General features: G+C 41.3%; 6 protein-coding genes across 8 annotated transcripts in view; 2 read left to right on the top strand and 4 right to left on the bottom strand.

The window, feature by feature from the left end:
• Window positions 1-3,110: 3,110 nt before the first annotated feature.
• On the top strand, window positions 3,111-8,243 carry tnfsf14b (TNF superfamily member 14b). The gene is made up of 6 exons (XM_006790889.2): window positions 3,111-5,768; window positions 6,074-6,323; window positions 6,981-7,059; window positions 7,304-7,351; window positions 7,449-7,683; window positions 7,814-8,243. The coding sequence occupies exons 2-6, from the start codon at window positions 6,126-6,128 to the stop codon at window positions 8,001-8,003; spliced, it is 750 nt and encodes a 249-aa protein (XP_006790952.2). The 5' UTR covers window positions 3,111-5,768; window positions 6,074-6,125; the 3' UTR covers window positions 8,004-8,243.
• Window positions 8,244-11,582: 3,339 nt separating this feature from the next.
• Window positions 11,583-13,634, bottom strand: LOC118454156 (uncharacterized). Its single transcript, XM_035907760.2, has 3 exons — window positions 13,224-13,634; window positions 13,065-13,101; window positions 11,583-12,727 (listed from the first exon to the last, which is right to left on the bottom strand). Exons 1-3 carry the CDS (start codon window positions 13,467-13,469, stop codon window positions 12,348-12,350), a joined length of 663 nt encoding a protein of 220 aa, XP_035763653.2. The 5' UTR covers window positions 13,470-13,634; the 3' UTR covers window positions 11,583-12,347.
• Window positions 13,635-23,343: 9,709 nt separating this feature from the next.
• Window positions 23,344-29,782, top strand: LOC102776872 (phospholipid phosphatase 3-like). The gene is made up of 7 exons (XM_087842581.1): window positions 23,344-23,513; window positions 23,678-23,846; window positions 25,570-25,727; window positions 25,834-26,120; window positions 26,201-26,258; window positions 28,697-28,873; window positions 28,974-29,782. The coding sequence occupies exons 1-7, from the start codon at window positions 23,457-23,459 to the stop codon at window positions 29,070-29,072; spliced, it is 1,005 nt and encodes a 334-aa protein (XP_087698707.1). The 5' UTR covers window positions 23,344-23,456; the 3' UTR covers window positions 29,073-29,782.
• Window positions 29,783-31,265: 1,483 nt separating this feature from the next.
• Window positions 31,266-57,881, bottom strand: adgrl1b (adhesion G protein-coupled receptor L1b). 3 transcript variants are annotated; one of them, XM_087841930.1, is made up of 25 exons: window positions 57,017-57,881; window positions 50,275-50,387; window positions 47,740-47,953; window positions 47,159-47,268; window positions 46,322-46,336; window positions 44,834-45,041; window positions 43,608-43,872; window positions 43,172-43,511; window positions 42,787-43,080; window positions 40,005-40,108; window positions 39,686-39,871; window positions 39,528-39,566; window positions 39,267-39,447; window positions 39,050-39,172; window positions 38,348-38,565; window positions 38,064-38,237; window positions 37,183-37,395; window positions 36,811-37,031; window positions 36,570-36,636; window positions 36,357-36,445; window positions 35,511-35,679; window positions 35,257-35,406; window positions 35,081-35,177; window positions 34,891-35,001; window positions 31,266-34,184 (listed from the first exon to the last, which is right to left on the bottom strand). In XM_087841930.1, the coding sequence occupies exons 2-25, from the start codon at window positions 50,336-50,338 to the stop codon at window positions 32,194-32,196; spliced, it is 5,643 nt and encodes a 1,880-aa protein (XP_087698056.1). In that variant the 5' UTR covers window positions 50,339-50,387; window positions 57,017-57,881; the 3' UTR covers window positions 31,266-32,193. The 3 variants fall into 3 exon arrangements, with proteins under 3 accessions (XP_087698056.1, XP_087698058.1, XP_087698057.1); XM_087841932.1 differs by having other exon boundaries at window positions 35,257-35,367; XM_087841931.1 differs by lacking the exon at window positions 46,322-46,336.
• Window positions 57,882-58,788: 907 nt separating this feature from the next.
• Window positions 58,789-60,859, bottom strand: LOC102794139 (nucleoredoxin-like protein 1). The gene is made up of 4 exons (XM_006790777.2): window positions 60,612-60,859; window positions 60,078-60,325; window positions 59,744-59,833; window positions 58,789-59,638 (listed from the first exon to the last, which is right to left on the bottom strand). Exons 2-4 carry the CDS (start codon window positions 60,311-60,313, stop codon window positions 59,281-59,283), a joined length of 684 nt encoding a protein of 227 aa, XP_006790840.2. The 5' UTR covers window positions 60,314-60,325; window positions 60,612-60,859; the 3' UTR covers window positions 58,789-59,280.
• A 2,032-nt stretch (window positions 60,860-62,891) lies between these two features.
• LOC102777460 (nucleoredoxin-like protein 1) overlaps window positions 62,892-63,632 on the bottom strand; it is a 1,497-nt gene continuing 756 nt past the window's right edge. Inside the window, exon 3 of the mRNA XM_035907661.2 lies at window positions 62,892-63,543. Coding sequence (XP_035763554.2) covers window positions 63,174-63,543 — 370 coding nt within the window. The 3' untranslated portion in view covers window positions 62,892-63,173. The remainder of the gene's footprint in view (window positions 63,544-63,632) is intronic.

Below are 63,632 nucleotides of genomic sequence, written 5' to 3'. Positions count from 1 at the left end.
ATATAAAAGAGCCTAGACCGTTCTGGAAAAAAAATTGACAGATGAAACCAAGTTTAACATGTACCATAAATATGTGAAGAAAAGGCTAGAGAAGGAAAGGAACAACTCATGATCCAAAGAATCCCATGTGATCTGTCAAACATGGAGGAGGCCATTTTATGATCAGGTCACTAGTGTTTATTGATAATGTGACTGCTGATATAGCAGGATGGATTGTTACACGTACACAGCTATACCTTTTGGACAGATTCAGTCAAATACTGCTAAACTGGTCAGACATCACTTCACAGTGCAATGACCCAAAGCAAAAGCAAAGCAAAGTTTTTAAAGGCAAGGAAAAGAAATATTCTTCAATGGCCAACTCGGCCACCTGATCTCCACCCAGGAGAAAATTCTTTTCATTTAGTGAATGGAAAACTGAAAGCAGAAAGCCCTGCAAACAAGCTGAAACTGAAGATGGCTGTAGCAAAGGTCTGACAAAGCACTGACATGATATTTGGTGATGTCCAGAACTTCTAGAATAACTTCTAGACTTCTTGCAGACTGCAGTGTCTTAAAAACAATACATTAAATGTATGCTGTTGTACAGTGTTTTTAGTTTGGGTTTTTTTTCCAAACCCCTTAACCCTCTACTGCATGACTTTTTAATTTTTGAGGAAAAAAATATTTCTCCCTATTTTGGGGGAGCTTTAGGGTCCCTAATAATATATCAATCATAAAATTTGACACCCTGGCCCCCCCACCCCCCCAAACAGATATTGGTTTGTTGCTTCAAGGCAACACTGTGCAACAAGGGTAGTAAATTGCCAAGTTATTCTATAATAAGTTGTATTAGTACAACAAGGATGAACAAATAAATAAACAATGTAAACATTTCACAAAACAATAAAACATCAAAATACATCCAACATTTGACCCTAACCCCATGCACGCACGCATTCGCACGCGCACACACGCACACACACACACACACATGTTGTGTTTCCATCACTTTTGGGGACATTACATTAACTTACATTAATTTCCTGGAGACTTATCCTGACTCTACCCATCACAAGTCCCTGCCTGAACCTTACCCTAACCCTGACTCAAGCCTTCACCCTAAAATTGAATGAATTATCTTGCAATTTGTCCCCATAAAGTAGGCGAGACCCCACAACAATAAGTAATACATGACCACACACACTGACACCCACACAGCAATATTGGTATAGCAGGGATCAGGCCCACACAATGTGCTTACACATGGCCCACATACCGCAAAGAATGACGGCCCTTTGGTGGCCCAGACCTGGTTTGCCAGAGGTGGCACACACATGGGCCAGCACAAGGCCAGTTTTAGACACCCTGGTCGTCCAGTGCTGGCCCATGTGTGGATTACCTCTGGCAAACTTGAGCCACCAAAGGGCTGTTATTCATTGCGGTATGTGGGCCATCTGTAGGTGGTGTGCAGCCACAGGCCAGTTGTAGACACACTGCTGGAATTAACAGTTTTACTGTATAAATAAATTTTAAAAAGTAGAACAAACAATCAAATATGCTTCTTAACATATTCATGCACATACAAGTATTTTTTAATATACATTTATTTCACTATAAACATGTAAAATAGTGATCTTTATCTTGCCTCCTAATGGAGATGTCTCTCATGTAGTGCAGCTTGCAGAAAGGGGTCCTGCCCCCCCCCCCCCCCCCCCCCCCCTCAAATGAAAGTCACATCACCTTCAACTCATCATTTTATTGGAAAGAGATGTGCCTGGTAGCACTATTTGAAAAAAAAAGTTTGTTTTTTTTGAAGGGCCAGTGTAAGGCATGAAAGTGTGGTTTGTTGCCTATGCAACGCTATGAGGGTTAAATTAGATGAAAGTGCTGATTTCAGCGTCTGTATTGTTTGATTTAAAATGTATCTAAGAGTTCTGTCCTTAATATTTACATAACCTGGAAGGGAAAGTCTGCAGATTTATAATACGTTTACAACGTCTGTCCTGCACCAAGGCAGACAGCTTTTTATGTTTACTAAATAGAGTGATTGTGTGAAACAGTGCTGTTACATTTGCAGACATGGTTTACCACTTTACAGTCTGTATAATCAGCACATTTGGTTTCAAAGAAAATGGGTAATTTTCTGGGTCTCGGAACTTCTGAAATAGGACACAAACTGTGACACTCCTTGACACATCCATCTCTGTCTGTTGCCCTACTTTGTGCTCTTTTAGTACCAACCACAGGCCAATCAAATGTTTTCCCTAGATATAGATATAAATTATTTTTACGCAAATAAGCATCAAAGATGATTGAAGTAGGCAATGCACATAATGAACCATTACGAATGGAAATTACAAAAAAGAAATGGCTCATGTTGAAATAAACGCATTCATGTATTCTTGTTCAAAATATCGACTCCTCATTTGTTAAACTTATGTCACCTGTTGATGTTAATTTCATTATTTTGTTTTATTTTAATATGTTCAGCATAATTAGTTACTGCCTTAACAAGTATGGCAGCACATTATATTACAGCTCAGTAATAAATAAAATAATTGGTAATATTAGGGTAACAAGGCAGAAACAAGAATTTCATAAAGTGGTAATTTCCACATTTTTACATTATTGTTAAATTTTTAAGTTATTACCACTCAATTAGCAAAGTTATAACCAGTTAATATCCAAGTAATACCATGGTAGCAACAGTGGTTACAGATGGGTAATATTACACAGAAATATATGTCAATTTATTTAATTTATGAATAATAAGGGCCCATGGATTTGATTTCAAATATCCATCCATTTTCTTCCGCTTTATCCGGGGCCGGGTCGCGGGGTCAGCAGCCCAAGCAGAGAAGCCCAGACCTCCCTCTCCCCAGCCACCTCCTCCAGCTTATCCGGGGGAACACCAAGGCATTCCCAGCCCAGCTGAGAGATATAATCTCTCCAGTGTGTCCTGCGTCTGCCCTGGAGAACCTCGCCCAGGAGGCGCCCAGGGGGCATCCTTGTCAGATGCCCGAACCACCTCAACTGGCTCCTTTCGATGTGGAGGAGCAGTGGCTCTGCTCTGAGCCCCTCCCAAATCGCCAAACTTCTCACCCTATCTCTAAAGGGAGACGCCAGCCACCCTTCGGAGGAAACCCATTTTCGCCGCTTGTATTCGTGATCTCGTTCTTTCGGTCACTACCCACAGCTCGTGACCATAGGTGAGGGTAGGGACGTAGATCGACCGGTAAATTGAGAGCTTCACTTTTAAGCTCAGCTCTCTCTTCACCACAACAGTGCCCGCATCACTGCAGCCGCTGCACCAATCCGTCTGTCGATCTCCCACTCCCTTCTCCCATCACTCGTGAACAAGACCCCGAGATACTTAAACTCCTCCACTTGGGGCAGGGTCTTGTCCCTAACCCGCAGTAGGCACTCAAATATTAGATTTCAAATATGTATTTAAAATCAACTGGTTTATGCAAGCATGGATCTATTAGGGAAGGCAAAAAGGAGGCAAAAAGTGGCTAAAGTTAGCAGGTGGCACCCCACTTCTTCTTTGTCTTTATCTATGGATAAATACAAAGCAGTCCACTGAATTAAATCCACATTCTAACTGCTGCTGTAGAACTGCATGGTAAGCAAAACCTTTATATTTTTCCTTAAGGTATATTTAGGGCTGTGTCTCTTGTAGTTATTAACTCAAACCACATACTATTAGCTCGCACAACTGATAGAGTAGCTAAAAGTAGCTTAGCAGCTAACTTTAGCTGAGTAGCTAATATTAATTAAAGCTGAACCACATTAAAGTAAAAACAAAAGGTTGCATAAAAGTAAGGTTGTCGTGAAATAAGCTGGCAATTATTATTGTAAATATGAATAGAGAACTGGATGTTGTTACACGTTCAGATAATACCGATATAATGTCGCTAATGTTATTAAGAGTATTAATTAAAAAATGAAGCACTCATTGTTCAACAGTTTAGGTGAGGGGATTAGAGGTGTGACGTTTTCAGAATATAGCTATCCAACCAAAGCACTAAATTTCAATGTTTTTCAATTTGTTATTTTGGGCAGAAAAGTAAAAACGATGAATTATGCAATATATATATGTACAGCATATACATATGTCTGTGACTCTGTGAGGGTGTGTGTCCTTATGTACATTTAACCTAACTAGTTCAAGTGAGACATCCTACTTGACGCTCTTATATGTTGCCTAATCTCTTAAGTACATCTACAGTAGCACAGTTTGAAGCTGACTAAACACTGTAAAAAAAAAAAAAAATCCATTAAAAGCATGTCCGTTACAAACAAGCAAAAACTCTTCCACTGAGTATTTTCTTGGAGATGATTCAGACTTGCAAGTGCCCTGTGCACACACTGCATATCTCTGTTTGTGTGTCTAAATGTGTATGTGTCTGAAGTAGTAATTTATATTTCAAGTCAGTAAGTGTGTGTGTGTAGTTTCACCATATGGAGTATGTCACGTCAAACTTTCCCCTCCTACAGCAGAAAACAGATTGTAAAAATACTGGTTTCAGGTTATGATAAAGAGGATACCAAAAACAGTGTTTCTTCATAACATTAGAGACAGTGTTTAAGCAGCAGAGAGAAAAAGAAAGCATTCAGTATCACAATTCAAAATGAGGATTGCATTATGAAACAGGAAATGCGAAAGAACAAAAAAAAAAAAACACAGACTGCCTGCATTTCTGTACTCCTACTTAGCTGTCCACATTTACATGAAGATGAATCACACTTTCAGGATGTTAGATAATAAAAATAAATACATTTAAAAAATGACATGTCACTAAAAACATTTTTTCAAAGGAAAAAAGTGAGAACTACATCAATACTACTTACAAAAGTGAGGAAAAAATGTCTCACTGTCTCACTTTTTCCAAACTGCTGCAAACCATCAAGTTCAATCACTGCAAGCTGTTGCTTGTTGAAAAAAAAAGAAAAGAGAAAGAAACACCGCAAGTTCCTCAAAATTAAAATAAAAGCAAGTTGCTTAATCCAACTGAGACACCTAGAATACCGAAAGAAATTTTGTGTGTGAAAGGGGGGGTTTTATTGTAAGATTAACACTTACAATGTGGGTGATAGTGCAACACTGTGGTGGGAGGGCTGGGTAGTGGTCAAGAGTGCGCATGTGTGTTACAGCTTGCCACCCCAGCTCATCTGGTTTTGCTGTACTTAGTTTAACATCACACTGCGTACTTGCTTAGTATTAGAAATGCTAGAAATGTGCATAGCTAGATGAAGCGACTTTCTTAGAAACTGATCAAAAAAAATCTAAACAACTTTAAACCAACATTGACTGTTCAATAAAACATCAAGAACAGTGAGGCAGAAACTAAAGAGTAAGAAAAGGAAGTGTCAGCTGTGATGATAACTATATACAGCAGTTGTAGGGAGTGCCCCACACACACGCACACTACTCACTCTCTCACTCTTTGTCTCTGTGTCTTTGCTCCTTCCCCGTGTCATCTTCATTTCCTCCTTATATGAGCTGAAAAGCAATATTTGTCATAGTTGACAGCAGGCAAGCGAACACCAGAGGTTGGACTGAGTGCCAATATCTGCTCTGAGAGAAAATATCTAGAGAGGGAAAAAATTTAAGAAATGAGTCAGTAGCGTAGTTCAGAGAATGTTGTTAGGTCTATATTTTTTAAATGCGTTAACAATACTTTTGCTATTAAATATCCCAAACGAGCTTCAGAGGACTGTGTAGAGACTACCCCGTGCTGCTGGATGGTTGGCTGAGCGGTGGAGGAACATTTAAATCCAAGGTAATTTCTCTTTCCCTTACAAGAGTTTTGTTTTTATTATTTTTTCATGTGATTGACAAGGTGTCTTTCACTGTGCTGTTCAAGTAGTCGGGATATGAAGAAATCGCACTGTTTTCAGAAACTGCTTGCATCATGGCTACTTAACCTAAATAGACCGTAAAATAACTGATTTGTTTATGTGTAGATTGTTGCTTTGTCACACATTCTTTTTTAAAATATTTCCTGTCTGATCTTCCTTCCCCCCCCCCCCCCCCCCCCCCCCCCCCGTTTCTTTACACTCTACTGTACAACCTTTTTTCCTTCAGTATCTCCTTTGACCTTTACCCTAACATCTTAGGTTGTCTCTGATCTGGTGGGATGTCAGAGGGCGGCGCAGGTGCCTGCCCCCAGGTGTTTGTGGTGGACAGTCAGGCCAGCTACATTAAAATGCCCCCTGAAAGGAAACCAAGGTGGGGGAGTCAGCTCCAAAAGTTTCTTCTCTTGCTGGTGGGACTGGCCATGTTGGGAATAATCGTCGAAGGATTTTTAATCTACAAACTTTACCAAAGGACAGAGGTGAGCCTGAGGTCTGTGTGTGATTGCGTACATGTGTGCTGTAAGAGAAGAGAGAAGTGTCAGTGCTTGGACTGACTGGAAATTCCTTCTCTTTAGAATTTCCCTGCTTGCCCCTACGTCATATTGAGACATGTCATTGCAGAGCTAAATGTGTTTCGGTGTGGGTCCTCGTTTGCTCTTTAAGTTATAGGTCGATAGTGACACGTTTTTCAACTGGACTCTTTCTCTAGTTGTACTTCCCTTTATTTGTATCTCAAGCACAAAGCTGCAACATTAACTTCACTTTTTTAAAGACAGTTTCATAATGCTGTTTATTATTCACCTGCCTCTCACGTGTTATGCCCTCTGTTTGTATATAATATGAACTGCACTTAAAAATCAAACCTAAGATCTCAGGTTTTATTGTTACATTTAGGTTGAAAAAAATATTGGAGTATGTGGTTTCATACAATAATTAATCTAATGTGTAAAACATTACTTGTATATATACATATATATATAATGTATTTGCAGAATTTACATTTAGTGTGCATGTGTTTTTCCATACATCTCTAAAGGACACCTTCCCTTATTGCATGAGGTTCCTACATTTTGACAAACACACAAAGATTTTCACTCAGTATTTGTTGTGTTGTATTTATCTTTCCTTCCCTGTAGGCTTCTTCTTCTAACCATGAGCATGACCTTAAGAACCGGACAAACCCCAAGCCAGAAAGTCTGGTGGGAGAAGTGAGAGGTATTGAGATGCACATTCTTAACATGATTCCTTGATAATTCGTGATCTGCATAGAAGACTGTCTGTGAAGGGAAGCCAGAACAATTAAATCATCATATAATTTAGACCATTAGACTGCTAACATGTTGAAATTTTGTATTGTTTTTCCCCACAACTTCGTCTTAAGAATTTTATGTGTATATTTAAAAATGTTTTTTTACACTGGTTGATTAATTAGTTGATCTGCCCTTGCTTTCTTGAACAGATGGGAAGATGAGCAGAAATGAGAGGAGACCCTTTGCTCACCTGCTGGGTAAGAGGCTCCCCTCATCACTCAAACATGAACACTGCATATGAGCTCTTCAGATAAATTATGGTCCAAGCAACTGCTTTCTCTCTCTTTATCCAAGGCGCCGATAATCCTATGGGGACGAACGATGTAGTGCAATGGGCAAAAGAGGGTGATGCCGTCACCCAAGACATGAAGTATAAAGAAGGCCGGCTGACAGTAGAAAAGGAGGGCTACTACTATATCTACTCCAAAGTGATTATGAATGCAGCAGAAGAGTGTTCACTTAGCCAGCACAAAGTCATGAAGGAGACCAAAGCCTATGATAGGCCTATAGAACTTATGCAATCAAAAAGGTACTCTTTCTTTCTTTTCTTTCCTCTCTCCCGTTGTTACTGGTGTGCTTATTTGTGTGTTGCCTGTCTGTAATTTTTATGTTTGTGCTGAGTTGATTTAAATGTGACACCTATCATATTTTTCTTCTAGTATGCATTGCTCAACCCCAAAACCTCATTTGAAGCTTCCAGAAGCTTCAGAAGATTTGTGGAACAGTTACCTGGCTGGAATTTTCCAGCTGCAAGTTGGAGATAAAATTTATGTGACACTGAAGAATATAACGAAGATTCATGGAGGGTCTACTCTTAACTTTATGGGGGCCTTGATGGTATATCCCTAGAGACATGTGTGTGCCAGTTTATCTTATTCTATTTACTCAATGTTAATTTTACACCATCTGTTTGGATGATTTCTATGTATAATATATGCACAAAATAGATAATATATGCTGTACCTGGTGTATGTATTTGGATCACCAATGAAGAAATAACATTTTGTTGTTTTATAAAAAAGTATCTGATATTCAGGTTATATAATGCTATTTTTGCAATGTGGTTTCTTGTTTAAAATAAATAATGTTTTTTTCATCAAACAAATTGCAAAGCAGTATCATATCCTGATTATGACACACAACAAGAACAACGAATAAGAAGGTCTCTTATAAGTGAAAGAATGAGATGCGGCAGATTTTTTTCTTGTTCACATATCAAACTGTGTGAACACTCATAAAATCATTTGGAAACAGCTTGGATACCTTAAACACACTGTGATGAACCACAGACAACCCACATTACATAGCTGCATATTGACAGATGCAACAAACACCAATGTCTGCAAGGCACTATATGTGTGTGTGAAGTGCAGGATGTGGTTGAGTAAGGATGCAGTGAGGAGAAAATGGGGGAGGGAGTGGAGGGGGGGGGGGGGGGGGGGTATCGAGATGCTGGGTCTAGTGTTCCTGACTCAGCTACTTTCACACTTTAGGGGAAAGTTTCACATCACTGAAGCAGTTTCAAGTGGAAAGAAGTAAACCATGTAGATCTACATATAAGTCAGTGAGGGTTCATTAGCCAAAAACGGCATCTTCCATGGAAGTAGAGTGGAAAACAGAAAAATGAAAGTGTGTGATGTGGAGTGAGAATAAAACTAAAGCACATGGACTAGTAAAGACAGGTGCAGAGACAGGTAACTAAATCACCACTAAGACAGAGACATAAGTAAGTGGAAAGACTGACCTCAGATGCCTTTGAAATATTTGGGTCATTTCCTGCCACAATACACAGATAAGCATCTGTGCAGAGAGGAACAGGCTGAAACCAAGATAGTCTTTGCAAACTTGAGCTTGAAAGCAATGGTTGTACAAACATATCATGTTGCTGATGTTTATTACTTGCAGCGGTGCAATGTGTCCATTGTCTATGTTAGTGCTTTATTTGACATAGTTTTCTTGGGTTTTACACCCATGTTTTACATACTATTTCAAGTCTCTGTTTTCACTACATTTCTTCAACTTCAACTACATTTCAGAAGCAAGCGTGGCACATTTTGCTTCATTCTACTAACCTGACAAATTTTTTTGTGAACATCATGAGCTTTCAAACACAAGCACGTATTCAGGTCATAAAATCGGATGCATTCCTCCTCAACAGTAACAGGATGCATCGATAAAAGGCTGTGTGCACCTTAATGCTTCAGTAGTAACGATCTGTTCGATGTGATAAATGGCCACTGAAAAGGGAATAAGTAATTTCACTTGTAGTAAAAGTCTTGTGTTTCATGCACATGCACATTCACATGCAGATTCACAATGCAATACGTTTCAAAGGCTGCACATTCACAGATCTGGTGGTAAGAGCCAGAGATGTGCAAACAGGGACACTGACACACATGAGTCCTGAAAAGCAGCTGCAGCCATACACAATGCAAGGTTTAAAATGAAGAAAGAAAGAAGCTTGACTAGTGTTTTGTGAATCTTCACCTCAGCAAAAACACTTTTAAAGCTCCATTGTAGATTTGTCTCTTGTAAGCAAGTAAAGGGTACGTTGACATCATGCATCAACTGTATGTAATCTTACAGCTAATCTTATTTAATGCATATCTTAACAGGTCAAATGTTTGAAAATAATTTTGATAGAGTACTTTTAAGTCAGCAAAATCAGATTTATCCGTGTTTGTTGCCAAAAAATATTGTCAGTTCCGTTGTTTTGAATTTACTGTAAATTTGTTTTTTTTGTTCATTTTTAAGGTGAAAAAAGGTCACTTTCCCTTTCAGCTTGCAGGTACATGTTGGTATGTGTTTTCACTGGCAGGAGCTGCCATGCTTTGAGGAGTGTGTGGGTGTTGTGGCACAAGGAGTGACTGACAAAGCATATGAAATTGCACTGTTGCATATGTGTGGGGAAACCAGCACTTAATCATAAAGGCATAAGGGCAATTTGATGCGCTGCAACAGAGCTGCTAAAAACTATTCAGCGTGCAAACTTTTCACGAGTTTCTATGTGCGGTGACGGTTATAGTTGGCTAAGAAAGCTGCAGAGAAGTGGTTTACTTTTCAAAATCTGTGTCTTTTATTTACAATGCTACTGTCCTATCTAACTTGATCTGAATTTAGATAGAACCGAAGTTTATTTGACAGGCTATTGACTATTTGACTGCACTATGAAATAAGGAAAATCATTGAGGAAACAACATGAAGTCAAAAAAGGTAAACTACACAGCTTTTGTTTTCAGATTTTGCTCAAAGATAAACAAATAAAAACAAATAAAAATTTATTTGAAGTAAAGACAAAGACCTGGGACATGTATTACAAACCAAGTTTATCATACCAAAGATTTCACACATCTTTGACTGGTTGCAGGAAGCTGTACCAAAGGTGGAACACCTGCCACTACCTAGTCACCTATTAAGGGTGCAATGCTGGTAGGTAAGTGGTGACTTCTCGTGTCCAAAGACACTACTGCAGATGTGCTATAAGTGAACCAAGATTTTTTGAACTTAGCTATACACATTACAGCAGTGTAACAGCACCAAACAAGCATTGTCCATGTTTGGAAGGCTGGCAGGAAAAATGTCAAATGCTAAATGTTAAATCAAAAGTCAATAAAGTTATAAATGTATCTGCCTAATTTTTAAGGTACAGCTAGATCAAATTATAATTACAACTGTGTGCCACTGAATCATTTAGAGGAATGAACAAAAACAACAAAGTTGCGGGCCAGGGAAAAAAAAGAAAAAAGAGATTAAACCAGCTGTAAACAACTTCAATAAAGATAACGGGAGCTGTAGGTTCACTCGTAACCACTGGTCCCAAAAACAATGCATCACACCAAATGTGTACCTGTAAAAATAAACAACTGATTGAACTTGAAATTTCTTTATTTTTATGTTTCTTTCAGTTTTGAAAATCACTAGTTTAGAAAAGTGAGTCCATATAAGCAAAAAAAAACAAAAAAACCACTGTACCTACATATGCACAAAAACAGATGCACTGATAGTGCATCTGTTTTTGTCATATGCAGAAAGTGTACATTCATCTTTAAAAGTAAGGATATGATTAAACTTACTTTATTTTAGTTCATTACATTCGGTACTTACTTTTAGACCAAAACCATCTTTTTATATATATGTACATGTACATGTACTAAAGCGTGTTTGAGCATTTGTTGGAACCATGAAAATCATCATTCATTATGACAGCACCAGATGAAATTTTTTTTCACTTGACATCTCCATCTCACGTATATACGGGAGGTGTTTGCTTGGTGGCTTATAGGTTTTTTTTCTTCACCACACATCATGGTAAATAAACAGGATGTGATGTGCATCCAGTTCGCGGAATGAGCTGTGTAACATCGAGGTAAAATTTGTCACAGTCGCTTTCACATTTTCTTCTTTAACACCAAAAAATACTTCATGTCACCACATCCATGTTTTTAATATGGATTACAGAGAAATACATTCAACAATGGGTTCGTCCACAGGACTTAGACATCTTTTAAAAGCAAAACAATTTCTTAGGTTGAGTCTTTACACTTAATTGTAATTAATAAACAAACAAACTGAATGTTTTAGAAATTCTGGATATGTTTTGATTAACTCTGACTTTTTTTCTGCATAAGTGCACAATCTCACTCATCACTTGGTTTCTCATTGCTTCCAAGAGCAGATTAACAAAAGAAGAACTAAATGCATCCCTGAAAGGCTTTTTTTAAAATTGTGGTTGCAGGAGCCCAATGACAACTTGAAATCTGTATATTGCACATCAATATCAGTGTAGTGACATCTACTGTACATTTAAAAAAAATTGAATACAAAATATAAACGTCGCATTAAATATAAGTTATAAATAAAAGCAACATAAGTACATAAATAATTTCATATCACCAAATAAATATAAAGAGAAACATTTTTACATAATTACATACAACGAGCCAAGTTTCTAGTCTCTCCGTATTCTCTTTGCATTATCACAAATGCAGCTTTTCTTGAGAGTCTCATAAGGTTCTTTCTCCTCAAACCTTTGCAAGGAAGCTCGTCATAGCTGTGAAAAACGGCACCCAAGCCTGTCCGTTTTCAACTATGTGGGTTTATGAAAAAACAGACTTCTGTTCTTGCTCGTTACAACCCACGTGTCTCGGGTCCATTTACTTCTAGATAACAGCAGTAGCACTCCAGCATGTGCATCTATGGGTCTATGAGGAAAATTCCGAATCCTGAGCTTTGCAGCTCCAGTTTCCAGTTTTCTAGGCCTTCCTGTGGTACTGCCATCTTAGTGACCAGTTCCTGGTTATGGAGTCGAGTAACAGTCCAGCATTTCCTGCTCACAGGTAATATACCTGCTGGAAGCTCCACTTTGCAGGTAAGGTCCTCACCTACTTTCACTGTAAGAACACCCGCATTGCATATGGAGATGCAGCTGATATTTAGCTCGACATACATGAAGTAGGCTCCATCCTGTACTGGCTTCAGTGAATGCCGCTCTGAGTCGAAGACAAAGTTGCTTCCTACAGATGTCCGTCTACCATATGAAATGGATTTCCATTGCATGGTGGAGTTTGCCAACTCTGCAAGAGGAGACAATTACATTTATTTTAGTTTTTGTTTACACAAGATAATATCAGATTTGGCGGTTACACTTATAGATTTGCTAAGACTTGTAACGCCCCTTTGTTGTAATGCAAAATAGGGTTTTTATTTTTCTCAAAAACTTAAGTGTACACTTTTCATATAAACAGCAAAAAACAGTAAAAGACTAACAATAACGTTAAACCACGAGGTCACTATTTTCTGCCTACTCTAAATCTTTTGCAAAAAAAATGTTATAACTTCCGTTTTTCTGTAGATTCAAAAGACTTTATGTTACATGGCTTTATATAGTTGGAAAATCAGTAAAACACTTACTTGAGTTGGCGGCTGCTAAATAGGCAAATTTCTCCATCTGTTGGCAAAACAGTAAATAATGTGTGAATTAAAAGGGAAAAATTAAAGGAAAAAAAAAAAGAAAAGACAACACAAGAAAGTTATCCAAACTTTCTGAACAAAATGATAATAATTAATTACCTTATATGCTGGGGAAGATGCGTCTCCCGTCTGCTTCTGCTGCGTCCCAACTGATGGGGGCGAACCCAAGGACTTCATGTCCGCCCGCAGTTCCATCACAACCATCGCTCCTCCGACTGCAAGAGCTGTGGTTGCCACAAAGAGAAAGCCGATGGACATGACTAAAAAATTGTCCAGGCACCTTCCACGCTGAGGGCTTCTTTCCTGAAGCGCTTCAACGTCCACGTCTTTGGCTTGCTGTCCCATCAATCCGCAGTAGGGTCGCTTGAGCTTCGGTCAAAAAGTTCACACTGAGCAGCTTTTATCTTCGCAGAATAAAAGGTTTGAGCGAGCTTTAAAGTTTTATAGGTCCGGCTTTGGTTGGTTGACGACCAAAAGATAGTCCGCTCGTCCGCCGAGTCCACTGCGTGTCTTGCTTTAAATGTTTTAACTGTAAGCACCCATAGCTATTTATGTATGTGAAGTCACTTTCAGACAGGGAGGAAAAACGCGGAAGTCATGGGTTTCCCTACCGTCCCCACACATTCACACCCCCTCCTTCCCTGGTCTTACAGGAGGTGAGAAAATAGACGCGCAGATTTTCCGCGGCGCTCTTCGCTATTGCGCAAGTGCACCCTAGAGAAGTGCGGTGGAAAACGAAAGGGACAGAAGAGACGATACCTTCAACTGCACTACATTCCGAAACAGTCAAACATAGCTAACCTTTTCACTTTGAACAAAGCAGGACTGGCAAAAGTGGCACAATGGAGACAATGATCGCATGAAAAAAGCGAATATGGACGCGGCTGTCTTAGGCCTTATGGGAGAATTTTTTTTCTTTCATTTTTTTATGTCGGTGTGTGTTTGGGGTTTGTGGGTGATTGGACAGTGTAGGGCATTTGTATGTATAATAATAAAGAGAGAGAGAGAAAGAGAGAGAGACAGACAGAGAGAGAGAGAGAGAGAGAGAGACAGAGAGCGAAAGAGAGAGAGGGGAAGAGAGAGCACGAGAGAGAGGGGAAGAGAGTACTAGGAGCAGTTTTACCAGGAGCATGTCAAATGACAGTGTGACTAGTTGCACAAAAAATAACCAGGAATATCCCTTCTTGCGTTTGAGAAAGAGAGAGCGAGAGAGTTTTATCTGCTAGGAGCAACTACAAGCAGTTTCACCAGAGGCATGTGAAATGAGACTGACTTTAGATTGAAAAAAAAAAAACAGCTAGGGATATCCCTTTGTTTTGTGTGTGTGTGTGTGTGTGTGTGTGTGTGAGAGAGAGAGAGAGAGAGAGAGAGGGAGCTCAAGAAAGAGAAAGACCGCAAGAGGTTCAGCTTTTCAGAGGAGCTAGATGGTGGAATCTATTAATACTGCAAAAACTATTTTCCCTTTTCAGCTAGTCAAACTTTAGTCTTACCAGGTACAGTTCAATGCTTTGATAATAGAAGTATGGGAATTCCCCACCATATCTGTATAAGAGAGGGGAAAGGCACGAAGAGTTGAAGAGTGACACTGAAAGGATTACATAGTGAGAGTGATTTTCTCAAAAAAGAAAAAAAAGCAATGCTTTTATTTAAGAAAGGAACTTCTGTCTTACACAAAGTCAAAATAAAACTGGCCAATATTATTATCTTTATTCTATTATTATTATTTTATTTCATTGTCTTTCTAAATATTGTACATGCCATGTAATAGCTTGGTCTTCTATTCATTAGCATATTAGTTTCACCATCACAGTCACCACTTGCTTCACCATCAAAGAACGTTTAGAAACCCAAACGAGGTACATGCCGCAAAACCATGATTTCTATCAGAGTGGCATGGCTATCTGGCTTTCTGAATTCAAAATGTGATGTTTACATATGCATTAACTTACTTACAGGATGCTTCAGTTTTTCAACATGTTTGACATGTCTGTCTTCCAGTTTATGCAGTTGTTATAAAAACTAACCATTAACACAAAAGGAAGTAAAGTTATTAGCTATAGAAGTAGCTAATAACTTGTGACTGACATTTCAAGTTGAACCAAACAGAACATGCTTGTGCTAATTTCTGCACAGATGTGACATTTACAATGAGATGTTAAATATAAACTTATCAATTAATTACTTTTTTGTCCTTTCCTTACCTCACGAGTGCCTCATTTCACTGATCCTCTTGCAATAGAGTCTAGGCCGACATCGCTATCCACACACATTTGAGAAAGGGCTTTTTGCTATCTGTATACTACATAAACACTTTATTCGCATTCATATAAATAGTCATGCTGAAGTTAGATGTTGGTCCAGACTAAAATATATCAACAACTATTTGATAGTTTACAGTGAAATTTTCTGCTGGATAGTGCAGCATAAAAAAGCTGCAAGACAGGGAAGTCAATGTAGCAATAAACCAGTAATAAAAACACATGGACAGCCATTTGTTTATGTTTCTATTTATTTATTATCACCGGTGTAAAAGTGAATTACACATTTTTAAAAAACTTGTAATAATTAAATGCAGATATGAATACATGGACGGGGGGGGGGGGGGGGGGGGGGGGGGGGGTTACTGTAAATGAACTAACTGGACGGATCACAGGCATTGCAGTCTATTGTGTAATTGATGGTGAATAACTAGTGAAGACTCTTCCTCTAGCATCAGGTGATGATCTGTAGAGTCAGCATAGTGTATATTGGGATTTATGGTAATGGCACTCTAATACTATTTTTGGATCATGTTAAGGGAATGTTTGTGGCTGTTCCTGAACAAGAAGTCATGGGTAAAAGGAAGTGGCTACCACTTAGAAAACAAACACAGTGCAAATTCTGGCACTAATGTATACAAAAAAATATTTAAATATATATATAGCTTTATCATAGAAACCAAAAAGATGATACATTGTGCACACAGAGGGTAATGTTTGTGCTGTATTTTGTACTTTTTAGATCACGTGAATTCAAAAGAGGTTATGGGTTAGTAAGAATCACATTTAAAAACGTTATTGCTCTGCTGTCGTGTACTTACAAACTTATTTTGAATACAATAAAACACATTTACGTGCCTGTGCGTCATGTTTAGTTCCTGTGTTTGTTTCTTCATCTCTGACATCATTGCTTAGCCTTTTAGTGCTGTTAAGTAGAAAACTGCTGAACAACTTGTGTTAGAGAAATATTGCCATTTTTTGTTTATTTGAATGATTTTTAAGTTCCAATACTTCTACTTTTATGTCTCCTAATGGGGCCCTGATTTGCAAAATATTTTGTTGGCTACAGACAAGTTTAAAACAGAGCATGGAACTAAGTAGTTTATATTGAGTCTATAGTGATTACAAATTTTCAACTCCCAATTTTTCTTTTACATATTCTGTATGCACTGTACAAAACTCACTGTGATTTGCTCAATAAATTTGCATACCTACAGTTGAGCTGTTCATTCCATATATGTATACAAATGATAGCAGCTCAAACATCCACTTATTATTAATCAGTTTGTAAACGCTCAAAAAAGTGGGGCGAATGAAGACTGGAAAATTTGTCAAAATTTGCTGAAAGCACCATAAAAACTTGGATCGAGCTTCCTTTGCATCAAAAATTTTGGGCTGGTGGTGTTGTTGGTTGTGCAGGGGATTGCTTACTGGCACACTTTGGGCTCTTTAATAACTACCAAGAATTGCTTAAATTCCACCTGAGTATTGTTGCTGACTATATGTCTTCCCTCATGATCACACTTTACCCATCTTGTGATTGCTCCTTCCAGCAGGGTAAAGGCCCATGTCTCAAAGCTCAGGTCATCTCAAAGTGAATATTCCAATATGATAGTAAGTTCACTGTAATTGCTTCCACACTAGATTAAAAGATTTGCATGATGGATGTGCGGCGGGCAAATCTGAAGCAGCTGTGTGATGCTATTGTGTCAGTCATCTTGTTAAATGTATACCAGATAGAAGTAAGGATGTTCTGAAAGCCACAGTTTATCTGCTATATTTTGTAGATAAACTGTATCTGCGGGCTATTAATTCTCCAAAATGTAGGCTCAGGGTTAGAGTAGGCACTTTCACCTCACACGGGTGAACCATTCCAGTACAGACCTGACAGGAGTGCCACTGTCACTATTTACGTTGACTGACTACAGGTTAGTTCTGCCAAAACTTTCAGCTCAGTTTCTCTCAAATTAGATTTTCAGCTGAACTGTCTCAAAGTTTTTCTTAGTTTCTTCTCTGTTGAGTTTTTGGGGGATTTTTTTTGAAAGTTTAAGTGATGTCCAAAAACCTTTATTGCTGCATTCATGCAAAGCCCAATAAAAATGCTTTTTACATTATAATACACAGGTAAGTTTTACATCTTCCATTGCTTTTTGTTTAGTAACTTTAGATAATGTCATGGCCTTTGTGACGCTATCTAACCTTAAACTTTGGGGAAGACAAAAACAAAAAAGTACTTAATTAAAATATCATGAGGAATGACAACTGAGAAGCGTGACACGGTAATGGGAAAAATGTGGGGATTCTTGCTGTGTGGGTGACCGAGATGAGGAAGTCAGTCTGAAACAGAGAAAATAAGAAATTTAGCATTACGAGCATTTGTAGAAGGTCATATGCTCCACCAGGGCAAACCCATGTCTTCTGTTCCTCAATGAAACTAACCACAAATATACAAATAAGCAAACTATTAAAAATAAGGCAGCACAGACAAATTCCTCAAGAGTTTCCCAGCTGTTTTGAAAAAGATTGAGCTTGTTAAAAACGAACAGCATCTGTGTGTGTGTGTCTGTGTGTGTGTGTGTGTGTGGTATTTAGTTTATCTGAATTTATGATCTACATCTGTTCACCTGTTGTTTTAAAAGATTTCAGAGACCTTTGTTAAGAGGAAGTTGCATAGAGGCCTTGTAATGTATGAGAATAAAATCATTTTACAAAATGACGCTCGAGCTTCCTTACAGAAAGTGACGAAATGTCGGAGGAAGGTAAAAGAGGAACTATGTCACTGTTAAATGCCTCAGATAAAGTAAACAACTGCTAAACATACAACCTTGCACAAATACACACCCACGCACATTTCGTGCTGGATTTTCTGTGGTCAGGATTACATGCGGCCCCACTTCACCTAATTGACCAAAAGAAAAACAAACGTTATGATGTGCTGGGTTTTCTCACAGGGAAGTAGCTCTCTGTGATATCACTTCACAGTCAGGATCATGCTATCTTTCTATCTTCCTCCATGTATGAAAACAAATACAAAAATGGCTAAACCTCAGGATAATTGCTAGAGTAGCATTCAGAGTCAGCATCCACTGATAGGGGTTTTGCTGCCACCTACTGCTGAAAACTGTTTATCTTGAATGTTGTGCTGCAGTTTCACTAATCAAAATAAGTCAATCACCAATCTCTTAATTTACTCTTAATTTAAAAAAGAAAAAAAATATTTTTTTATACATTGTAACACTACTTGTGGGGATAAAACGACTTGTAAAGTTGTTACATTTTATTTCCTTCTACTGTGAGCAAGCTTTTGTTTTCTATGTCTCACATAATGAAAATAAATGCAACATATTAAAAAAATCAAGCTTATCTCACCAGGTCATCTAAAAAATGTACATTTATAACTACATTAAAAGTGTATGAAAACTGGAAAAAGGTACAGCAAAATGTAAAGTCATTAATTGTACTCGTCTCTTGTAAGACGAGGCAAAAATATATATATTTTGAAAAATATCTTTGGTGCCTTTTTGGTTATTCCCCTCCTTGGTTCGTTCAGGAGTCAACCACCACAAAGTTTCTAAAAGAAAACATACAACTGGGACTTTTTGTTTTATGTCGTTGTAAATAGGGTCACTTTTTGTTGTGCTGATCGGCATCTGATATTTTTCAGTGTACAAGTTGGTTTGCTTACTTTTAGGAAAGTGGTGCTAGTGATGTCGATACACAAAAACAAAGGCATAAATGAACAAAATGTCACGAGTTCGAAAATGTTGAGCAATGAAACAAACCAACGGAGGGCCAGGAGAGTGTAATCAAACAATGAGTTTATTAAAACACACGCAGGAGGAGAAGTATACAGCATCACATCAGCACACCGTCTCCTGCTAAAAATACATTTGGCAATAGTTTTATAACATCAGGGTTAACGCCCCTTCTTGAGTCGATTACAGATCAAATACATCGATTACAGTAAAAGGTACGTCTTAGATGGCTAAAAACAGACACAGAAGTTCCTTTTTCTATATGATCTTCCATACATAGCAATACATTTCAAGTCTAGATGATCTCTAAGGACTTGTCCTTTTCTTAACTGGTCTTCTGTCATCTGTTACTAAGTAAACTGAAATGCAGTTAGAAGCTAAATGAATTTCGGGCCTTTGGCCTGGCAGGCTTCTGGATTATATGTGTGTTGTAAGCGTGTATGCTGTCTATCCTTCTATGCTCCAAGTCACCTACACAATAGATTGTGAAGACATAGCGCTCCACAAAGCTTAAAACCTTCTTTAATAGACTGAGCATCAACACTAAATGAGCACAAACATGCAATGTGTGTAAAATAATCATAGCTGCACCTGGAATAAAAAGGTTAACGTGATGGCCATAGCTTTAATAAACATCTTTAATGCAATATCAAGGCTGTAGGATATATTATTAATTCAATGTTAATAATGCAGGATATGCAGTAAAATAATTTCTGTATCTCCACATTCCCTCTTTTGACATTTTGAAAGAAATGTCACCACACCTCGTGTTGTGTCACTCCTCAGCCCACTCAACCGCTTCTTGTTCCATCAGTGGCATTATGGACATCGGAACAACCGCTCCGGGGTCCACAGCCCTTGTTATTACCTTTACCAACAATCCTCTGGCACAAGGAATGAGACAAAAACCACAGGTGACCAGTATCCCTAAAAATGTAGCAATTGAAAGCATAACCGACATAGCCAAACCCTTCCATTGGCCAAACACGGATGACATCCAGCTCTCCAGCGGGTTGTCGATACCTGAGTGCTCATGCATGGTTTTAGACAGAGTTTTCAGGTCCTGCAGAGCTCGGGTTACTGAGCCATCTGGAGCAGTATTATTGGAGATAAAGGTGCAGCACATGTCTCCAAACATGGCACAGACGCCCCCTTTCTCCGCCAACAACATGTCAAGGGCCATTAGATTTTGCACTCCCATCAACGAGGTCGGACCCAATTGTTCTGCGAACCCTTCCATGGCGTCCCTGGTAAGGTTAGAGAGTCTCAGCACATTGTAATGAAGATAGTTAATGCGATCAACATTCTTATTAGGCGTTACCCAGATGAATATACTTTCAAATCCTGAAGCTACTTGGTCTGCTAGTTTATACTCGTTCTGAACTCCCCTGGGCACCCCTATGGAGTCAATCCAGGTAGGAGAGTTCAGTCTGGGGTCGTACGCATGGGTAGCCTGGGTCCCTCTTTTTGCCAAAATGTGTCTTTTACATTTGGCTGCTAAAGTACGTGTGTTGCGTTGTGGAATGGCTTTTACCTGGTTTCCGATGAGTATGAGTGGAGCTCCCAGCCGCACCATAGCACATGTCCCTTCACTACCCAGAGGAACACGAACCAAAAGGGTGTTCTGCCCACAATAATAATATAACCCACTTCTTGCCCATGTTCCAATCACTGTGTTTGGGTCACTTACATTGTTTGTGGTTCTTCCCGTGAGTGTGACAGCACACCAGCTTGGGTCAATTTCTCCCAGTTTATACTTTACCTCATCCGTTGAAAACTTAAAACATGTATAGTTGCCTGTATTTGGCATAAATGGTCCCACTGTTGTCTGCTTTGGGATTGGGGGAAAAAGACTAGACAACAGAGTGCAGTTGCCAGTACTTACTGCACTTTTGGTCAGCTGCAGCACAAGTCAAAATAAGTTAGTTTACTATCTGTGTGCATCTTCATACAAATGCCCACATCAATGAATGAATTAATGAAGTTATTCTTTCATGATATGCCACTGTTACTGTAAAGCTTTCAAGCACATACAGCAAACTATCAGAATGGAAAACTATATGATTATTGTTTTCTTAGTTTCTGAATCCATAAATGAATGAAATAATCAAGGAATATTATTCAGTGGACTTTATTAGCATTGCTGGTAGATAGACGGTGCTCCCTTTTGTCACATAGACTGTATCCAGTATAGATGTTATCAGCTGTTTCCAGTCTTCATGCCTAGTTTAAGCTAAAATAACTTGTTGCTGGCTCTGTAGTTTCACGTTGCATGGAACTGCATGTTCCAGTTACCACAGTTCTTTCACACATTGGCATCAAACCACTGTGGGTATTTTCCAAAAGATGAACTTTAGTATTATTTGTCACTGACACAAGAACCACATCTTTATAAAGTACTTACTTGTAATGTTTTAAATTGGTTTTCAGTAATCGTTCTCCAAACTTTCTGAAGGTCTTTCTAAGTTTTTCTTTGGACATTGGTTACTTTTTCACTCATTTATAGTTCAGGCACAAACCTGACCATTTTTAAAGGAATGCTTTTTGTTTTGTTTCTTTAGCCGCTTAACACAGGCCCACAGTATAAAATATAAACTTAATATTGTTGTGTACAACAGGGTATTGAATTAGGGTGTTATTAGGGTAGTTATTAGGATAGTCTTAGGGACATATTAGGAAGAAAAAAAATTATATTATTGATCATTTTTGAGGATAAGTGCAAAAAGTCAAAATACTATTTTGAGAAAAAAAAAAGTCCAAATTTGGAGGTTACAGTTGTTTCAAGGCAAACTGTCACGGCTGCTGTAGCCTCTACAAAATGCCATGTGTAGATGAGTTAGTGAGATCATACTTCAGAATTGGTTTTAGTTACAAGGAAATTATTAGCATAGCAAAGACCTGACACGGGAACTGAAAGTTCCATCTGGCCCTTCAGTTGAGCCATTCTGTTCACTGAAAGCCTCACAAATTTGACCTCAGTGGAAGGGTGAATGTCAAGAAGCTACGTTCAAGGAAAGGAAACAGGAAGAAAAGAATAGGGTATGCCAAATTTCACAAAAACCACAGTGAATGAGTCAAATAGAGCTATTAATCCAAATTTGAAATTTATGGCTGAAATCATCCACAATATGTATGGAAGAGATCTGGAGAACGTGGAGGGCCAAAATTAATTAAATATATACATCATGAAATAATTAACTAAATGTGTTGTTAATGAATAAAAATCTGAAACAAGCAATTAATTAAATATCAGTAAATTTAATTTAAATATTTAATAAACTGTTTGTTTATTACAAATGCAAAATAATTAATTGCACATTTATTTAATAATGTGTTAATTTATTTCTTTTGGGCACTCGTGTCCCTCAATAGAAGAAAGATAATGCCAATGCTAGAAAAGCATAGCTGGAAAGAAAAACATAGGATGACTCACTGTTAGTCGTGGACTGTTCTCCTCATAACCTGGAACTCAACATCCTTGAAGCAGTGGGATCATCTTGACAGAGAACAGAGTAAACCAGCATCCAAAAGAAGAGCTCAAGAAGGCTTGCCTGAGAGTTTAAGCTGTATTGGAAAAGAAAAGAAAAGAAAAGAAAAGAAAAGAAAAGAAAAGAAAAGAAAAGAAAAGAAAAGAAAAGACAATTCAGTCTTGTTAAGATTGTATGAACTCAAAATACTGTTAACATCTTTTTCTCCACTTGTTACTTCTACCACCATCTTGTAGAACTCGCCTATAGATTTCAGTTGAGGATTATTTAAGACACATCTCTCACTTATGATATATTTGAACGGGTCAATAAACCACGATAAAAAAAAAAAACACGATGTGTTTTTCAAACAACTATGTAAAGACTACATTTAAAAAGTACTAAAGTAATCAGACTCAAAAAGTAAAATATGTCCAGCAAATATTTGGTTTTTTTTTTTAACTGTGGGCTAAATTACTTAAAAGTACTTCGAATCTCAGTGTTTTTTTAAAGTGATAAGAAGTTTTATTTAGTCTACTTTTGATTTCTTTCCAATCCCCCATCACCTGCGTTTTTGTAGGTGATAAGTCATACAGTAGTGATGGAGAAATATCTTCCCGACTGCATCCATGCAATAACCACCGTCACACCGTGACACATATCGGATGTGCTGCCTCTAATTAGGACTTTCGGATTTTTCCCTCCCTATTATCCCTAATGTTCGATGAGCTGACGGGGAGAGAGAGTGAGAGAGTGAGCGATTTTATCAACTAGTTTCGCAAACCACGCATATCTTTAAGCTGACGGAGGCACTTCAGCGAGTCTGAACGAGCCCTGCAGACTGACACCAACATGAGTAAAACATTTCTCCACTTTGACAGCGAAGAAACACGTCACCACGCGCTCCAGGTAGCATATTAAATACTCCGGGAACTTTTGGATTTACTTTCACTCTCCCTGGAGATCTGCACATGAGTAGCCAAAGGGCGCTCCCAAGTTTCTGATGCCAGTAAGATCTACAACCGACCTACAATTCGCAGCTAATCGTCATGTTGGATACGTTTGCCCCGCAGAGCGCCGGTATGCCCGTCTCCAGCGCGGACCTCCAGCTTAAACTGACGGAAAACAAGAGCGGCCTGGGGATGGAGAACGGCACTGGGAAGAAACTCATAGAGATAACTGGACCGGCTTTATCCAAAAGAAAACTTCTGGTCGGCTTAGACCTGCTCTGCCTCTTTCTTGGTAAGAAGGCCTAGCTGATTGGATTTGTCAGTGTTTAACATAACACTATATTGCTTATTGAGGGGTCTGCATTGCCTTGAACAAGGCCATGTATTCCGCAGCATAACATACTTCAACATTTAACCCTGTGTTATAAGCTGATACAGCCCTGTGTTCATTGTGTTACTGGACTTCCGTGCAGTTTTTCTTTTTTCATTAATTACAACTACACTGGTTCCAGTGTGCATTAGTACAAACTACACTAACCGATATGCTGAATGGGTCTCTGTATTTTTTTTAACCGTAGGCTACAACGTAAGAAACTTGTTTTCTCGTGAATGTTTTTATAGCTGAAATCTGCATTCGATTCAGCAGTGAGTTGATAGACTCTCCTACAGCCTCGAGTCATTGATGAATTTGTTCATCAGCGACAAAATCCCGTGCACTTGTTATTCCTTTCAATAAGATCACGTCGCCCATATTAAGTGCTGTTCCACTTTGTTTTCATCCCTTTCGGTCAAGAAATCAGTGGGTATTTGGGTACTTATAAACGTGATGATCGAGCTTAGAGTCTTCAGAAAAAAGCAGCAAATATAAAAAGGTGAAAAAAGGAGGAAACCAGAAAAGTAAAAGAGACAGAAAGTTAGTTTTCGCCCCTTTCATCTACATGCCACCCCTCTTTTTCTGCTGGCTCTTCAGCTCTTTGTGCCAGCTGGTTTGTGCATTGCCCAGGGAATTGTGCAGTTTCCATGACAACATACAGTTCTCAGGGTAGAGTCAGGCCAGGGGGAATTCAATAAATAATGTACGATCCATGACTATCACATGTGTGTGTACACATACATGATCACGACTCTACTTGTTGACCCTAGCTCATAGTGGTATTGGTGGTGGGAGAGGGGTTATGTAATGCTGGCTGACTAGAGCAAGCTGGACAGAGAAGTAGCCTGTATTAACAACAGATTGGATCTGTGCAGAAGGGTGGAGGCCCTGCGAGAAGTCTCTGTTTCTCTCTTTCTTTGTCTGTTTTGATGTCTGTTCCCCACCCTTGTCTTTTCTGTGTGTGCGTGCAGGCATGCAAACAGGAGGCAGAGAAGGAGAGAGGACATGAGAGACAAACAGAGACAGTGTGAGGCTGGTTCTGGCTCGGGTCTATTGGCGCTTTTACGCTTTGTTTTGTTGGGAAGAGCTCAACTGGAGTCACAAACAACCCCCCCTTTCTCTCCTCATCAACAGAAATGCATACACTTAGAAACAAATACACACATGCGCAGCCAAACTGGGTCTTTTACTGAGAGCTCCCTTGCTCCGCTCTTCCACTCTCAGTGGATTCAGCTTTTATTCAGTAAGGAAACTGGAGCTTTCGGCTGTTCTCTGAGTTTCTTTGGTCCCAGTGGAGGAGTGTTACGACCCCGACATTCCTAATGGTTGTTCTCCAAAGAAAAAGTTGGATTTCCTTTTTTCTGTAACCGTCTTACTTTCCCAAACTTTTTTCCTTTCTCAAAATCCCTATTCATCTGTCTTCTATGTTTCATTGTAGCTTTAAATTTATGTTTTGATTATATTATTTTTATCTATCATTAACAATGTCTCTTCTTGGTTAACCTGAGATGAGACCTTACTCCTCTTTTCTCCTCCCATGTATCACTTTCAAAGAATACTTTCACCCAGAGGAAAACTGGGGATTTAAAATACTTAACTTTGGTCTAATTCTATTTTTCTCCCTTTTCTTCCTCCCACTCAGCTTCCATCCCTTTATTTGCATGTGAGCTAAAGGCACTGAGTCCTTACAGAAGAGGCTTCATTTGTGGGGACCCCAGCATCACGTATCCTTACCTGCACAGAGAAGCCATACCAGATGAATTACTCATCACAGGTGGCATCATCATCACCGGCCTCACTGTGAGTATTCGTCATCTTCATCATTCCTGTCGTATCAGTCACCCCATTGTCATTTATTGTACAACAACATGTAATCTTGCGATTCTCACGTTGCATCTGAATCTAGATCGCCCTCGGCGAGTGTTATCGGGTGCGTTTCCACGGTGTCAGCTCGAAGGCCTTTGTGAGGAACGTATACGTTTCGTGCCTATACAAGGAGCTGGGGTGCTTCCTGTTTGGATGTTGTGTTGGCCAATCACTGACCAACATGGCCAAGCTCAGCGTGGGACGGCTGCGACCGCACTTCCTGTCAGTGTGCGGCATTACCTATGCATCACTCAACTGCACACCTGGGACCTACATTGAAACAGTGACTTGTCGCCAGCCTGACCACCAGTTAGAGGAGGAAGCCAGGTGCGTGTCTGCATTCATGAATTTGTGCTTTTAATGTCGTATTGAAATTTGCAATTCTAAATACTTCTCCACTTTTTCAGGAAGTCCTTTTTCTCGGGCCATGCTTCTTTTGCGATGTTCACAATGCTCTATTTAGCTGTGAGTATCTCTGTTTATTAGTCGCTTTTTCCAAAATGTTTCTCTTCCTCTATCTCTCTCTCTCTTTCTCTCCCACACACCACACATTCACACTGGCAAAGAAAATTGACTGTCTCTCCAATTTCCAATTACCATCACTCTGTAAAATGCTGAGAGAGAATGAATGAAACAGGGACTCATCCCCAGTCCAGTTAGCATCAAAGAGCGAGAGAATAAGAGATGAGGGACTGGAGGGAGATACGGCACAAACAGAGACTGCTTTGTTCTGCTTTGGGAGGAGTGTGACCTCGTCTCACTGTGCTGCTCTATTGTACAAGTGTGTGTGTGTGTGTGTGTGTGTGTGTGTGTGTGTGTGTGTGTGTGTGTGTGAATATGTGTGCTCATTTTTATGCAGACGTAAATGCTGCATCAGCAGAAATTCAAGTATTTTCACAGCTAACAAGCTCAGCGTAAAGAAAATATAACATGATTGTTCATGATTGATCTTAAATGTTCTATAGTGTCCTATAGAACTTTACATATTTATATTACATGCAAAGAGAGCGTATTTAACTATTAATCTTTGGTGGGAAGATTTGGACCCGGCTTAGACAAAGTCTGAGTCAACAAACTGTAAAGTTTTCAGCTTACAACAGCATTTTAAGGAGGGTTTACTTGCTTTAAAGTGAAACAGATGCACAGGAATCACTTTTCCTGCTGTTGCTGCTGTTATATAAAACAGTGTTTCACAGCTTTCAGTGACTAAAGCACATTGTGACATCTATTATTTCAGGAGCACACATCTGGATCTTTAGCTACCCGACTTTGTTCTCTCACAATGTCACTAGCACCACTTTATTTTAAGAGGGAAATTATTATTCATAATTTAAAAAAAAAATTTTTTAAACTTAGGAACTCACTGCCTAATTCATAAGTGGAACTGAAGGCACAGTTGTGCACATTCAGTCTTTTCTTTGTCCTGACTTTGTCTTTCTTTGACTTTCTATGGTACCTTTTTTGGTGGGAGTGGGGGGTTGATAATTTAATGTGATTTTCATGCATCTCTCTGAGCAAATGAACACTAGGGTGCCAAAAGCGGAAGCCACTTTGTTAGATGACAATGAGAGCCGACTCACAACAGTCTCTCGACATAATATCGGGTGTTTTATGATGTGAGTGGCGCGTTGGCTGTGACACACCTGTGACAGTAGATCAGGAATAATTTCAGAATAATTTTTGCTGCTCGTGTGTCCATAAAACAACAGTTAACTGTTAATTTACCATTAAACAATAACAAGATTATTTGCCTCCTGTTGTATTGAAAGTTATCGTGAAAGCTTTAACAGTGCACTGGTGAAAAAGAGGGGAGATGGATAAAGAGTCAAGTTAAAATGGATATAAAGTGCCTTAAGAGAGTAATTCCCAGCCATGTTCCCAAGAAGGGGCACAAATATCACCGGTGGTATTTCTTTAGTTTTCAGCTAACAGAGCTCAACTAAATAAAAAAAAAATGAAATCACCATTAAATTAAAGAACTGCACCCATACAAGTCTGAACAGTAAACTTAAGTAAGACTAAGCAGTAGAGAAAAAGATGAATGCATAAATGATTAAAGCTGGTGAGGAAACCTACACAGAAGTACATCATTAGCTCGTTGACACTGTTAACTAATAGTAAACCAAATGCTGCCTAAGCATAACGGATAAACACTTTAAATAGCTAGTTAATCTTATGAATAAAATTATTACTCATTATTTAGCTAAAATATGGCTAACAGTTAAATTGTTCATCACGAGTTCAAACACAAATGATAGCAAAATATTATAGATAAAATGTTGAACTTGGTCACCAAGACTCAAGAAAGTAATGCATACAAAGGTAGTAGTTGATGAATGCTTACATTATAAATATATATATATTTATGAATATCTATGAATAGTCTTTTGCCATGTTTATGCCATTTTGGAATTTCTTTCTAATATTGCAGGGTCTTTACCCTTTATGTACGATGTAAAGCACTTTGAGGTATTGTGGACTGGAGCTATATAAATAAAACTGAATTGAATTGAGTTAACTATCCATAACTGATAAGTCCAGAAACAGGTGTTGAGTACTCTCAAAGATGCTTCAGATTCTATAACCGCCTATAACCTTCATATGCAATGTTGAATCATTTGCAGTATCAAAATTAAATATATTTGCCATTACCACACCACTCACATTTATGAAACCTCTCTCACAAAAACAAATCTTAACCCATCTCAGAAACCACTTATCCAATCACCATCCACCATAGCCCTAACCTTCTGGTGGAAGCTGTAACTCCCTGACCGTCAACACAAAGAGAGAACTTTTGTTCGCCCTCCCCACTGTAATCCGTATCTCTTCACTTGTAAACGTCTTGTATCTGTAATGTATTGCTCAGCGCATTTAATATTGTTTTTGTTTCTGTAACATAGTTTTACCTGCAGGCACGGCTGACGTGGCGCGGAGCTCGGCTGCTGAGACCCATGCTGCAGTTTTTCTTGATTATGCTGGCAATCTACACAGGCCTGACCCGTATCTCAGACTACAGGCACCACCCGTCTGATGTATTAACAGGCTACATACAGGGAGCTCTCACTGCCTACTGGGTGGTCAGTATAACTTGCCTGCTTGTCTTTGTGCATCAATGCGTGTCCACATGTCAAAGTCTGCTTAATCCTCAAGTTGGGCATGTGTTTATATTTCTCCCAGGCCTTCCACATCTCGGCTATGTTTAAAAGCTCCAGTTCAGATCTCTCTCCGACCGAGACCCTTGACAGCCCCCTGTCACCCCACCATACTGTTTGCTAAACCTCATTCCCACTTACCGCTGCATCTGCCTGCATCCACCTGCTGCCTGAAGACGGATTTGGACAGACAAGAGATCTGAAGAATGCAAGGCCATTTCCTGTGAAATCAAACTACAAACCTCAGTATTTTGACAGAGTGAGGGGAGAAAAGGAAAGCAGACCTTATGAAATACTGTCAAAGCAAGCAGTCACAATTTTGTCCTTGAAACTGACCTTAGCTTCACATGTAACACTTACCTGTGAGATGAGACTACAAACAAGACTGAACGCAGAAGAACCACTATCACTCCACATATCACTTGTAAATATATAGTTTTTTTTTTACAATTCAAAAACTGTAAAAGCACTTTTTTATGTCCATGATAGTGTTAATAATTAGCACTCTACAATGACTTAGTATGTAGCATGTAAAATATTTCATACAAAAGTTAATTATTTTGTGTAGTTTATTTATCCACCCACTGAATGTTGTTGAAGGAAAGCACAAATAGCAAGAAAGCAACTCATTTAAAAGGTTTGCATCGGGTGATTTCATTGGATGCATCCGTGCATCTCTGTGTTATGTAAGTGAGAGGACTCCTAACAGAATCTTTGTTTATGGAAGAGGATGGATGCCACTAGTTCTCAGACTTTATAAAGTTATGCATGCTTGTAGATAACTTACCAGTCCATGAGAGCACAGATCATTAAAAATAAATAAAAAATGTTTTTTTTTTTTTTTAGTTGTTTAAATTTCATTGTAATGTATGTAATTAAATGTTTTGACCACTTGGGGGCACTACTGCAAGCGTGTAAAACAGCTTTCACATGTTTACATAAGCAGACAGAGAACATGTCATCACTCATTTGGACTAAAGCGTCTCTGTCTACCTGAGAATTCCAATATTCTTTCTCTTTTTGCTTTGATTTGGTCTCCCCAGACTCCACGGGTAAGTTTCTAATTTTTCAGAAAGTCACTAACTTTGTCTTCCTGCTGTTTGGTGCTGGCCAGGTGGCACGGGGTAGATTTATCAAAGCTTGCCTAAAACAACAGCCTGCTGCGACTGAAACAAGATTAAAGAGAACCCGGATCAAAACAGTAGAGTTATTAGCTGTAAAAAATCAAAACAATGAGCCAAAGATGTTCAATTAGCACTGTGCAAATGAGCTGGAAAGTTGGCGATAATTCTCTGCTGTTTTGTCAGAACAAGCAACACCTTACATTACACTGTGTCATTTGATCTGTTTCGGGCTAATCCAGAAATATTGATTAGTGGAGCTTTAAGCAGATAGCACAAGAAAACAAACAGCATCATTCACATTTTATTATATGGACTGCTTTTTTGTCAATATGTTTTTGTGATGAACCAAATGGGACCCATGCAACTGCAGTTCATTTAGTATTGAATTCATTTCATCACACTTCTCTTCTTATACTCGTCAACTTTGGGAGAATCCAAAACCTTATTTAGGGAAATGTAAAAGTGTTATCAACTTTTCTTTAAAATATCAAAATTAAAAGCAATCACTGTGCGGCTAAATAGTCCCTGACAGAATGACATTGCACTATTATTAATGCATGGATGTGTCCAAAGCATTTACATTTTGCAACTGGATTGACTTTGAGCTCATTTTCATTACTGTCTATTTTGGGAAAATCTCTCTTATCATTCGAATTTGATGCTTTGTATGTAATATCTTAATTAGATGTAAGATCGATGCATTAAGGTTCAATATTTCCCTATAAAATAACATATTAATTTAAAACACCTTAGACTACATTGCTTCTTAGACACTAACATTTCTCACTCTCCTCACATCACATTCCAAGCACAGCCTCCCAACTTGTTGGTCTATTAAAGCTGCAGAATTTTCCATCTCTCCCTCTGATCTGTCAATGAGTCGGCTGCACGGAATTGCTTCCTGCTGTGTCGACCTCTCCACTACCTCAGCATTCACCTGTAGACTCCAGGGGGCATGTTTACTCATCATTCCCCAATTCCTATATGTACCATATCTGCTGGGAGAGATGAGCTCAGAGCCTAGACTACAAACTCTAACAATGTTCTGTTGGTGTAATAAGTCAGCGGTCTGATTGAACTGTAATTTAAAAAAAAAAAAATCATTCTGGCTGCAGTAATAGCCGGCTTTAACTCATCTGCAAGTTGACATATTTACATTTACACATGCACGAACAGAAACACAAACAGGAACCTTTTTTTTTCACGTTTACTTGAACTTCAATAGCAATACAAGACAATCAGAACACTTGAGGCGATATGTACAAGGATCTCGGGGGGAGTTGCAGAAAAGTTCTGAGGTTTTACATGATCTCTGGCTCTGCAGTCAAAAGTTCCATCACCTACAGTCAGTGGCAGGTCGGGGCGCAGAGGTTTTGGTCTTGATGTGAAATAGGATTGGTCAAGAGTTCAAAATCAATAGGAGGGGATGTGTTTAAGAGGCCCTCCAGTTGGTATAGATAAAATGCTTCACTGTGATACATTAATTATACAAGAATGATGTATATACACACACCCTTTCTCTCGCTTCCTCTCTCAAACACACATACACGCAAACACTCCCTTGCGCACACCCGTGCTCATCAAGCTACGCGCACACTCGTACGTCACGCACACTTCAGCACTTCCTCCTACAGTATGTAGCCTTGTAAAGCCACTATAAAGTCATGCACATGTTCTTTGACAAGATTTTTTGGCAACACACAAGTGCTTCTTTGACACACTGCTTGCTTGCTACAGGGAGGGGCAACACCCAGCCGATGAAGCAATAGAAACTTAGACGACAGGCCAATAAGGATAAGCACCGATGAGATGGGAAGACACAGCAGGGTTTAGGGGAAGAGAGGAGAGAGAAGGGGAATAGGAGGAAGAGTTATCAATGGATCACAGTCATACAAAAGTAACAAAACATGGAAAGGGGGGGAAGTCTCGTGGTGATCGGGAGATAGAAGCAGGGAGGAGCCATCGCTTTCATAGGCATCACTGTTAATCATCCATCATCATTAACCTTTTCATTAACATAATCATAATCGTTTCCATCAGTTTGATCGTCATTACGTGTTGTTATTATCACCATCTTCCTCCTCCTCCCTGATTTCTATACCCCAATCACCACCGCCCTAGTCACAGGCTCGTCACCCGCTGCATCTGTCCATCATCTCCTTCAGAGGAGGGCTCTGGCGTGTACCCTGCCTCTCCATTGGATGCCATTGGTGGTGGCTGGTAGAAGGTCTGGAGGTGATTAGGCCGTGGGCCCAGCGGGGGTCGCCCGAGGCTGTACGGCAGCTCCAGAGATGGCCGCTGAGGCTGACCTGTGGGGCTGACTTCTTCTGGACCTTCGGGGCTACTGTCTGGGTACGAGAGGGTCGGGGGGGAGTTGCGGGTGTAGAAGCGAGGAGGGGAGCTGCTCCGGCTGTACACCTGCGGGGAATGGCGGGAATAGAGGTTGTTGGGAGGGGAGTTACTTTCTCGCGGAGCGAATATATTTGTCGGCGGAGAGCTTCGGGGGAAGATACTAAGCGGCGGGGAGCGGCGGTCTCCGGGGTAGAGAGGGGAGGGGTTTGAATCTCGGGCGTAGATAGATGAAGAGTCAGCATCAAGGTCGAGATCTGGGGTCAAGGGCAGAGAGAAGCTGTCAGAATCTTCTCGCTCGCCATACCGAAGAGACCCTCTGTCTTTCCCTCTTTTCCTCCCATCTGGACCTCCATCTTTGCTCTCAAACAGGAAGGATTCCTCCCTGTCTACATCCATCCCTCCTCTCCACACGTCAAGCGCTCTGTCCTTCTGTTTCTCGTTTTCTCGTTCGATCCCTGCTCTCCAACCATCTCTGTCCTTTAAAAATAGGGATTCGTCTTTCTCTCTCTCTATTCCACCTCTCCATCCCTCCATCCCAAAATCTTTCTTTTGAGTTATAAAAGTCTCTTCCCGCTCTGTCTCCGCTCCTCGCCACACCTCCATCCTTCCATCTCTCCTCTCCAGCATATGAGACTCCTCCCTCCCTCTTTCAATCCCACCTCTCCATTTGTCCATCTCTCCATCTCTCTTCTGAGAGGTAAAAGATTCATCTCTCCCCATCTCTCCTCCACTCCTCCAATCATCCATCATTCCATCTCTTTTTAATAGAAACGTCTCATCCTTCTCTCTGTCCTGGCCGCCTCTCCATGTCTCTACACCTGCCTCCCTCTGTTTCATCAGCAGTGGCTCCTCCAGGGCCTTGTACAGGGGCTCTGAGTCCTGTGGTGGAGGTGGAGGAGGAGGTGGGAGGGGCCTGTCCCGATAACGATCCCGGTCTCGCTCTCTTTCTTTCTCCCTGTCTCTGTCCGTCCCTCCACTTGACTCTGCTGTGCTGCGGTGGCGGGACAGAGTACCAGGCGTGCGGCTGAGAGTGGAATAAGGTCGTGCTTGTACATCGGGGGGACGCGCTTGCTGTCTTTCCTGAAGCCCACGGCGTCCCAGAGTACCTTGCAGCTGTGAGCGGTCCCCATCTTTAAGCAGCTCACGGGACTCAGAATCCCCAGAAATGCGCGCGTGTGACCAGCCGTCTTGTAAGCGAGGCGTTGTGGTAAGATCTTGTCCACGTGTCGTGGAATGTGTCTCAGTGTCTTGTGTGAGGTGCCTTGTTTGTGACCAGCCCTCTTGTGCGTTATGCCGTGTGCTTGGCTGCAAGGAGGTAGCCCATCCCTCTTGTGGCGGCTGTGCGTGTCGCGTTAAAGTGGCAGTGTGAGTGAGAGCCGGCCTGTCGTGGTGGTGCGGCCTCGCCAAGCTGCCGTAGCGCTCAGGAGGAACAGGCATGGGAACTGAAGGCCTCAGGTTGCTCTGTACCAGCTCTGAAATAATCATCTTCTCTAGTGCTGCTGCATCGGACAGATTACGACGCATCCCAGCACCACCGCTCAGATCTGCTCCCCCGTGCGGTGTCAGGAGCCCTGGGGAGATGTCGTCCCCTCCCATTCCAACTCCTCCGTCCCTCAGAAGGTCAGTGCTGCCCACTACTCCAGCTCGGGACCCAGGAGTCGTCCCTAAACCGTGCAGGGTGAAGGTGTTGGGGGTGTAGCCTCCATTGAGACACACACTGTCCAACCCACAAGACTCCTGGCTTTGTGAAACGCCACCCTCTGTTAGGAGAAAAAAGAAAATGCCAGTCACAAAAAGCCAAGGAACGCATAGGAACTTTAGCATTAAATATATATGAATGACCAAATGAATGAATGAGCAGAGTTTGGTGTTCCTGCTGAGAGTGTTTTGGATATTAATATTTCTGAATGAAATGTTTGGTTATGTAGCCACATGGAGAAATGTGCTTTATGTCTTTATGGTCTGTGCATTGTGACTGTGTGCAAACATTTCACAGATAGTCTATGAATTGAAGCACAGTGCACAAGGGAGTGGCGCTCAATGATTCAAGTGAGCACAAGAGGGAAGAGCTCATACTCTGTTTGTTTCTGAAGGTTCCTACTGGTCCATGTTAAGACAGAAAGACAGAGAGGAAAAGTATCAAAAAAGAAACAATTATTTCAAGTCGAACAACTAAACACAATTAAACAAACTCAAACAAATCCAAGCATCCATACTGTACAAAAAAACAGACAACACTGTACTGTGCAAAAGCTTTAGGCTATTAAAAGCTAAACAAACAAAATTTTTGCTTGTATAAATGGCTTCTGTATATAATAGTGGTCTAAAGGTCACTCAGTATTCAGCATAGCCTAGAGCTTTGCAGGGTTTTGTGCATATACATAAATAAGAGAATGGTAAAAGATAATAATAAGAGAAGAAAAGAATAGAGAAGGAGGGAGTATAGAGAACTGTATTAGGATGTACCTGTGGAGGTAAAGGGTTGATTATATCCCTGGGCCAGCACTGTGTCATATGGAGAGGCTCCAGCATGAGTCTGCAGCACTTGGTTAGTAAGAAAATGGTTCCCCAAAGCAGCTGGTGATAAAGAGGGAGAAAATAAATGGCACATTCTTTGTCTGCAGAGCCAGCATATCTGAGCTATAAACTCTTGTACCTCGGTTAAGAGTAGGTGTATTATTAACATCCGCTGCAATGAAAGACGACTCAGTCTGCCTGCGAACGGTGTCATTCCACATCCTTCTGATACGACTCTGAAACAGACATATTACAGAAGTTCAAACCTGGCTCAGATACAAAGGAGACTAAGAGGCACCGAGTGCTTCAGCATACCTGTCTGTTAGCCGTGGCCCTGCGACTCTGGCTGCTGGTGTAGCGGCTGTTGGATCTAAGAGCGGCACCCTTAACCGAGTCTGGAGAGCTGGACGAGGAAGTTGCGCAGCACTGCGAAAGACGCAGGCAACGGCCATAATCCTTCTGACCCTAAAACATTATTTAGTCATGTAGAAGACGGCTTTCTTCAAATATAATTATGTCACTGACAGACACCTGCAGTTATTTAATGATTCATGCTCACTGACACTGACCTTCCTGGCGAGGCTGCAGTGCAGTATGCTGATAAGAAGAGCCTGGGCAGTGTTGAGGGACGAGAAGAGGTAAGCCAGGAGGAGAGATGGAGCAGATAGGAACATGAGGCCTGAAGACCAAGTGACGCTCTGCAGGAAGAGCAGTGTCAGGGAGCCAACTGCCCATGCCCTGCAGACACCAAAGCAAAGACATATTTTACTTTTCTGATGAGCGACTTAAAACATAGGTTTTCACTCGCCTCACGCTGAAAATGAATAAAATTCAACTGTGCCTCTATTTCACAGGGCAGCTAAATTATTAACACAAAGAGGAGGAAGGAGCATGTAACAGCGCTGAGGTTTGTAAAGCCAAATGTACCCGACAGCCCCCATCAGCAACAGGAACTGTGAAAGAAAGCTGTGACAGATGTGGGCTGCACTACCTTGAACATGCTCGACATTACTCACATACACACTCGCTGACTTTTTCTCTTTTGTTGAATGAATGCTTTTTCTTCCCTCTATTTGTCATTTTTGCAGCAATGCTAAGGTCTGACCTTTACTCGCTCAAAAGGACGCAGAGTCTACATAGGTCATGCTGCTATTCAAGACTGCTGCAGTGCATTTAATTCGGGTTTTTAAAGGCTACAGTTGCTGCACTTCTTCTTTCAGTTCTCTTACCTTTATTAAATGATATTAATGAAATTTCATTCAACATTAATAATAACAAATGCACCCGAAAGATGTTTAATAAAACAGACTCACAATTAAACTTATCTGTCTTTGCCTCATCCAGCAGTTATCAATTCATGCTTTGCACAATGACACATAATTCACCGCCGAACGGCACGAGAGACTCTTACTAACCTCAGGTTGTCATGGCGACTGGAGTCTGGCTTCAAAGCAGCGGTGCTGTGCATCTTATGTAAGGTCATCACCAACACAATGAGGTTTAACTGATGGCAAAAGAGGAAGATCAAACACAGTCAAATATATGCTCATTAAAAAAAAATTACTGATCATGACGCTATGACACAAACAGGAAGCGGTTGGCATTTCTAACGCGAGATGAAATCTCACCGTAATGATGACAGCAACAGGTCCGAGGAAACTCCAGATAAAGTAATTGTCTGTGCGTAGCCAGCATCTGCAAATATATACAAACAAAACAACAAATTACAGGAAAATAGGAATCTCAAGAAAAACAAATTAATAAGCAGGAGATGACACAACAATACGGAGTAACTGTCCCCATGCAGCTTCCAAGAATGTGGAGTCAAAGCCACACACAGCAAACACACCCACAGACCAGTCATCTTACGCAGTTTTCGAGCCGTAGCCTCTAAAGTCGATGGCTGCGGACACGGCCACCACCAGCCCAGGAACAGAGTATCCACACAGGTAGAAATACTTCCTCCTGGAGTTCCGCCCCTCGAACACCTCCCGCTGGAGCAGGTACAGTTCCACTCCTTCCAGACACAACCAACAAAACACAGAGAGCAGCGAAAAGTGCAGCAGGCCGGCGGTGATGGAGCAGAGAACCTGAAAAATCAGGAGGCAGCCAAAAGGTGATTTATTACTATTGAGTTATTATGTCAAGCTTTTAAAATGATTATCTAGATCAAGATGCACTTCTTTAAAATGCTATTGTTTTCTAGTCCAATATCATCATAAAAAGAAATAAAACACTAACAGTGTACTGAGTCTTGTTGGCACCAACAAGAAAAAGAACTTCAGTGATGAGCAGGTTAGCCCACAGGTTACAGTGAATGGTGCTGTGGTCTGTATGCCAGGGCGCCCCCTGGCAGCATAGTGTGGTAAGGCAGGTCGCCAAGCACACCAATGCTACGGAGATGCCAACCCAGGAAACCACATAGACAAAAAGCTCTTCCACACCAGCTCCGAACTGACAAAGAAAAGCAGACATGAAAGAAAGTGTAAGACATTCATAGATATTTATCTTGATGCCCATTTATTTGTGGGCATATCACGTGCTGAAAACTGCTGTGTTTCTATCCGTGTTCCACATAACATTTATTTAAAGGAATGCAATCATACCAAACAGAGTGAACATCTTACTGAGAGCACAAAATTTAATTTCATGGCAGAAAAAATATTCTGCTACATGTATCCCTCTCTCTTTTACAGCCACAAATCCGAATTATCACCCACTTTGCACTTGATTTTTAAACAACATTTCAGAGAGAACAGCAGGGGTGAACTCCAACTGTGCAACCACAAATGGGCACCGTGGCGGGCGGGGGGAATCGACAAGATCTTGGTGGGTGAGGATGGAACGAGATTTTTTTTTCATTCAACTTGAAAGTCTGTCAGCTGTTCATCTCAAAATCTGACTTTTAAGATCTTAGTCTGACCACACAAGCAAATGCATGTAAAAGTACAAGAAAAAACGTGACTGTTTTCAGTGGTACGTCCATACTGGCATAATAGTTGCCAAATTAAACATATTGAAAATACATTCTGTGCTCAAACGGTGCAAATGCACAATGGCAATATGGCGAACAGTAGCTTGCACGAATTAAATGCTGCTATGTGTCAGCGTGTGTTACTTACAGCAGGTTGCTGGTATGTCATGAGGACAGCATAGCTGGACAGATGGTTGCAGGCGCAAGTAGTGTGTGTGTTGTTTGTGTGTAACAGGCGGCAGCCCTGTGTAGACCACCTGCCATTCCCAGAAACCCCTGATGCGTTCCAAAAAGAGCAATTGGGACCAAAGTGGTTCTCCAGCTGAGGAAACAAAGGCATCGATAAACAGTATGCTCGACACAGCGATTATGCAAAGTGTTACAAATTTGCTCATTTCAATGTGACTTTTACGCTGAATAGAGTTAAGAGACCTGCAGGTGCCTGAGAGTGAAGATCACTGGCTCGGTGAGATACACTCTGCTGGATCCTCTGTGCACAGATGCAGAGATGACATGAGAGTTCACCACCAGGCTCTTATGCCTGACCTCTGAGCTCTGGCCCAGCCCCAGTCCAAGCCGCAGCGTCGAGTTCTGAGTTGTCAGGAAGGAGCCCAGGTTCTTGTAGAGGGAAAGGACTAATTTCACCTGGCCTGGAGAGAAAACAATAGAAAATAGCATGAAATAATTGATCTGGAATAATGATATGTCTGAAATCTTACTATCTGAGAAAAGCTAGTATTACTTCTCCAAACAATCCGTCTTAGCCATGGTTTAATAACTATAATTTAAGAAGAAATTTGTTTGTAATAAATATCTTCGTCACAACTACTGCTGTGAAAATAGGATTAATATTTCCTTCTGCAGTACTCTTATATTTGGTGCTATGGCTCTGTTATGGGAGTGCAGCACCAGGTCCCCGTGTATAGAACAGGGCAGGCACTGCTAACACAGCAAAGAGGTTTATATGTGTGCAGAAGCTATAGGCAGCCTAAAGATTCAGTAAACAAGTATCAGCTTAGCCATTAGCTCATGTGGCTTGGCACTGAGATCAGCTGATCTGCCTGATTGCAACAGAGCTCGAGGATGCGCCCTGCCTGAACTAACACTGATCAGTTTCTCCTATGTGCCACATACCGTTGTTGCTGTACTGTTGCAGGGCCAGTGCTGATATCTGTAGGATGCTGTCGCTGTCGTAGGTGTTAGGGAACTTCAGGTCCTGTATGTCCGCCTCTGTATTTAACACGTACACCTCCAGATCTGCGCATAAGAGGACCAGAGGTACACACAAGTCTGGATGAGCTGCTAGTTTGAGGAGAATATGACAAGAAAACCGACGAAAAAGTCAGCGTACCAACATTTGGTGCCCTGTCACTGAAACGTGCTTCATAAAGGTTATTAGCCAAGAGAAACGCTCCTTTTTCTACTGCGTCCAATAGCAGTGACGCAGAGCGTGACTGGTCAGCATTGCTCATATCAGCCCACGACACAAGAGCTTCAGGACCGAGCAAGTTGTCAACTGTCTGAACAACGGCCTGAAAAACAAGAGGGGAGAGACAGTTACATCTATCAGTCTAGCTAGCTAGCTAGCTAGCTGTCTATCTATCTATGTTACCTGAACATAAGCTTTGCATGTGCGTTCTCTCTTCTGCAGCTAAAAAAAAAGCAGAAAAACATCTGTTAGATATCTTTTAGAATCGTCATTGTTGACATTTCTGTTCATTTCCAGGAAAGGTCAAGCACACATCCACACTGACAACAGCAACAATTTACCTTGTTGTAATTGCGTGCTGCTGACTCTTTATTGGCTGGTCTCAAGGCCTGGAGCTGAGCATCCAGTATCTCGAGCAGCTGTTCAATCAGCTTGACGGACATGCTGACATCACCGGCATAGATCCGCCCCCGGGTCAGGTTGACCAACTCCCCGGCGATGTTGGCTGCATTCTCTCCACTCTTAATCTGGAGTGAGGCGGGGGTGTTTAGAATGTCAAATATTTTGACATTTAAGAGAGAGCTGCTTGCTGACTAGCTTTAGGGCATTTGCACAGCATGCGTGTGCATTTGTGGTTGTGTGTGTGCGTGTGTGACTAACCTTCTGTGCAATTTGGCTGACCCAGGGAGAGGTGCAGTTGGAAAGGTCAGGGCCTCTGGAGTTCCAGCTCACTGGAGACGACATGCATTGATAGGAGGCTATACCTGCAGAGACGGAAAAGGTGACGCAGAAAGTCAGAAAGGAAACCGACAGTTTGTATTTTATAACACCAGAGCATAGACCAGATATGAGACAGATGTAGCCTCTGTGTCTGAAGTAAAGCCATTGGGGAAGTCCGTTAAACTTGGCATTCTTTCATATTGACAGAAGGGGGCCTTTAGTTGATTCTATAAGGGTCTAAGAGAAAAATCTACTTCTCACTTGATTTATCGTCTGAGAAAAGACATTCTGGATGAGTTTATGGTTTTAGTGTCTAATTTCATATGTTATTTTAGACCACACAGTACTCATTTTACAAACGGTCATCCAATTTAGAGTAAAATATTTGTCAAGGGTATGCTTTAAGATTGCTACAACAAGTTTTTTCCCGCTTCAAAATAAGCCATTAAAGAGTGATTATGCAAGTAAGTACAGTTGGTCCACATAGCGCTAAGGCAATAATCCAGCAAATATGTCTACACTGGGGTAGCTGTGGGACAACATGCGGCTATGTGAGAATAGCCTGTCCCATGCATGCCCCAAGTGGGCGCACTTACACAGTTTTGTCTTTTGAGATCCCCTATATGGCCCCATGATATCCCATGGTAGTTTTGCTTTTTTTGTGGGTACCCATGAGGGTTTGCTGTGAGCAAACAAAAGTGGGCATGCCCACAGAAAATCCTCTTTGGCCTCCCATGTAGGGTTTTTAGGGCAGCTGTGGGACACCCACTTGGAGCCCGTATGGGAGAAATATTGTTTTTTCTTACCCATACATTTCCACAGTTCACCCACACCTGCTAACTGTGAGCTTGGATATTATTTATAATAAAGAAGCACTGCAGGGATGTGTAACTTTGAAAGATTAAACCATAGAAATATGAGGCTTAGTAAAGGTGACTGATGTAAAACATCAGTAATATGTATATAGTGATATATAAAACTCTAGAAGTTAACGTTATAAAGCCATATTTAATTTCCTAAAACAGGGTAACTTGTTTTGATAGGGTTTAGGTTTTTCTTTATGTTTGTTTGCTTGTTTGCAGGCTTGTTTAAGCGAGTGGCTCCATAGTGAAGTGGTTTACACATTTGCCTAACAAGTAGAAGATCCCCAGTTCCCCTTGAAAAAACAAGGGGTGTTTTGTTAGGTATAATATAAGCTGGAAAAATGGCCGAATCAAATAAGTGGCACTACCTGCTGTGGCAGCCCCTATTGAATGTCTTTTATTTTTAGAGGCATTTTGCTCAAAACTTCTTCTGGTGGTGGTAATGTGCCATAAGGCACATGCGGGCTTCAAAGGGCATGCTGCAAGCCTACAGTGAACCCCACTTGGACACCCTCTCTGCTTAGTGTCAGCAGGTCACAGTCAGTGGTCATCTGTACCCCACACGTCATGCTGGTACTGGGCCCCACTGTGGCTCCACACGGACATGTTTGCTTGTAAGTCTGTGCATTTTCCTGTTATTTCAGGTCAGTTGATAAGCAAAATTATAATTTATGAATGATCAAATTTCCCTTTAAATGAGCTAATTAAAAACATTTTATCACAGCTCTGGTGATGTTTCTTTATAGGAAGTCCAACATTTCTTTACTGAATGCCAATGTGATGGAAAATGCCAGGAGAAGCATCCAGCATCCTCAGTTTCTCAGTAAGAGTCACCCCTCCCTTGTCCCTTTCAAAATACCTAGATCGGGACAGCCAAAAATGCTTGACTCGAGTCTTCAAACAAGAGTCAGTGAACCAGTGGCCAAAATGTCTCACACATCATCTTTTACCTGACTATGTGTGTATTTTTCACTTTTCTATGCAGATAATTCCAATTTTATGGTTTATTTTGATAAAAGCATAATTTATAAAGGTATGTTTAAAACTTTAGGAAATCACTGCCTTCTTGTTACACCGTACGCATTTAGCTTTTCCTTCTCAGCTCATCACTAACTTTGCTTGTGCTTTTGGTTCCGGGCAAGTATTGCACAATAGGGTTCATTTTTGCTGAAAACAGCTACTGCTGGAAACGAGGCCAATGAGAATGAACCCTGCAGTTAATAACAGAATAACAGAACTGCTGTATGAGCTAAAAGAAGTTGCAAAGCTCTCCACAGCAGAAGTCAGCTGATTATTTACCATGAATTGAGTTTGAAGCCTTTAACTGATCTGCTTAATTGCTGCACACATTTTGTTTACAAGACATTTAATGAAAACCAAGACTGGACACTTGTTCTGCAAATTAGGTTTAAGTATGAAACAACAGCCACGCCTGTTTCCAGTTACAACCATCGTTTAAGATAAGACTCAATCATCACTGCCGTGCCAAACCCATGTCCAAGCTATTCAACATGCATGAAGAGGCAAAACGCAGCCCAGGCATCTCTACATAATCTCCATAAGAGTTGCTCCTCAGAGGGAGGCAGGGCTGAGGAAGACAGCTGCACAGCGAGAGGAAGAGTCGCTGAACCCAGCTTCTCTACACACTGTAACCTCTCAGACTCATCTGAGGCAAGTTCAAAGAGAGGACATCCGACTACATTTCAAAGGGAAACAGGATACACACACACACACACGCACACAAATGATACTACACACACATGAAACAAACATGTTGGCATGCTCACATCTGCACACACACACACACAAACATGCATATGAAACACACACACTGGCATGCCCACATCTCCCACACCTACCCAAAGACCCCTTAGGGCAGGGCCTTTCCACGGTCTCCCCCTTTAGGGTAGGGGGCCACTGCACCCCTCGTGCCACCCGACTCTCACATCCTCCCACCTGACCCAGTCCCCCAGGGGCCAAGGGGACACGCAGAGGAGGGCGTGGGGTCAGAGGGACCATGGCTGTGATCGGCCGCTGGTCAAAAGGCCCTCTGTTGATGACACCAATTGGATGGGAGGCTGACGGCCGCACTGGAGTCAGAGCCACTGTGGCTGTGTATGACCGGACAGTGGTCATCAGAGAGGACAAGGGCCCTGGAGGGTCAAAAAGCAGGGTCAAAAATTCTCCACATTTATTACATTAGTCACCTATGTCCAGTTACACAACTACTATCATTCAACTGACCTTTAGTAGGTGGTGGTGGTGTGAACTGTAGAGGGTATCTCAGTACATAGTAGTTATTCCACACATACAGCTGGTTGTCTCTGGGGTTGTAATCTATGGAGGAGATGTATTGGTAGGGGTTTGGGAATGGTATCTGAACAGGAAGCTCCTGCCCACGACTGGTATCGTAGGCATAAACCACCATGTTGCTGCTGGCTCGGCCATCTGCCTGCCCCTCATCATCCTGGAAAACAGAGCGCACGGCGTAGAGCACACCGCAGGCCATGAAGGCGTTGCTAGCTCCACGTTTGTCAAAGCCAGTTGCCCAGGTACCCTCAAAGCGGAGAGTGTAGGGGTTCACCTGCAAACAGGAAAGACATGAAATGATGAAAAAATCAAAACCTCCTCTTTTCTTTCTTAGAAATACAATCATCGATCTGTTTTTCCTTCCTCCTACCTGGCTGACCACGATGCGTCCATTATTGGCTTCAGTAGAGTAAATAACCCAAAGGCCGTTCTCATCCACTGCCAGATCGATGTCCGACTTCCCTCCCCAGCGGTAAGGCGAGGTATCGTGGTAGTTAGCATTGACCACCACTGCCTCCCCGCTCTTGATGCGGGTGCGTAGGTCATATTTCACAAGGTTGCGCGTTCGCTCCTTGTTGTAAAATACGGCACCGTCATACACCACAAAGCCTGTACCATCCACACGGCTGGGCAACCTGGGAGATTATTATGAAATACATCATGAAATGTGTGAAAATCTATAGTTTGTGACTTTTTACTTTTACAGAAGAACAATAGAAACAATATTTTTGAGTCAAAACATCAAAAATTTACGTGTTGTGTGTTGACCGGAAAGCTCAGCTCAGATTAAAACCACCCAGAACATCACCAGCACCAACTAAACATCAGTGATATTAGCAAGATATCTCCCCAGAGTCCAAAAGATTCTAAAAGTAAACATCAACCCCAACTACACTCAGTCTGCGTACTTAATTAGGCTTGCTTCATTCATTTGTATTTTGTAAGCAGCATAAATACATTTTGTTATACAATCTTGTGTTGCATAAGGAAAATTAAATTATCTTGAATTTTGTTTCTTTAGTGCTTTAATTAGGATATTATTGACACTTGCAGATATTGTGGTAGCCTTAAGAGCATTTATATAATACCTTTTAATAATCCCAGACCTTTTTATTCATCACTGAGAGCAAGCCTCTCAGAAGCTGCATGCATAGATTTTACCTTCATTTGAAGGCACAGTGGTGGTAAACTCTACCACTAACTATGCAAACTACTACACAAAGAGCTAACAAATGAGTGGTAACACATTTAATGAGTGTAGCAGAAATCTATAAATGGCAATGATGCTTTTAACTATAACTCTTCTTATATAACCATACGTTATAGATATAGAATATATGAAACCAACTTTTTATACGGACAAAATAAATGTTGCTCTTTTTCCATAATAAATTGATTTGGCTAAATGTGAAATAAGCCCCCAAGACCTGCAAACTGCCATTATTTTTATTACAGACTACTTCATTGATTTTTTTTCCAGCTTTGATTAATCTGTTACTTTACAGTTTCTTAAAAAACAATAAACAAAGCAGACCCTAGAGTAACTGAATATTCATCAACTATCTCAACAATATACGCAGTACACAAAGCACTCACTTATAGGTTGTGGTGACTCTGTTTTGCCGATAGTCATCCCAAGAGGCGTACTCATACAGCACCTCTGTTCTATAGGGTGTCCACGGCATGACATACAGCCTGTCACCAGCTTGCAGGGGGTCTTTACACCAGGCCCCTGATTGATGCTCCACCTCCAGGAGCGAGGAGGCTGGCTGGATGCTGAGCAGTGAGCCAGGACACACGAAAACTGGAAGATGGGAATTAGGCGGGGTAGAGGCAGGATGTGAGAGAGAAGAGAAAGAGAGAGGGGAGCAAAAGCGCAGGAAGGGAAGTGCGAAAAAGAGTGAAGAGAAAGAAAGTGGAGGCAGGTGTGGGGAGAAAATGGATCAATGCATGAAAAATGGATTGAATTAAATGCAGTCAATGCAGCGAGATTAAGGAAAAAGAATGAAGAGAAAAAGAGAAAGGGATTTAAAACACCTGTGCTGATCTTGAGAGGCAAGCAACAGAAGAGACGTATAAGTGTTGAGAAAGCACACACTGTTAGTGTGTGTGTGGTGAGTAATACAACAGGGACACTGCAATGAAAGGTGTGAGTGTATTTATGTGCTTTTTGTGTGTATGTGTGTGTGTGTGTCTGTGTGTGGGTTAGTGCAAAAAGAGTGAAAAAGAGTGTGAGGTAGAGTCAGGGACGCAGAAGGCGGGGCTAAATTTTGCCTTGAAGTGAATGAGAGGGCAGGTTAGTTTACGCCGAGCACAACGATTGGTCCACCCACATGTCAATAACTGTATGGACACATATGTATACTGTACAGTCTCACACTGGCATGCAAATAGGCATGCACACACACCCACACATAAGCAGTGCTTGGTAAGCACACATCCAGACGGATATACAATCACACAGATTTCGTCTTATTTTTCCTATGAAGATAAATAAGGGGCTCTTCCTATAAGGGAAGAAAAGGGAAAATAAGCATGAAGAGGATGACTAGACAAGAAGGAAGGAAGGAAGAAAGAAAGGAAGGAAGGAAGGAAGGGAGAGTAAAAAGTGAAAGAAAGAACAAAAGAAAGATTGAACGAAAAGAAAGAAAGAACATAGAGGAGGGAAAGCTTCAAAGGAAGATTGTGTTTATGTACGTGTGAGTAGCTGTGTTTGTGTTGGTGTGCACAGAGACTGAAGGAGAGACAGAGAACAGAGAGATCAACCAGGAGCAAGAGGGAAAGAAGAGGTGAAGAAACTAAAGCAAGAAAGCAAGAGAGAAAAGATGAAGAGAGACTAGGTGCAGAACCTGGATAAAATTGGATAAAAGGACGGCTTTCTATACAACGAGAGATGGATAAAATGGGGAAAAAAGAACTGAGTAGGAAATGAAAAAAGGGAGGGGGCAACATCCAGCATGATTACGAAACAACGTCCTAGGGTAGGAGGAAGAGAGAAATGGTAGGAGAGAGGAAGAGAAGGAGAGAAAAGAGGGGGTTCGGGGGGTAAGGAGAGATCAAGATGCTACAATGTATTGTCTTTACCTTTTTGGTCCACTTCTACTCAAGCATAGGAAAAAAAAGAGGGAGAGAAAGAAAGAAAAGTCAGAGGGTGAAAGAAGGGAAGTAAAGAGAAGCAAGAAAGCAAGCAAGAAAAGCAGGAGAGAAAGAAAGGAAGGAAGGAAGGAAGGAAGAAAGAAAGGGAAAAAGAAAGAAAGAAAGAGAGAAAGAAAGATTTGCACAGATAAAGACTTTGGAACTCATTCTCACCACATACATTATTGTTCACGTAAAAGGAAGGAGCACGAAAGAGACCCAACATATTCTTCTTCCCTCTTCTCCTCCCCTCCCACCCTATCCTCTCCCCCCTTCCCTCCCCCACCTCCCCCGATCTCTCCTTCCCTCAATCAGGCTCCTGTGGAGAAAAGAGAGCAACTCCCGTGGCGTGAATCTGGAAAAGAAAACACACACGCATGCACGCGCAAGTGCATACTCCCAAACACACATACACGCAGAAGACATTTTGGCAAACAGTTTTTCTCTCTGTACTTTCTCCGTACAACTTTCTTTTTACATTTCAGAAACACAAGCATGCACACACATTCCCTGAGAAACAAAACAAAAACAAAAAACTCCCAGTCTCTTTCTATCCATCAGTTTCTCAGGGAACTAGTAAACATCAGAGATCATACGTACAAATAATAATAAACACCAAAAACCTAAAAATGCATCTTGGCGAAAAAAAAACAAAAACATAGGTTAAATCTGTGTGCACTTGTGTTTGTTTTTATGTATGTGTGTGAGTGTGTTTGTGTGTGTGTGTGTGTACATACAGTATATGTGTGTTTATGTCTGTTGGAATAAATATATATGCATACTCACTGTAAGGGACACACTCATACTGGATCTCCAAGTACTTGTATGTTCCAGGACAGGGGTCTGGGAAGACGTCAACCCCTGCAACCACCACACACTGAGTCCTGTTGTTACACCTGGAGGATGGATGGATGGATGGATGGATGGATGGATGGGTGAGTCATATGGATGATGGAGAGAGACAACAAAGGAAGGAAGGGGAGTGATTACCAGACAGGAAAGGGGAAGCAAAGGACACTCCATTTGTCTACTCTCCCTCTCACTGAATATTGATCAGTTCTTCGAGGAAAACACTGCTGAGTACACAGCTAATGGTGCAGCCAGGCACTCATACTGAGCTGGAGAGGTTGCTTCACCTGCATGTATACATGACACACAAGACAACCTACTAATCAGCGCGTATGTAGTGCAGCAGTGCACACGTACAAACAGTTCACGCGCTCATTGATTGCCGTAGCCACTTCTAAAAGACGTATTCAAATAACTCGAGTACGATATCACAGTTTGCATCTTTACTGCGCAATTTTTAACTGCTTATGCAAATATAGTGTACACACAGCAGGATGTGCAGCCCAACACATACTCACCTCTGCGACATGATCTTTAGTGCGTCGGGGAGGTAACACTGTGTGTTCTCCATCTGGAAGGGGTCTGCATCACAGATCTTGTCATCGGTGCGTCCGTAATTGGCAGTCTCCACCATGACCACATCACTCCCTGGGCAGCGCAGCTCTATGGGGTAACCCTCACATGCCAGCTCCCTGCGTAGCAGGCCAAATGGCATAGCGGCCCGGGACATGGCTGCACAGTAGGCGGGGGAGAAGTGGGGTGAGGCAGCAGAGGATGAAAGGGAAAGGCGGAAACACAAGAAGAAAGAAAAGCCAAGTTTTCAAAATTTACTACAGGCAAAAGGAGCTTCATAGTTAATACATTTCTAAAAATTGGCATTTGATTTATTTCTGTAGTGTCTGATTTTGTAGTGTCCTCGATGGCAGCAATTTTAAACCTCAGAAGAGAGTCAAATGGCTTCTTAGAGCTATAAACCAATTACTGATGCCCATGTTTTAATGTCCAACTTTACAGCTGAAATGAAAATAGTTTTACCTTCTAAAGCTAATTTAACCTTCCTAACAATTTTCTTGTCTTCAGGCTTCTTGAAGGACATTCAAAGTTCTTCTGTGAATGTTGGCTACCTTTTGCTCTGTTCTTTGTCAAGATGATTCCAAAACGCTTCAATAATATTGAGGTCCGGGTTCTGGACTGGCCAGTCGTAACTGACAGAGCATATTGCTTTTCTATCCAGGCATGATTTTACTGCACTGCCAGTGTGTTTGGGATCACTGAAAATGAAAAGCTGAAAATGCTGCATCTCTCAGGTCCTGTGTCAGCTATTTTGTGGATTTTTTTCCTATTTCTTAAGGACATGACTTTCAAACACTGTTCATCTGCTGTATAAGTAGTTTTTTAGACCTGCCACTTCTTCTTTTGTACACCACTTGTCCAGCTCTCTCAATTTTTTTAAAAGCATACCGCATATCATGCCATCAAGTTTTAGGCTAACATCTCATCTCGTGCAGAAATACGATTTTATGCCCGTCAAGCTGGCGTTTTTCAGAGATTCGTCTTAAGAAATTGAAACAAATTATCTGTTTTTGTGAAAAGTACAAGGACTGAACTGAAAATGCGTGAAAAGCAAAGAAAACGTTTAAAATACATTCAGAAAATGTTTCTTTCCACACAAAAAGCTTTTTGATTTCTACATCTGTAATAGTACTATTGCTGGCTCCTTGCAAAATATAAAAAATGGTGGTGGCTCAAAACGTTTGCTCAGTACTGCATAAACCACCTATTAGTATTATGGTTTGAAGCAGTGATTCATAATCATGGATGCTGGCACAGTCTCACATTTGTTTTAAGCCTTTTTTTGCACTTAGTTATGAGTGGTGCTCTGTGATGGATGCTAACATGCAAAATCGAATCCCAAAGTTATGAGATGTTAACATCTGATACCATGGATACCGTATCTATGGTATCCTTTGTACGCTATGGATGCACTGGATTTCAGAGAAATTCCATATCGAATTAATCATCTGCCTAATGGTGAGCACGGAGAAAAGTCAGGGAATGAGCAATTTCTGTAGGACTGGAGACTGTACAGAATGTGATACTAGCAATATTAACATGGCCATGCTGATTACATCATCTGGGCTACATTGTCAGGCTTTGGGAAGATAAATACTCCTGGTCTACAGATGGGATCAGCTATCCAATACCACGAACTATAGGACATTGATCCCATTAACGATTCCCTAGGATAGAGACCTTACTTTGACTGCCTCATTCAAATCATTCCCATACCTGCATTTGTTAGCACATTTAACACACATTACACATGCTTTGAAATTGTGAAAACATTGAAAACCGCTAATTTAATCTTTAAAATACGCAAGTGTGAAAGCTAACACTGGAAGGATTCCCAGACGTGACTGTTGCCATAATCTCGTCACACCTCCTTTGTAACAGCTACATGTGACGCGCAGCTTTGAAACCACTATTGACACTCAGGTGCTCGGTAAACACAATCAGACAAGTATAGGATTTCATTTTCTTTGAGCACTACGTGTGAATATGTTAAATACAGGCTCAGCGAAAACACTCACCTGACAACCTTTTAAAGCTGCGTAAACCACGGTTATTGGAGAAAATCCCATTACCATTACCTTAATCCGCTTTCTCACACGAGTTTGAGTATCGTGTACGCATGACAAGGTGTTTGCAGCATCAGGATTAAAACATTAAAGCAACACTTTGGTGTGACTAGTATGCTGCTGATGTACTGTAACTGTCTGCCGTGCTGAATAGCTGATTGTTAATCGACTTTGAGCTACAGGCAGCTCCTCATACACTCCACTCATACACTTGTATTCACATCTTGTGTTTGCGTAGGTCAAAGCATGTCATACAGCTTGTCTAGATGCCTTTTTTTTAGTGGCACTGGGCTTCACTCGATTAGATGTGAGTCACTTAAATTTGTGTTGCACTGACATTATCTATGGCGTTTCAGTCTATAGGATTCCTCCTGCTCAATGCTGTCAGAATCAACACCTCGACGTGACGCTTACCTTGGCCAGAGGGTGCAACTTGAGCCAGAGTGAGCACGCCCACGAACCACAGTGACACAGCCATGCTGGGCAGGAAGAGTTAGGACGTCACACCACCACAGTGCTAGGAGAGCCTGGGGAGGAAGCAGTGGAAGTGTGAGACTGTGAGTGAAAAACTGCACCCTCTCATCTTAGTGGAGATGTGTGTGCGTGCGCGCGTGTGTGTGTGTTGGATGGTCAGAAACCCACACTGACTATGAAAGAGTGCACATGAGACACCACAGCAGGGTGGAAAGAGGACAGAATAATAGAGACAGACAGACAGACGGACGGACACAGAGTGGGAGCAAAATAAAGATAACAATTGAACAATCGGTGCAGCGAAAAGCCCCTCAATCTGCTGTTACCATGGTGATAGCACAGTGCAGTCTCAGGAAGTGAGAGAGAGAGAGGGATGGAGCGCGAGGAGGTATACAGTGGATGTGCGTATCTGTTACTGAAAGCGCACACGTGAGAATTTGTGTTTTAAGTCTGTAATTAGCCAGAAGCAATACTGGCAACTGACCCATAAAAGAGTCTTAATCTTTCTATCCTTAGACACACACACACACACACTTACAGAGGCAGAGGGCTGGGCTCAGCTTAGGCCACTTTTCAGTAATCCTAAATAAATCATGTTGTAGAGACGATCTCTTCCCCCGCAGGCGTAACTAGGTAAAGCAGCTGACTGAAGACACAGGTGATCAGAGGGCAATGGTGCACTGTGGATTTTTATGAGGGAACATACGGGACGCAGGAAGATGAGCTACGAGAGAACAACAGTAATATGACTCCTTAATATAAACTGAACTCTTGGCCCTGGACAGAAGGGAGAGAGGAGGGGCATCATGTACGCCATAACATTTCTTTTTTCCTTTTAGGATTTCAGCTACAGCTGTAGTGTGGACTGCGTAACCAGAGTTACGGTCTTGGGAGGTTGTGTGCGTGTGTACATAAACATATGTGTGCATGTGTGTTTATTTGTGACTCCATCTTCTTGTTAGGTAATGATGGCCGACAGATTTAGGTCACTCCTCAACAAATGTCCAACGCGCATTCAAAGACTTGCGCTCGCACGCACGCACACACAGGAAACCTCGCACGCATTCGGGCACATGCGCATAAACTAAGAAAGAGAAGAGAAACCTCTGCCTTCTTTAAATCCACTCAACCAACAAGGCTGTAATAAAGGCCCCAGGACCAGTGAGCTATGCACACGCACACACAGTAAATATAAAAGACTGAACAGAATGAGAACATTTCCATTTTTTATCAGATGCACGCACAACCACGCAAACACATACACACAATATGTCTAGTCTCCTGCAAACCCCTTATGGCAGCATTTTCTTATGCTTGCTACCCCAAATCTCTCTCTTTCTCTCTTGCTATCTCACCCCCCACCCACCCCCACTCCACACACACACACACACACACACACACACAGATAGATGCAGAGTAAGTAGAGCAAGGACACTGATGGCCCTTGACAAAGCCACACACCCGGTTCCCCCTGTTTGCACCACCATGCTTACTGCCTACAACCAAAATCCTGCCCCGGGGAAGCGGCCGGCCTACTTGAAGTGGCAGCTATCTCTAAGTGAGTGTATGAACATAATGCTTAGAGTGAAAAAAAATTACACAGGCGCACACATTAACGTGCATGCTGCGAATACACCCAACCATTTACAAAGAATATGCACAGAGAAAATTCGTCTGCATGTTTTGCTGGACGATTTCATGAAATAAAAATATTCTCAGTGCATCATTTGACATCTAAATTCTTGTAGTTTAGACGTTAATCACACAATTCTGCATCACACAGATCCTTACGAATGTGAGTAGCCTGTTGTAGAAATAATGTAAAAATCAAGTTGCGTACACTCACGTGCGTTCGAGGCCGTACAATCAACAGAGGGCGAGATAGAAAGAGAGACTAACCTCCCTCTCTTTGGTCACAGAGCAATCAGTGCCTGAGGGTAGATCACTATGAAGCGCAAAGTGACAAAGCAGCCTTGTAGCACTATGCTCTTAATGGATGAATGAATGTGTGTTTGTATGTGTGTGATGGAGAGGAGAGACTAATTAAGAGGTGTGGGGGAGAGACATAGATTAGTCTTCCAACAGAAACCCTGAAAGGTTTATTGGCTGAAAGACTTTTTAATAACAAGAGTGGGAGAATTTTCTTGTCGCTATGGCTAATATTTAAGAATCAAAACACACTACAGCGCCTTGTGCAACTGCCAGTTTCGGACCATTGACCTCTACATTTCCCAGAGGGCTGAGGCCTACATGCTGCAGTCAAAGCCACTTATGGGGTTTTAGAGCCTGTATGTTTGTCTGGTCGATGTCTGACTCGTGGGAATAGAGGTGTCGCATTCCCCTACATGTATGAAGGTACACAGAAAATACGGTAGTAACTAGCATATCACGCTAAATTTTTCTTTTATTTTCTGTCGTATTTGTTGTTTTTATGATTTTAACCCCTACTTTATATATATCTGGAATACTAGCAGGTAGTAATTAATCCCACAGAAGGCCAAAAAGACTCCCTGGTGTCTCGTTCTGTGCCACATTTTGTGGTGCAGGCCGGGATCTCTTACAAAAGAAAGTTTTTGCACAAAAAGTAATTCTGTTTTCTCTCACTTAAAGAATTGAGTCTTTGCTAAAGACTGCAGGAAGACTGATTAAACATTGATAGGTTTCCTCACGTATTTATCACGACTGTAATCCTGCCTTCAGCACACGCTCCCTGAGCTAAAAGCACACCGTGCATTTGTGCTCTTTAAGCATTTTCTCCATATCAGAAACTCTCCAGAATTGTACGGGTTTGCTCATTAATCATTCTTTTGTTTTTACCTGATCAGTGCGAAGCATAATAGCTGAAATCTGTTACTGTCACATTTAAGATTATTGCCCAATCTGAATCTATCTTAAAGCACACAATTTGATTAAGTCTGTCTTCAAATAATACTTTTATTTAAAAAAAAAAAAAAAGGCATTACAACTGTATCTGCTCTCCATAAGTGGACATAAAAAACCCTTCTTAACATACCTCAATGACAAAATCCACAGGAATTGCCTGATTGATTGATTTTAAAATTAGTCCAAGTTTATATATAGCCTCCCTGTAAAAAAAAAAAAACACCAAATCCATTGCTCACCCAGTCAGAGGTGGGCGGAAACCAATCTCAGACCAACAAGGAGCACAATAGGAGGCCTGTGCAGGATTCATGTCAAGTGGGTTGCACGGTGGAGGTGGAAAGATTCTTATGCCAATGAGTTGCAAGCTTTCATGGCAGCTGTATGAGTGGATCATGTTTTTTTTAAACTATGTATAAAATTGCATTGACAGTGTACAATTATGTGCATTAAATATGAGTGGATGGCAGATTTTGGCTGTTTTGAGGAGTCCGTGTTCGCTTTTACAGGCACTTTTACTTTTGTCACGGTCCGTGTGTCTGCCCAGTCAACCCAGTAAGGCCACATGTGTTTTTTGTTTTTGTTTTTGCTCTCTCTCCTGTGTTCGCTCTGCCTGGGCGGAGCTCATTGCGGGCTCCCGCCTTTGGCCCACGCACCTGGGAGCAATCACACACCTGCGGCCCATCATCCTGCTTTCCTGGCTGCTAGTTAAGATGGTGGCTCAGTGTTTGTCGTCGCTGGACCGTTTTGCGACACATGTTGGCGTAGCTGACTAATATCTCGTGTCTTCATAGTGACTCCCTTGCGGTGGTTATCTCTCGTCTTGTGTATGTAGATTCCTGGACCCGTCCCTTGAACCTCTTTGGATTTCAGAGCGCGAGTGTTTGGATGAGCGGAGTGGCGCGTGTTGACGATTGGAGCGAGTGGGCGCACGAGCGCGTGTGGAGTGTTTTCCCGTCCTGCCCCGTGAACCCCTGGAGCCACGTTCATTCCCCTCATATTTTGTGTATAGTTCACCGGCTGTTGTTTGCTTCAGCTTCAGTCAGGGTTCCGTCAACCGTGACAACTTAAAGTACCGACGAACATAGTTTATAGCTGCATGTGATTTTTGTAATAACAATTTAGATATCGACTTGAACCGCAATGATAGGTCAATCATCAGAAAAATAACATTTAAAAAAAATCTAAATAATTATTTCAGGTTTTATCTTTCTGATGCTTTCCTTTGTTTTAACCCTGTGAAAATGTTGTGTTTTCAGAAGACCTACAGGCTCATGTTCAGCACATGTTAATATTTGTTTGGAAAACAGTTGTGCTGATGTTGCAAAGTCTTGGCACATCAGATCTCTTGGCAGTTTGCAGAGGCCTGATATTAGATGATCTGTTAATGTTTCATGGCCAATAGTTTCTAGGAAAGCAGGGAGTTCCAGCCAGACACAACTGGCTCAGAATAATGTTTGCCTGCTCGAAAGAATTAAAAATTACATCTGTGTTCATTTAGATCTTCTCAACATCTAATGAACATTTTATACTTTCTTCAAAGTCTTCTTTCTCAATTTAGGAGGGATTTCCCTGACACATAACAAGAAAATGTGCCGTGACTTTTTAGCACAGATTTGGATTTTTGCATCACATTTTATATCTTTAAGTTTCTTATTTTAGGGGTTTTAACTTGCTGCATTAACTGAAAATAAAAAAAAATATTCCCGTCTGTCATATTTGATCTATAAACAGCTTGCCAAATCTATCTGAAATTATATTGCATTATATATCGATACAGCTGTACAGCTGCCACATAAACACACACACACTCACATATGTGAGTAACATACGTGTTCATAATTTAAAGTGTATTTAAGTATGCAAGTGATCCTTTAAACTTAAGAAAATGTGGCATTGCTCCCAGTTGTATGTCAGCATAACATGCTACGATAATGTGAGCTGCTGGAAAATGTCATCAGAACAAACTCGCAGAGTAAAATACAGGATTGCGGTTTGGATTTTAAAATGTCACATGGCTTAAAAAAGGCCTTTACGCCACGTTTACGATCATCAACTGAAGTACGAGAGAACAGAGAAGTCTGGACAGGAGGGAGGAAAAAAAGGTTTATTAATAAAATATTTTAGCAAAATAGCAATATTAGGTACAGTGATATGGCAAAAATGTGTCTCCTCGCAGAGATTTTGTCAGACCGTGTACATTAAAATCACTTGACTAAGCAAAAGCATACGCACATATCTGCATGTCAGCTTTACAGATTACGTACGATTTTTTTTTCCTGTTTAAACATTTCTTTAAAAAAAATTCTTTATACCACCCATAACCCCTGGAAAAAATTAGCATAGTTAAATGTCTCATTATTTGTTCCACAGTCTGACTTGGAACTGTAACAGAATATTAATTAGCTGCTCTTTTGACATTGGTAAATTTAAATGATTTTTACACGCCAAAGTGTCTGCCCCTTATCTTTGTCATATAAAAATCCAAGCAGATGTCTGTTCTCGTATCATGATATTGATATTACACTGATATATCCGCCCACAGCTCTGCACAGGCTTGCATAAAATGCTCACAGCACAAACGGGGAGACTGACTCAGTGTGTCTGACTGATTCGAGGAGACGTGAGAGGAACCTGTTCGAGGTGGTCCGAACAGAAAGAGACAAATATGGTGCATTTTACAAGTCAAATGACAGAAAACCCATCCAACTTGTGTGTGCGCGTGTATGTGTGTGTCGGAGTGGTTTAAGCAAATCACTGTGTCCTTTCTTTTTACTCCACAGTAGTTGATGTAAATGATCCCTACATGGAAACAAACCTCATTACCTTTGTTTTCTCTTTCTCATCCAGAACACAGTGCGGACGCACACACACACACACACACAGAAAGGAGTCACCGCTCTAAAATCTGGGTTCACAGATAGTTCTCTATATTAATGAGCTCTTTTTCAATGTTTTTGTATCTATAATTAATAGGACACAAACGATGTCTTTGCACACCCTTTGCTACAAATGAATCAGGGATTGAGTCTGACAGTAGAGCAGGAGTCCTGTCACCCACTGAGCTCTTCCTCCATCTATTCCCTTAGCCTTTCTCCCCTTTCATTCACCTCCTTTGTCCTCTGCATCTCTCTATCGCTCCGTCTCTCTTTCTCACAGTCACTCCAGTCTCTCCGCCTGGCCTCCTCCACTGACCCAGTCCTCTCTTTCCCTCTCTGAAATATTGATAGTGGACTCTCACTCACTCGCTCTGCTACCTCTCATACTCTTTTCTCCTCATGTTCCCATCTGTGGTGAATCAGCAAACCAAACCCGCATTAAAACCCCTTTTGTGTGTATGTGTGTGTGCGTGTGTTTTACATCACTGCTCACTGCAGCACACATGACGCTGCAACCAAAGGTGTGTGTTAATGAACACAAATCACACCACCCATGACAGACCCCTCTGGCGTTCCAGTCTGGGACACCCTATCACAACACTTTTTCCCCTCTCTGATCTCCAAAGACGGGTAATCACGTGCCTATGAATATTTCACAACACTCATGGCTACTACTGACCAAGCTTTAATGGCAGCCAGCGTTAAAAACCCCAGCACAGCAGCGCATGGGATCCATGTCCACTCAGTGATCAAATGGCCCTTGGCAGCAGCAGAAGCAGAAGCAATACCAATGAAAGAAGCGGGGCACCTGTGCTGTCCTCTGGGGCATTGATCATATATGTGCGATTGTGCGTGTGAACGAGAGAGAGAGAGAGAGAGAGGAGGGGCGGAGTGCATCCTCATAGCCTATATCCATATCTTACCGTCAATCCTCCGGTTTCCCTCGTCCTCCTCCTCCTCCTCGCTCACTGCGTCTCCCGCATCCCGTCTCTCCGCGCCCTCACCCACTGTACTCTCCTCCCTTTCTCCCGCTCCGCTGCGCCCGATGCATTAAAAAAAATTAAATATTCAATGGGGAATTAGTGGAGGGCGAGACCTGCTGGGCTATACGACAGTCATTAGCGTGATTTGTCCAGCAACAACTGGGCGTCCTCCGCCTGTGATCAGTGCGAGAGGCAGGGTTTTGCTCTGCTGGACCTCACACCCTCCCTCCGTCCTGTAGAGGCTCGATGTCTTCCCGCTGTGCTGTGTGACTGTGCGTCACGTTGGTATCATAATTCCCACGGGTTTCATGCCCAGAAATGATGCGGGCTATAGGCCTTATAGCCCCGATGGATGAAGGGAGGGAAATAAACGGGCACACACGAAAACAATAATTAGGCGCAAATTAACGCACAAACCTCGACCGCTCTGAGCCGCTCGCCGAGCTCAGCTGTCGTTTGTCATTGTTGATCGTACGCCTCCGATGCCGTTCATTAGGTACATCCTTGCATTTAATGGAAAATAACGTCGACGTGATAACAGCCGCTTTGCATATCCTTGAAGAATCGTGATGGGGTGCAGCGGCACATCAGGACGGATATGGAGAAATGTCAGGCTTTAAAAAAAAATAGGGGGGGAAAAGCAAGAATCGCGTTATAAAATAATACTAGGGTTAACGAGGGGAAGGAAAAGACAACAGCTGGACCGTCAGGAGAGATACAGTTTCCCGTTCCTGGCCTCGCCTTGCATCCGTCCGTCTCTCTTCTTCTCTCTCCATCCGCTGGTCCGCTTGTTGCGCGTTCTGCAATCGAGAGCGCGCAACGCGTCTGCGCTTCTGCGTGTGTGCACGTTTGTTTATGCGTGCGCGTGTGTACTTGTGCAGAGAGAGAGTGGCGGGGTTGGGGGGGCTTCGGCTATATTGTCAAGGTTTGTCTGAGTGAGCAAAGCTGCTGTGTAGGCAAAAGCAACGGAATATGAAACACACAGCGGCTTGTGTTTATTCAGGCATCTGTCTCCCTTTACAGGTCCGACCAGCTCCGATGCAAGTTTAGCATTTACAGTTCTGTGACCACATCATGGTGAAAGGGGAGATGAGCTGTTTGTTAGCTACCCTGTGCTGCACAGTGCACAGACATTTGTGCAGCACTGCTAGAAAATATGACCTATTTGTCAATCTGGCTGTAATGTTAGAGCTTTGTTATAAATCATCACGTCTCTGCCTTTTCTAAAGCACATCAATCCATAGCAATCAAACCTGATGACACCTGATGATACTCTGGCTTCCTTCTCTGTCTCTGAGATGCATTTCAACCCCAGTGCTGCTGCTGTGATTACTGTGATTACTGTCATTTTGCCTTAGGTTTTTGTACTTGTATTTTGGAAGTACTGGCAGCATGTAGTTAAGGCATGGGTCACTTAGAGGATATAGAGGAAGGAAGAAAATGTCACAAAGAGAAGGAACTGTTGCAAAGGAAGATCTTGCCTGATCACTCGAAAGCTTCATCACATTAGCCTGCATGCGCGAGGAAGTGTGCAAAGACTGGATGTGGTCTTCATTATGTGAGAAGATGATTAACAGTCAAAGTAGCTCAATGATAGTGTAGTAAAGCCAGTTTCTCCATGATTTCACTTGACTCCTGTTGAATAGCTCTGATTGCTGCTTGTGTAGTCTGTAAAGTGCAGCTAGACTTCACAAACACTCAAAGCAAAACAGTCACTAACAAAATTATTTTAATGGTGCTGAATAATTCATTGATTTCAGATTATGCATGGTGTGTTTTGATTGGACGCACAAATTATCATTTTTAAAAAAAGTGCATTACAGAGCTGTGTTGTTGAGAATGGAGAAATGGTTATAATCATCTCCACTGTGTAATAAAACAAGCCGTAATGGCAAGACTTGGCTCAGACCAAACCTTGTCTCGACTGTATACTTGGCAGCATTCAGAGACATCAAATACAGCCAAATCAAAGCAGCTGTCAGTGTTCCTGCAGATAGTGTTATATTTCTTTTTGTTGTTTGCTGCCCACATACTGTACACTGGAGCTGTTGTAGGACCACGATCTTTGTACCGCCGAAGCAAAGCCAGTCGCAATAAGGTCAGCTTGACATTTCTACTGAAATATCTGCGATATTTTTTGCTGTGAAGGACAGCAGCAAGTTTTAGGCAAATCAGCAGTGTTTTTCTCCCGTTCTTGGTCTCCATCACCATGGTGATCCCCCTCCTTCCTTGTCGCCCGCTCCTCCATCCGCCTCCACACCTTCATCTCCACTTCCACCCCACCCCTTTCGCTTTTTCTTCTTCTTTTTCTTCTTTTCGTCTTCCACCTTATACTTCAGTCTTCTCACAGGGTCGCTGAAGCTGCGCATGGACTTCTCCTCAAAGTCCTCTTTGTTCATGAAGTTCCTGTCAATGAGCTCTGCTGCCTCCTGCCAGTTGTGGTAGCAGTCTGTTCCAAGGCAGAGTATCTCATCCACGGCGTTAGGGATGAGGATGGAGCAGTCGGGACGCAGCACCAACACCGTGGGCACCTCCTCCACGTTAAACATAGCCTCCAGCTCCCTGCGGAAACACACACACACACACACTAGCATAGAGCTAACGGATTTACATTACCATCACCCACTAGCAGGTTATACACACTTCTAACTGGCTAATCTCACACACCTCCTGTAGGGGTCCTCATAGGCCAGGAACAGGCACCTTTTGGGGAGCTCTTTGAGGAAACCTTCTTGCTCTTCCTCTGACTGGTCCAAACTAGAGAGTGAAAGGGAAAAACTCCAGTAAAAATTACTCCAATGTCATTTTTCTTGCGGTTCTTATTTCTTAAAGGAAATTCATACATGCATTACGCAAGTGCACATACGTGCGTGCAGCTTAATTTTACATTCCAGCTAGAGACAAGGTTAGTTTACTAAAGTAACAGAGGAGAAAATCTATTCCAGTGTTAAGACGCTACAGTTCTAATAAACACCTATATGTGTGCCTTTGTGTGTTTTACCTAATGTACAGCAGAACCAGCTGAGCAGCACGATCCACGTAGAACTCATCTGTCAACTGTTTGTAGAAGTCAGAGAGCGTGGGCGCAAACTGCCTGCAGGTCTCACACGTAGCAGAAGCAAAGAAGAGCATCAGGATTCGGTTCTGCAGGCGCATGATGATCTCACGCTCTGTGTCCAGCTCATCTTGGTCCTTGTTGTTCTTTAACAGGACCCGACCAATGAATAAGTCCACCATGATGAAGGGGTGCTACAAAGGGAGAAGCAAAGCTATTAATATGCTTTGGATTAATCAAGAAAGAGTAGGCACATCACCGCTATTCATGAAAGCTCAAACCATGTAGCATAACACACATTAGAATATCAAAGGCTTCACAATAGCAGTAAAAAGTCTTGACATTTGGAAATATTTATCTGGGCGATTTTAATGGCTTTGCCTTGTGTTTCACTGTATGTTTCTACTCTCCCAAATCGATTACAGTAATCATATATAATCTCGCTTGCTGTTAAATCGGATAATCCTCACAGTTGCTTACCTCTAACAAATATTATCTCTCCTTGAGGCAGCAAATCCAAAAAGAAAATAGCCTTCAAAATCTAGCCTTACATTTCTTTTCACCTCTTCCTTTATCACACTAGAATCACTTCCCAGTCTGCCAGTTCGTATCGCATTCACTCATTCGCCGTCACCTTGGTGGCAGTAGCTGCTCACTACCTCTTCTTTTGTGTCCCTGCTCTCCACCTCCCCTCATATGTCTGGGAGGGAGGGATTGAAAGACAAGGTGACAGAGGGACAAGGAACATGAAGTGCTCGCGCTGATGGTGTGTGTATGTGAAAGCAGTGACTGAACAATCAAGTCTGTCTGAATAAAGAGCGGAGAAATTACGGAATGAGAGACATGCTTAAAAGAAGAAAAAGAACCTTAATGAAGTGAGCCACTGTGAGACCTTTAATATTCAGTAACTAATGGAATAGCAGAACCGCAGGGAATATGTGCGTAGTGATAGTTTGATTTGCTCTACTGGGAACACTACAATATGGCCATGAAAGCACAGCAGTGATACGGGCACTGTTTATATTAAAAGAATAGAGAATTTAATGATTTTGGAGAGCATACAATTCATATTTAACTATGCAATAACAAAGTGCAAACTCTGAGGAGACGTAGTTAATAAAGAATAGTAAAGACAAATAACAGTGTTATGAAAGTAAATAACACACTGACAAGACATTCATTTCAGTTACAAAACAAGCAGGCGCCAGCACCTAAATGTAGCCAAAAATGCAATTACATGTATATTTTTAGGGGTTTTTTTCCCCAAATATTATTCAAAAAAACAGTGTGAAAATAGTTGCCTGTTTACATATCCAGCAGATTTCAGTCTCTGTATCTGATTAATTTAAGCCTGTTACCTGTTTTTAGCATTCACTTTTGTCTCCCCTCCCCAGTGAGAAAATATTATATCTTGACTGTTAGCTGCAGAAAGCTGGACTTTTTTCACCAGCTAGTTTCTCGTCTTGTTTCCTTATCATGCTGAGCAGCACACGTACAGTCCACTGATTATTTGCTCAGAAAACAGCTGCCTGATGCTGCTGGAAATGGAGCTGATATATCTTGAATTACTTTGCCAGAAGAATTATATTGTCAGTAGAAAGGGTAAAGAAGAGGGAAGAAAAGCAGAAAGAAACAAGTCTGTAGAGCTGCATGGCTGGAGTAGCCAGTATACATGTGAGTCCTCTCTCGCTATACACAGTAATTTGATCCTAAGTCAATAAGAAGGTATTGATTTGTAGAGCTTTAGATTGGAATCCTGGGGATCGATACTTACATATTTAGTCAGCATTGGTTTGTACATGTTTGTGTTTTCTGAATAAAAACAGTGGCATCTCTTGTGGTAGTTTATATCACCAACTGAACAATATCAACAAAATATAAAGAAAAGAAAAAACACCATCAACATATACAGTAGGTATCCACAACAACAGATGAGCAGTAATAGTAGATGTTTATGGCCTACGTCTGCTCTCTGCTTGTTTTTGGGTTTTTTTAAGAAAAGGAAATTTGTTTTCATCTTATGCAACATTAAAGTGAGTCTCAAAAAGGTTAATAAAAAGAAACTATTTGGAAGCGCAACAGATTATTCTTGTTCTAGGAAATGAAGGCTATTCCACTCAGGAAATTAACAAAAAAACAAAACAAAACTGTATTGTTCCCTACAATGGCATGCACCAACCTAACCCTACAAAGAAGATCCCAAACTGGTTCTAACTTGATTAGAAAGAGAAGCTGGAAGCCAGAGTGCAAAACGGTGCAAGACAACAACTGCATTAGAGTCTTTGGCTTGAGAAAAAACACCTCACAGAGCCAGATTGTGCACACACACACACACACATATATATATATATACACACACACACACACATATATATATATATATATATATATATATATATATATAATATAATAATAATAATATATATAATATATAATATATAAATATATATAAAAACATAAACATATAAATATATATAAAAACATAAACATATAAATATATATAAAACAAAGACTGATGGTTGTTGAAAAAATCATCAGTCTGGTTGTTGAAAAAACAGTTCCCAGTTATTATTGATACATCCATCCATCTTTTCACTGGTATCCAAATTCAGGGTCATGAGGGGGCTGTAGCCAGTCCCAGCTATAACAGGGTACACCCTGGACAGGTCAGCAATTTATTGCACAGCTAACGCATAGAGACAGGCAACCATTCACACTCACAGGGAATTTAGATTCACAAATTAACCTAAACCCCCTCATGTCTTTGGAGTGTGGGAGAAAGCCAGACCACCCGAACACAGAGAGCGCATGCAAGCTCCACATAGGCTGCATTCAAACCCATGACCTTCCTACTGTACCACTGCATGTGACTGAAAATCATAAATTCATAATTATGAATTATAGCAGTTAATCTTGATAACATTTCTGATCAATTTTCTGGAACAGCAGATAAAAATTTATTTCTAAAACAAAAATATTTCTCCTAAATGTCTGAGTGATAACATACAGAATATATTATATGATATATGATATATGTTTTCCTCATCTTATCCTCCAGGTATTGTTATCTCCCTCATTTCTCTTGGTATCCCATGCTCCATCTTTCTCCTCTTCGTTTCCATCTTTTCCCTTCCCCCATAACTTCCACCATCTCTTTTTGCGTTTGTCGTCCTCTGTCTTGTACTTGAGCCTCCTCACAGGGTCAGTGGCACTGCGCAAGTTAAGGTTGTCAAACTCCTCGTTGAGCATGAAGCTCCTTTCAACAAGCTCGGCCGATTCCTGCCAGTTTTGGAAACAGTCACAGCCGAAACGACAGATGTCCCGCACAGCGTTTGGAGAGAGGACAGAGCCGTCGGGACGCAGGACCACTATTGTTGGTACATCCTTCACTTTAAACATGGTCTGCAGTTCCCTGAAAAACAGAAATAGACTGGCATGAAAATATACTCTAATTTTGTACAAAGAGTGATGTGGTCCTCCAGACTTGGTTGCACTGACAAA

This window comes from Neolamprologus brichardi, chromosome 6 (assembly GCF_056152115.1).
Source record: "Neolamprologus brichardi isolate AB-2024 chromosome 6, ASM5615211v1, whole genome shotgun sequence".
Classification (NCBI taxonomy): Eukaryota; Metazoa; Chordata; class Actinopteri; order Cichliformes; family Cichlidae; genus Neolamprologus; species Neolamprologus brichardi.
This window is presented reverse-complemented; position numbering and strand designations above follow the sequence as displayed.

Bases quoted from the DNA above. Each gene is read 5' to 3' on its own strand.
- LOC118454156 (XM_035907760.2), bottom strand. From the start codon at position 13,469: ATGGGACAGCAAGCCAAAGACGTGGACGTTGAAGCGCTTCAGGAAAGA. The intron at 13,102-13,223 runs GTAATTAATTAT...TTTTGCCAACAG, and splicing joins CATCTTCCCCAGCATATAAG to ATGGAGAAATTTGCCTATTT. The intron at 12,728-13,064 runs GTAAGTGTTTTA...CTCCTCTTGCAG, and splicing joins TTTAGCAGCCGCCAACTCAA to AGTTGGCAAACTCCACCATG.
- tnfsf14b (XM_006790889.2), top strand. From the start codon at position 6,126: ATGTCAGAGGGCGGCGCAGGTGCCTGCCCCCAGGTGTTTGTGGTGGAC. The intron at 7,060-7,303 runs GTATTGAGATGC...TTTCTTGAACAG, and splicing joins TCTGGTGGGAGAAGTGAGAG to ATGGGAAGATGAGCAGAAAT. The intron at 7,684-7,813 runs GTACTCTTTCTT...TTTTTCTTCTAG, and splicing joins GAACTTATGCAATCAAAAAG to TATGCATTGCTCAACCCCAA.
- LOC102794139 (XM_006790777.2), bottom strand. From the start codon at position 60,313: ATGGTGGACTTATTCATTGGTCGGGTCCTGTTAAAGAACAACAAGGAC. The intron at 59,834-60,077 runs GTAAAACACACA...TTCACTCTCTAG, and splicing joins CTGGTTCTGCTGTACATTAG to TTTGGACCAGTCAGAGGAAG. The intron at 59,639-59,743 runs GTGTGTGAGATT...GTGTTTCCGCAG, and splicing joins TATGAGGACCCCTACAGGAG to GGAGCTGGAGGCTATGTTTA.
- LOC102776872 (XM_087842581.1), top strand. From the start codon at position 23,457: ATGAGTAAAACATTTCTCCACTTTGACAGCGAAGAAACACGTCACCAC. The intron at 23,847-25,569 runs GTAAGAAGGCCT...CCTCCCACTCAG, and splicing joins CCTGCTCTGCCTCTTTCTTG to CTTCCATCCCTTTATTTGCA. The intron at 26,259-28,696 runs GTGAGTATCTCT...TCTGTAACATAG, and splicing joins TCACAATGCTCTATTTAGCT to TTTTACCTGCAGGCACGGCT.
- adgrl1b (XM_087841930.1), bottom strand. From the start codon at position 50,338: ATGGCTGTGTCACTGTGGTTCGTGGGCGTGCTCACTCTGGCTCAAGTT. The intron at 43,081-43,171 runs GTCAGTTGAATG...TTGACCCTCCAG, and splicing joins ACCACCACCACCTACTAAAG to GGCCCTTGTCCTCTCTGATG. The intron at 38,238-38,347 runs GTCTCTTAACTC...TTGTTTCCTCAG, and splicing joins TCACTCTCAGGCACCTGCAG to CTGGAGAACCACTTTGGTCC.